Source organism: Neolamprologus multifasciatus, chromosome 8 (assembly GCF_963576455.1).
Source record: "Neolamprologus multifasciatus chromosome 8, fNeoMul1.2, whole genome shotgun sequence".
Lineage (NCBI taxonomy): Eukaryota > Metazoa > Chordata > Actinopteri > Cichliformes > Cichlidae > Neolamprologus > Neolamprologus multifasciatus.
In genome coordinates, this window is record NC_140446.1 from 15,250,510 (window position 1) to 15,307,869 (window position 57,360).

The 57,360-nt window shown below is 39.7% G+C and overlaps 2 protein-coding genes and 1 long non-coding RNA gene across 4 annotated transcripts in view; 1 reads left to right on the forward strand and 2 right to left on the reverse strand.

Annotated features, from left to right (window-relative positions):
- Window positions 1-1,481, reverse strand: part of LOC146512709 (uncharacterized) — an 8,926-nt gene extending 7,445 nt beyond the window's left edge. The window contains exon 1 of the long non-coding RNA XR_014875772.1: window positions 1-1,481. This exon is cut by the window's left edge and continues 2,736 nt beyond it. This is a non-coding gene — a long non-coding RNA (uncharacterized LOC146512709).
- A 22,795-nt stretch (window positions 1,482-24,276) lies between these two features.
- LOC146512710 (G protein-activated inward rectifier potassium channel 1-like) lies at window positions 24,277-41,184 on the reverse strand. The gene is made up of 3 exons (XM_085170641.1): window positions 39,095-41,184; window positions 28,902-29,118; window positions 24,277-28,521 (listed from the first exon to the last, which is right to left on the reverse strand). The coding sequence occupies exons 1-3, from the start codon at window positions 39,761-39,763 to the stop codon at window positions 27,848-27,850; spliced, it is 1,560 nt and encodes a 519-aa protein (XP_085026767.1). The 5' UTR covers window positions 39,764-41,184; the 3' UTR covers window positions 24,277-27,847.
- A 4,245-nt stretch (window positions 41,185-45,429) lies between these two features.
- On the forward strand, window positions 45,430-54,170 carry znf281b (zinc finger protein 281b). 2 transcript variants are annotated; one of them, XM_085170639.1, is made up of 7 exons: window positions 45,430-45,685; window positions 47,752-48,273; window positions 48,583-48,696; window positions 48,848-48,971; window positions 49,791-49,874; window positions 49,988-50,106; window positions 50,441-54,170. In XM_085170639.1, the coding sequence occupies exons 2-7, from the start codon at window positions 47,821-47,823 to the stop codon at window positions 52,061-52,063; spliced, it is 2,517 nt and encodes an 838-aa protein (XP_085026765.1). In that variant the 5' UTR covers window positions 45,430-45,685; window positions 47,752-47,820; the 3' UTR covers window positions 52,064-54,170. The 2 variants fall into 2 exon arrangements, with proteins under 2 accessions (XP_085026765.1, XP_085026766.1); XM_085170640.1 differs by lacking the exon at window positions 45,430-45,685 and adding an exon at window positions 45,692-46,002.
- The last annotated feature ends 3,190 nt before the right edge of the window (window positions 54,171-57,360 follow it).

Below are 57,360 nucleotides of genomic sequence, written 5' to 3' on the forward strand. Positions count from 1 at the left end.
GATAAAGTGTAGGAAATGCCTTGAGTGCAGCAGGCTAAATGCAAACACGCTTACACACACATACACTAAATTAGGATAAGTCCTTGAGACATTCTGAATATTCTAAACAAATTCTGAACCACCAAAAGATCAGTAGACAGCAACATTAGATTGTTAGAGCTAGGAAGAGAGGTGTTTTGGTTTTCTGTCTCTTACAGAGAAAGGAACAGACACCAGACGAGGTCACAGATATACGAGGATCCTTGGCAGCAGAGACAGTTACGGTGACTGCGGAAACATCAACTGGGTTCAAGTGTCATGGCATTTTGGGCTCCGGTTAGTCACCTAAAAAGGATGGATCCCATAAACACAGCAATAATCATGAAGGGGTTGACGGAAATCCAGGAACACCACACCAACGACGTTCGAGAGGCTGTTGGTCATAAGGAGAACACCTTTCTGTTCCTTTTCCTGGGGAACACAGCTGTGATCCCAGAATACACAGATCATTGTTTGAAATCGGGGCAGAATAATCCCCTGATCTGTGCAACGACTGAAGGGTTGTCTAACCCCTGATGTTGAAGGAAACAAGAGCAGAGGATCACCCGACTGGAAGACACTGGTGCCTACAGCAATAAAATAAAGGTTAAAAGCTCCTCGGACAGAGGTTCTAGTCTGAGTACGTTTGGAGGGTATAAGGTAGCACCGAAATAAAGCTGTGGGAGAACTGGGGAGTGATGGGAGTATCATCTGTACCTACTGTTGTTGTTGTAATAAAAGTTTTTCTTGCATCTGAACTGCGTAAACACAGAGGTCATCTCACATATGGTTCACCCAACAGGGGGACAAAAGGCCTGAGGAGTAAGGAGAAATGAACCCGGCAACACTGGATTGCAGGGTGTAAGTGAGCTCTTTATGTCTAAAGAGCTCATCAGGGGGAATTGTGGGATTATGATATTATTTTATGCCATGTTAGACCCCTAATTAAAGATTGTGAATTATTATGTAGTTTCAGTTTGCATTATGCTCCTGAACTAGAAGAAGGTGATAATTATTACATTTGGTAAACTGATTTGCATTACATTAGACTGTTGATTTATTGTGAATGAATGATATTGTTTTATGATGCATTATACTGCTGAGTTATAAGAAATACTGTTCACAGAAAGTCATCGTCTCATTTGTCTGATTAGAAGAGAACAGAGCATACTGCCCCATTTCATCAGGAGCAGATAAACAGGGAGCCAAGGTCGTAGCTTAGGCGCTGTGTGAGAAAGAATGTTTAGGCTCTGATGATTAGGTGGGGGCCACTAGAGGCTATAAGAGTTTGATCAAGGCTCCACCATTTTGAGATCTGATGCTGTCTGTTGTATGGTGTCCATCTCCCACGCGTGTGTTCATTAAATCATCGTTTGACTTGACCCGGCCGGACCAGTGTTGTTATTTTGGTTTTCCTCCTGTATCCATTCCCAATATTTGAATCCGTAACAGAACCTAGCAGACAAGAAGCTAAACTGGGAGCACAAGAAAACTCAGAAGCATGCAGAGCAACTTGAAAGGTGTTATGCAAAGAAATCTAAAGGTGAATGCTTTTCAAATTACCTTAAGCAGTTAATCATAGCACCAAACTAATTGTGTGAAGGAGTACATCCTTCTTTCTTTTGCTTTCCATAGTACAACAGACACTGCAGTAGCAACTTCAGCGCTGGTGGTTGACTCATGTTGTTGTTTCAGTTTTATGTCACTCGCTTTATCAGACGGAAGTATTACAGCTTCTCAAAGGCAGTGACCCCGACTACACCAACACATCTGCTCTACACCTCACCTTAGGACCTCGCAGAAATCTGGCAATGAACTTACAAATAGATTTTCTTGACAGAAAGAGACAAAACCAGTGTCAGCTGAAATAGTGCTGTACCCGCTGATTCGCCTGAGCAATCTTTTGTTATCTCCTACAGGGCCAGAGCAGCACCGCTGGCTGTAAGCTCTCAGCAAAATACGTTTTCTTTCTTGGGGCCAAAGCTACAAAGGAACATGTCTTACTTTTATGGGTAATCCATTTTTAAACAACACTTCTTGTATTTAGTATAAATGTCTCCATTTTTAATATCTCTGGTTTAATCTGTTTCCCGTGTCCTCAGCTGTTTTAAGCCTTAAGGGTAGAAAAGTGGAGACGTCTTGTGTTACACCTCTCACCCAGCGTTGTGTAAGAAGCATATATGGGCCTTTTTAAATATTCATATGCTACAGCACATGCACTGTGCTTATGCTGTTTCTCTTATTGTTTGGTTTTCCAGCTTCTTGGGTATATGAATACCTCACCTTTAAAGAGGATAAATTGCTGTGCATCTATACTTAAGGAATTAATAAGTAAAATCGAATATTTTAATATGCTGATCGCAAATAAGCCAGTACAAACCTGAGGTTAAGCATGCTATCTTCTCGGCCCAAGGGGATGCAGACATTTGTAACTGAAATACTGCTAGGATTTCTAACAATCCAACAAATGGATTTTGAAAGCATTGTAAGTGTTTCCAGTCTTCCCCGTCTGTGCCTCTGTTTCTTGTTTTTCAATTCTCGTAATGGCAATTACCTCATCACTTCTAAACATGTTCCCAAACTAAATCTTACCCTACAAAGGAATCAGCAACTCTCTGAAACTCTCTGTTTCAAATCTAATAAATAAATTAAAAATCTATAAATGAAATAAAATATATATATATATAATTACATTGTCTTTATATTTCAGAGTCTTCCGATCTTCTCCTGCCTTGTCCTGTCTGCCAAAGCAGCTTTTCTAAAGGATGTCATAAGGTCTGCTTGCTCCCTGGTATAACGATGAAGTTATTAGCATGCTGCAGCATATCAGCTTATGGGACATGAATATTGGCCAGAAATCACCAACTGTCTCCGAGCCTACGGGTGAGACGACCTTTCATTCTTTTCGCTGAACCGGGGGATTTTTACCTTGAAATACTAATGGAAATATGCTATGTGAGCACATCTAGAAGGTCAAGCTGAGGCACAAATTCACTGCAAGCAAAATTCTAGAAATTTCCCCAGACGATCGGCAGACTGTGGTTTTTATTTAGCAAAGGCTGTTTGTGCAATGAGACAGTAAAGAAGTGTTTAATGTTTTGGCTGCTGTCACAGCATAATCTCCCCATTTTTGCAATAAATAAAAGATATCTTTAAATCTTATCTCACATTCGCTCCACAAGAAAACAGATGGGTTTTTGCATCACAAAAAACATACAAAAGCCTTTGGAACTGTGGCTAAATCAGTCAAATCATGTGTGACTCGCCGACCTTGAAGAAGAGTGCTTGAATGAGTCAAGATTAAGTAGTGCTCCTTCAGTTTTAGGAGCTTTTTCTTCGGAAAACTACTTCCACACTGGCCTCCGAGTCTGACCCCATGTTATTCATTAAGTCTCTCAGATTCTCATTTTTCCTGGGTTGTGGCCTCATTTGACCCGTTCTCACATCTCTGTAAAAAACAAAGTTGTTGTGAAAAGATTGTTATAGCTTACCCAGCATAGGAAAAAAAACCCCATCTGAATAAAGGTGGAAATCACAAATAACTTTGCACTGTTTCAGTTCAATTAATACGTGTAATCACTCATTGCTGAGTGATTACAGCTGGAGGAGGTGGCTGGGGAGAGGGAGGTCTGGGCCTTTTTGCTTAGGCTGCTGCCCCCGCGACCCGGCCCCGGATAAAGCGGATGAAGATGGATGGATCACTCATTTCTGTCCCTCTGGCATGAACTTTCTCAACTTCTAGATGGATTGAAACCCTGGCATCATCTCCCTGGTCAAAACTATGAGACTATAAAAGCTGCAAAATAGACGTATGCACATCAGCGCTGTTTCTACCTACAATAGAAGTCTAGTCAGACTGTCTCTTACCACCTGAGAAGTACAGCTCGGTCTTTGTCCGTCTTTGTTTCTTTTTTCTTTTAAAGAATGTGGTTAGACATGCTTATGAACAGATGGCCCTGCAACATCTTCCCCTCATACAAAGACTTATTTTACAGTTGTTTTTTTGTTTTCTTGTTTTTTTTTTTTTATTGAAAATGCACAACACTTTTGTCATGTTCCCAGGTTTTTCTGGATTGTTTGTTGTTGTTTCTCCTTCAATCCTCACCACCAAGGCAGAGTCTGGCCCTGGTCCCCACCTCAGTGTTCACCTGTGCAGCCTCCTCACCTGTCACCTAAAACGAATAATTACTCACCTGCTGTCCATTATCAGTGACTCCTCCCACACTACTTAAGGCCTCAGTGGCCTTAAGTAGCGTGTCCCGAGTGAGAGTGAGTTTGGACTGGATTAGTGTGTAGATTGTCGTGAGTCACAGACTGTGTGAAGAGGAGTTTGGACCTTCCCCTGGTTGCCCTGGACCCCGTTTCCTCCCCCCAGCACTGTATATATGTATATATCTCAGCTGGTGACACCTGTGTAAATAAACCACCTTTTGACTTTTCATTCAGAGTGAGTCCTGTGTTTGAGTCCTGCACTTGTAATCGTGATAACTTTCATCAAACCGGAATATTTTACCAGTAAAGATGATGACAGACATATAACTGCCAGAAGAAAAAAGCTTTTAACACTTTAACAAAGGCTTAAAGGGTTAATGCAATGTTTCAAGGCCAATATTTTAAGTGATTATTTAATTTAGATTTCTCTTCAAATAACCTTTGAACTAAGTGCCCAGAAATAGCAGGACTTGGAGGAATCAGTTTGTATGTAGGCTGATGATCTCCTATGGTAACATCCTTATACTAGTTGAATCCTGGCTAGTTGTTGCAGAGCAGTCCTTATATATCATCTCATATATCACATAATGTAGTTGGCTTAATGCACAGGGAGCAGTAACCTCAGAAGCAACATAGGAGAGCTATGTGACTTATTACTAAATGAGCAAATTCACCATGATGCACTGCTATCTTAAGAATCTCGCTTTTGTGCACTGCATGTTGTGTTTGATTTTCAATAATGCTACACTACCATAATTCATTTTTTCTATACATGATTAACCATACTGCATCACGCTGTCTCAAATAATGACTTGCTCATTGTGTCTGTAATCTTCTCATATTCTTTTGTTCACACATGAAATAATTACATAGACTTTAACACTTCTTACTGATTAAGAAAAAAAACATACAAAAAACATGCACCAGGTTTTTATTTTTTTAAAAATTTTTTAGCAGGCAAAATTTTTTAATGCAGCGATTTATTGGAATGTGTATATGTATAGTATGTGATGCAAAATAGAGTTTGTATAGTTCTAATGAACTCAAAGTCAATATTTAACATGGCCATCCTTATTCTTCTTGACAACTTGAACTCTCTTAGTTACGCGTTCTTGTGAGTTCTTTAAGCGGCCTTCAGGAATGGCTCTCCAGGCTTCTTGAAAAACGTTCAAAGCCCTCCTTTTTCTGATCTCACACTGATCCAATAATGTTGAAGTCCTCACTCTGGGGAGGCCAATCCATGACTAAGAGTGTTTTTCTATCCAGGCACTGGCAGTGTGATTGGGATCGCTATTATGCTCAAAAATGAAGTTGTTCCCAATCACATGCTTTCCAGATGCTACTGCATTGTTGATCAAAATCTGCCGGTAATTCTGTGCCTTTATGATTTCATTAATTTTAAGATTTTCAACACCACTGGCAGAAATGCAGCCCCCACAATATGCAGAAAAGACATTTTTTCACCCCTTGATTAGAGTTGGCTTTTTATGAGGGTTTGACTAAAAATGAGTATTTATCGAAACCACTTTTGAAATATGACGGGAAGGTCTTGCTGCTTAGAAACCAAATTTAAAGAAACTTTTGCACAGTACTGTATTACTATGAATCTGTGATTCTGAGGTTGATTTCAGGTCATCATAGAAATGTAATTTTTGATCAGATTTGAAACACACACAAAAAACTTGTGTCTTTGAACAATTTTACAGTAAATAGACTCGAGGTCACCTGAGGACAAGACGATCAACAACAATCAAATTATCCCGCTCATGAAAACATCCTTAAATCTCTCCTGCTGCTTTTCACTTTGTGAACAGTTCATTGTCAAAGAATTTTAATAAATCTGTTTAGTTTTTGGTCTTTGAAGGTGATCAAATATCAATAGATATAAAAAGACATGATTTGTTTTGCTTTTTAAAAACTCACTTTCATAAATTTCCTTCTGTTACCTGCCCTAGTCAAGGACAGTCTTAACAAGCTGCAGCAATTTTCTTAGTAGTTACTCTGTTGATTAAATCAGAGTAATCAAATCAATCAAGTAATCAAATCTAAAAATTTCACCCAGCTGATGGAACACAAGGTTGTATAAGAAACCGCAGACTTCCACAGAACACACAATCTGATTAAGTCCTTCCCAAACGCAATTTGTCCGTTCTTAATGAAAATGAATGTAACCTGTCTACACACACAGTCTCAGCAGTCAGAAAGTGAGGATGCAGAGCGGTGTAGTTGGTCTGGTCGCTTTTACTTCCATTTAAACGCATATCTTTACTCTCAGCAAAGTGCTTCAAGTGTCAGTATGAATTTATTTTCATTTTTGTCTTTAAGAATTAAGCGTCTCATCTTGACATGCAGTTGGACTTAGGTAGGAGACTGAGAGTGCAACACATCTGGAAACAAAATAAAAACCTCTGGTTGTTGTAGGGACGTTTGATATTAGACTTACATGAGTTTTAATGTAAAGTTTCCCTGAAATAGTTTAATTTTAGTGTGTTAGAACTGGAGGCACCAAAAACCCCCAAAAAGTTTCATCCTTAATGTGTGCAAACCAGGGACTCACAAAACTGTCACAATGTTGATGACACACTTGCTAAACACGAGTAACAACACCACAGGAAGAAGTCATAGACTTAGAAAACTGTGATGTTTGTTAAGTCTATGTCCACATTAGCCCAGATAGATTTGAAAACTGCATTTTCGTTTGAAAACGCTCCGCGTCCACACTAGCGTTTTCACAGAGTTGCGCATCCACATTGAAATGGTTACATTCCAGTACTGCGCATGCGTGAAACGCAAGAAGATTCGACCCGCCTCATTTCTGTCTGCCGTTTATTTACAAAATGTCGAGGAAAAGCACCGAGTTTTTTAAATGGACTAACAATGAGGTGGAGTTGTTGCTGCGAGTAACCCAAAAGTACAAAGTTGCAAAAGTGAGTGAGAATTAAAGAATTTAAAGAAAAGCTATCTGGAGCATATACAGACTGATATTAATCTTTAATAGGGCTGTCATAAATCAGAGCAAACAAAACAACTGCTGTATAATGTCCTCCGCTATCCTAGTTTAATTGGTCACATGACTGCATCACATGACTAACATGCGTCATCGTTTTAGAAGGTCTGCGTTTTCGCTGTGCACACTGCGACACGAAAGCACCGTTTTCAAATGTATGCGCTTTCGAGAGCGTTTTGAAAATGCTGTGTTTTCAATGAGTGAAAACGCCGTCTCAGTGTGGACGGCAGGCCAAAACGGAGAGAAAATGAAATTTCTTAAATTTATGTGGATGTAGATAAGTCAGTCAGCAAACATCACAGGTCTTGACTGTCACAGATTTCGCTGACACCGTGCTGAGCTCTGAAGGAACCTTTGACATGAGTGATTACCTCAGTCGTGAAAGGCGGCCTGAAATATGAGTTGAGAACACAAACCAATAAAAAACATGATACTCATTCAATCTTCTTCTTTGTACAGCTTGCACTCTCTGTGAAACAAAACTTTACACCCTTAAGAGAGGACAAAGGTGTAAAAACACGGATTATTTCATGCATGTACTATAATGTTTCTGCAGTGGCTTTATCACAGAGAAGGATGCTATGGATTTCATAAAAAGCACTGTGAATTCAGCAATTATGTAGATGTGATCTTTCATTATTATTTTTTGTTAGAGGAAATACTTGCTATAAACTAAAGTCATAAGCTGCTGATCATGTGGAACAAATTAAACACAACCCTAAAACCAAAAGACTCTTTAAAACTGCAGCAATTTCTGAATTAAACACCGAAAAACTCGTAAACAGCCTCTTAGCCAGTGTGCTGCACTTGAGCACTTTATTTCTTTGTGCATCCAAACAGGTTGCACATCTTTTTTGTTAAAAGTTCAAAAGGTCAATCTTGGAAAGAAAGAAAAAAAATCAAAGTACCAGGCTTTTTCTTGGAATATTGATTTGTCATGGGAATGATATTCTGAGGAGCAATTTCGTTTGCCTGTTTCCCCTCTATGGTAAATTAGAGCGTGGCAAGTCTTATCAAGTGCATTTCAGGACACAGGAGACGCTGTGAATACTGATGAGAGCGAAGGAGTTGCAGCGTCTCCGTGCAAAACTGGAAGTGAGTCAGTTAAAGAGTAAATCCACTTAGTGTTGGAAATCATCAAATGACAGCGAATGTCTGCTTAGTATCTCCTGTGTAGATATTTCGTGTCACATTAGCCACTGTTTTCACTTCCTGTGGCTCTGTTGGATCTCATTTTGAGATTAATGCATTTAAAAGTTCTTCTCTTGCTTACGTGTACCTATAAATATGTACCTATTAAAGCACAACGACTTTTGATCCCAAAAGTATCCATACATGGGCGCTATATTTGGGTTTTCTAATGAATTTGTGTGTGTGGAGCGGTGTTGGAGAGTTTTTAGAGCCCACCCATCATCAAACTTGTTTTTTATTTTGATGTCAGCCCTAAACCTGCCAGGTTTTGTGACAGTTGGTGTCTCTAGGACTGGGTTTTGCAATTGTGATACACAGAGAGACTCTGAGGGTTAAAGGGGAAACCAACACCAGGTGGTAGAAATCTGAAGTACAGTCCGCAGGTAATGAACAAGAGCTCATTGTGCCACTTAAAAGCCTGTCTGTGTAATGCACAAAAATGCTTGGCTGTTGAGGGGATTTCACTGTAAAGTAAATTAGTGCTTTAGCCTTCCCTGTCAGGCAATGCTTCTTTCAAACAAGCACACATGACATTAAGGTCAAGTTTTATGTTCGTATCTCCATGGTGATGAGAGTGGTTATGAAAGATTTGGGTTTTATGAGTTGTACCTTGAATGTTTGCTTGTATATGGTTGCAAAAGTCACATTTTATAGCCTAAAAACATCACATCTGCCATTCTGTCATAGCATAAACCGTAAATGCATGCTGTGCATTTTAACACGAGGCATCCATGTCCACTGTGAATGACCCTCTTTGAACAGAGGCGGTGGCTTACAACACCAACTGTCTGCCATCTATAATCCAGTGTAGAGAGCCCTTCCCAGACACCTTAATGCCCATTCACATCCAGGGACTTTTGACCTCAGGACATCACATGATAGATAGGGTGGGGCAAAGTCTCACAATGGGGTCACCCGAAACCTTGGCTGATTGTGACCTACACCCAATTTCACACCTTGGCTCGTGTGATTAGGTTGAGGATCATTAGGGGGTCCATGTCCCTCTTGGGGGCACACTCCCATAGAGCTTATATTAGATAAAAGAAATAAAAAGGGGGTAGTTGGGTAATTTAGTTATCTTTGACAGTCTTTGGAAATAGATCTTGTCATGACTACAAGCCTTTGATTGCAAAACTGGGAACAGATTTGCTATTTGTGCTGCAGAATAATAACCAATACAACACTGTCTCACACATTTGCCAGTTTTTAAGGGAAAAAATCCCCAAAAAGCAGCTGAGCAAACAGGCTCTCCAGTCTGCCAAACGCATAAATGTTGAGTGCACATGTCCCAGACTGGCCACAATGCCAGTCTGTCTTCTGGGAAATGATGCAGCACTAGCCAGGACACAAGTTGTACAGAAGCTGCATACGTATGCGCCCTGAGCCTTAAACGCCTGCCAGTCTGATTTACAGCCTCTGGGTGAGGTTAATCACTGCATGGTTTGGGGACAAATTGGTGAGGCAGGAAAATGAGTCACTTGCACCATGGATGCTGACCTCACCTCTCACCATACTTCACAAGCAGATTATTCAGGTTTCAGGGTAATAGCTGCGAGCAGAACAGCAGCACTGCAGAGAGAACCTGAGAGAGAATGGCACATTAGGCCTATATATATATGTCTAATATAGTTTTTGAAAAGATGCAACAGCTTCTATTAAATGTCTTCTTCTCACATGGCAATGGCAGTGACCTCTGCAGTGTTTTACACTGGCACTGGCATCCCCAATCAGTTGGGAGTAGCTCAGTCAATTAGTTCTGCATTATTTACCTTGCAAGTCCCTGTGGTGATCACTCAGAAAACAGCAGATACAATAGTGCTTATTGACTCCCCAGTGCTCTGGCTGGAAAGCTGATTTCAAGCTAATAGATACTGTACATGACTCCCACTAGTTACAACTGATTTATATAATTATTATGGCATCACTTTATAATACAGCCCATAACTAAGGGTGTAACTCCACTATTTACTGACTGATATTTCTTATAATACTAATATGAAGAGATAATGAGTTTTTATTGGAAAGAAGAAATTATAAATTATACATATTAAGTAAAGAGTAATTTCCAGGTAAAACCAAATGTCCCCGTCTTAAGCAGCATACATGCTGTAGTTTTAGAGGTGCAGGCTTATCCTTGTCTTTTCCATTTTTATTATGCATTATATAAGTGTGCATCATTCATCCACTATTGAACTCTCCTCTTAGATTATTATATAAAGCATTGTTCTTCTTTTCTTACTTAGAAGAAAAAATAAACAGCAAACACTGCAGCAAAATTTTTAAAGGAACTATAAGAAAAGTACAAAATGACGAATGACGAAAGACTGCTATAGAGTAATTAGTTTTTTATTTATATGCAAAACCACAACTATAGAAACTGTTCCTAATTGCTATACTACCAATACTTTTATTGGTACTTTTTTGGTACAGTTTAGTTTTTTTGTTTTCTTTTTCATCAGAGAGAATTCATTCGTCAAAGAAAAAGGCCAGAGAACCTTCCTCTTCCTCCTCACATTCATTTTCACACAAAAGGTAAACATATGACAAAAAGCAAAAATAAAAAAATACAAATAAAAAATATATATATAATTATCTAACAATTTCAGATAAAATACATGGAAATTCTCTTTAATTACACCCTTAGTCATTGACCGCATTACTAAATGTAACAGTACTCCTTTTGTCCAGATGCAGATGTTAAACTAAAAAATAATAATAATTAAATTGCCTCCTTTAAAAAAAAATGTTAACAATTTTATTGAATATATTTGCTTTAATTTTGATTCTTACCTTTTATCATTTACATAATCCTCCTCTACACTTTACATTGACCATCTGTGATTAGAGTGCCAGCAGCTGATGGGCATGCTAAAACAGCTAATGCACTGACAAGACTTGCACTTGGGGGAATATCATTAGTCTCCAGTTAGTGAGGGAGATGGCCATCTGTGATTACAAAGCAAACCCGAGTGTTCCTTGTCTTCTGGTGTAAAGGAACATTTGTTACAAAATTACTTGTGGGCATAATTTGGAGTATTTTTTGCTCTTCACTTTTTACTTTTATGAAAACTATGGCACAAAAGAGTGACTTCTTACCTCTCCAATTAGCACAACTACTGCATTTGGTCAGATAATAAGATCGAAAAACAGTGTAATAATATTGGGAAATCTACAGCATATGCCATTTGCCTTCACCGTGTACCTACCACCGAGGTCAAGCAAAGTCTCTTACAGGGCTTAAATGAAATGAAATGAGCATTAAAGGTATCCACCATGGGAGGTTTGGTGACCTAGTGCAGCGTCTCAAATCGTGTGCCTTTGATATGGGTCAAGAGACCTGTTCACACCAGGATTTGTCAAAAAGTCTTTTCTCTCTTCCTTTCTTTTGTCATGGTTACAGCAACATAGGCAAAAAAGGAAAAGTACGAGCTGTCATCGAGCAAAAACGGGAGCTGGAAGCATGTAAATATAATAATAACCACTGCAGCCAAGAAGAGAGCCTGACGAGCCCAGTTGTAAGTAAGCTATTAAGACTCGACTGTACACCGTGTTCGTGTTTTCCTCCAAAAACAATAAGTTCCGTTGGAGCAGCCTTTCAACGCCTCTCTCTGTCTCTCGCTAGCAAAGTTGACCCAGACAACAAAGTAAAACTAGTTTTCGGCTACGAGCCGACACAGAACTCACGGTATTAGCCAGAGGTCCCTTTACTACGGTTCGGAGCCGCGGACCTTCAGTAACAGTAATAAATCACTGCAATAGTACATTCATGTAGTTGTAAACAGCATGATAATATATTAAGTAATCCAAAGTATTCAGAATACGTTACTCTCATTGAGTAACGTAACGGAATACGTTACAGAATACATTTTGGGGCATGTATTCTGTATTCTGTAATGGAATACATTTTAAAAGTAACCTTCCCAACACTGATTGCCGATTCATGCAGCTCAAGGAAATATTAGCACAGACGCAGGCTGCTGCAGCTGCTGTGCCAGGGACTGTAAAGACAACGCAGTGCCAGGTGCAAGAGAGCTGCAACAGGAATCGCAGCAGGTTTACCTGTGCAACATGTCAGAAATTCACCTGTGCCAAATGCAGGGATGATGGACACTGGGTCTGCAAATGCTGTAAAGTCTGAAACACTTTGAAATAAAACAGACTTGTGTACCCATATATTGTGAATGTGTGTCTTTTGTATGTAGGTTGTAACACAGAGGTTTGGCCTGCCTTGGATCTGAGTAAACAAATGCCAATGTTGCACAAACACACACACACACACACACACACACACACACACACACACACACACACACACACACACACCTACACACACACACACACACACACACACACACGAACACACAGAGCAAATCTGCATTTATTTGTCCCACAAGTGGAAAATCTGCATTGTCATTGCAAAAAAGTGGACAGTGCAAGACAAAAGCAGCTAAATGAAAACTGTACAAAGAGCACGGTATAGAAAGTGCACTAAACAACACACACACACATCTATATCTACATATCTATCTATCTGTCTATATATATATATATATATATATATCTGTCTATATATATATATATATATATATATATATATATATATATCTGTCTATATATATATATATATATACACACACACATCTATATAGATATAGATGTGTGTGTGCATAACTAGACTTTATGCATATTATGTAAGGTGTGGCTATATAAATATATGTACAACTCTGTGTATATGTGTTTATGGACAGGCATGCAATGTAGTGACAAGGATTGACAAGAACTACCATGGTGTATTGTACGCTGCAGGTAAGGAAGGAAAGTAGCCTTGCAGGGAAGGAAAGACCTGAATCTCTCATGGTTGGGGGTTGGGGAGGGTGTCTTTGCACGACAAAAGCAGGAGAACAATGGAGCTGAAGACCTGTGAAAATCTCAGCGGGGTGCCAAGAGGTGTTAGGGTCAGGGGGAATTTACACAAATTTGCGCATGCTAGTAAATCTAGTAGTAGGGACTTGCACCAGGGAAAAAAAGGCTCAGTAATTCTAGTGTTAATTAACCTTGTTACATCTGTGGTGTGGTGTTCCCGCCATAAGAAATGAATGGGAATTCACTCAATTCAAAACCCACTGAATTATGTGCCTATTCCCCATGTGAACCACACCTTCCATCATCTTCACACAGACCCCATATATATAGGGATCTGTTTGGAGTGTTTGCCTTGCACTCCTTTTACTCTGACCACAATGAGTAGGCGACTGACCAAGTGGTTATCTGTCAAAGAGGTTCTGGTCTGGTTTCTGGACATGAAGAGGGCCCTGACATTAAAGTAGAGATAGAGGAGGAAGTTTCAGAAGTGGAAGACAACACAGATTTTGATCCAGACTTTGGGGAGACTGACCAGTCAACAGATGGAGAGGGAGAGGCACCTGAAGAACAGGCACCTGAGGAGACATTCCAGTCCAACAGTGGACACTTGCTCTGGTCTTCACCCCCCCCCACTGCAGAGGAAATAGAGCGAGAGTGGAAAACATCAAGATGACACCAGGGCCAACACAGTATCGCATGTGGATGACATCAAGCCCAGCTTCCAACTCTTTTTACCAGAGCCAGGCAAACCAGGTAAATGTAGAATAAAGATTTGGGTAGCATGTGACACCAGGAGCAGCTATGCCTGGAATATGCAGGTATACATGGGGAAACCCAACACTGAAAGGGCTGAAGAAGACCAGGGCATGCATGTTGTGTTGGACATGACAACTGGTCTCCGAGGTCATAATATCAAATCTGACAACTTCTTCACATCATATGCTCTTGGTCAGGAGCTACTGAAAGGAAGCTCACCATGGTAGGGACAGTGAAGGAGAACAAGCTTGAACTTCCCCCTCTACTGGTGTCGACCAGAGGAAGAGAGGCACGCTCATCAAAATTTGCTTTCACTGACGTACGCTCTTGTGTCATATGTTCCCAAGAAGAATACAACTGTCATCCTGATGAACACGCTAAACAAACGCCGCTGTCAGCACCACAGAGGACAGGAAGCTCCTTATGATCCAGGACTACAACAAGAACAAAGGAGCCGTTGACTGCCTTGATAAGGTAATGTAAAGTTTGATCCATCAGTCATTTTATTTTATTTATGTGAATCGTAGCATTTTTTGTACAACAGATTCAATATTGTTCCCAATCTCTTATTTATTGTGCCTTTTATTGCAGCTTACTGGTACATACACCTGTAAGCAAATGACAGCCCGCTGGCCTGTGGCACTGTTCCACAACATCCTTGATGTGTTTGGTTTCAACACATATGTGGTGTGGACAGCCATCGACCCAACCTGGAATCAGGGATAGAGTTTCAAGAGGACACTTTTCCTAGCAGAGCTGGGGAAAGCTTTGGTGACTCCTCTTATTCAACAGCACACTCCCCCCACACCAGCCTCTGCTAGTCTGGTTAAAAGGGTGCAAGCCCCAGCCCCAGCCACTGCTCTGGCTCTCCTCCAACAAGGACATGAACAGAAAAGGAAGTGGTGTGAGCTCTGTGCCCGTAGAGACAACAAAACAAGCCTGAGATGCTGAAAATGTGATGCCTATGTTTGCAAGGGCCACTCTCATCTGAGTGTCACATGCCACTCATGTGGATGAACACACACACACATGTTGAGTTTGGTCTTTGGTTTTCCATTTATTTCCATTTATTTTTTTTACATTACATGTTCATTTTGTAATACATTCTCAGTGCCTATTTGTATTTTCACTGCAGTTATTTTATGTCTATTTCTATTAATTCATGTGAAACACCACTTTGAGACATTGTTCACAGCTAAAGAATATTGAATAAATTTGGTGGTGAAATATGGGTTTTGTGCTAATTTAAGAGCAGTTAAAATGGTCAATTCTGACCGGGAACACTAAAGTAGGGGGCGGGAGGTGAACACAACAGGCCTTAATATAAGACTGTGGAAAAAACATTGATTGTGCAATATAATGACTGGAATAATGATGCTCCTCACACTGCAACAGTGCCTGTCATGAATGTCCACAGAAACATGACGACTTCAGGCCTCAGTCACACAGATTTAATAGTCAGTGAACCCCCAGTAGGTATATGGAGCTGGACTGGTTTGCACCAAATGTATGTGATTGCTTTAGTCACTAGCAAACTGCTGTGGGTGGCTGTAGTTTGCATGCCACGTTGTCTGCAAATACCCTCTATCTACTTTCTAAGTTGTTAACTTTTAAAAATAAAAGTCGCACCTTTTGAAAGATGCTGATTTCCGCAGTAATGGACAAATTTCCCTTGAAGGTGAGCAGTCGGTTTCTGGTTTGCATTACAGTATTTTTAAGTGTCACTACTGCTCGGTGATTACTTTGCAAGTTTTTGGACACAAGTCGATTTCTTCCATGCAAACTTCGGGAGACCAGGGTAATCTGATTTTGACCAAAGCAATCAGAAGGCGGATTTTAGTGCAGAACCTTTTTTCCAACTGATTTCTCCTAGCAACTGCCAGCAACTCCAGGAACTGCAGACCAATTACCAATACATATTTTTCCCCTTGCAGCTGGAGGTTCCCAACCAATCTCTAGCCCTCTGACAGAGGAACATGTGAGAACACAAATATCAGACACAGCTGAATCAGGCATTAGCCGGTCTTTAACAAGTTCTGTGATTGAACCATTTTGCAAAAAGCACAGCCATTTGTCTGGTGCATTTACAGCTAAATGACCTCTGTGTGCTCTAACTAGACAGCTTGAATGCTTTTAAACCATGCAGAGTATGCACATATACTCCTGCTGCTACTATGCAGCTGTGTAAAATTGCACTTAAAAAGCATCAATAGAAAGTTTAGACTATGGCCTGTTTTTAATTACCTTGGTGTAACCCGGAGATGGGGGTTATGTGTAACGGAGAAAAGCAGAAAAACCTCTCGCTTGGATGGTTTTATTTTTGAATATAAATAAATGACTTTCAACAGCCTGTCAAAACAGTGATAATTTATCCGTTTGACTAATTAGTTTTTTGGGAGTTTTTTGTTAGGTTAGTTCAATAAAATGTGATTTGAATGTATTTCACACAATATCTGCTGTCTTAAAACTGCACAGTGTGTATCTCATAATTATCAGACTAGCAGGGGAGGATGTTGTGTGCTCTTTTTTTTTAACCAAGTCATGCTTCCCAGGGCGCCCCTGACTAAAATCTGCTCGCAGGGAACACTCACCGTGTGCCCGACTTATTACCAGTCCTGTCACTCTATTACAGGGTGGCAGAATCTGATTACATGCCCCTTCTTGGCAGTCTAATTGGGTTTTCCCACCAAGACTTTTTCAAACCTTCTGAATTACAATCCCACCACTGTGAATGCAAAACCACTCAGCGCACATTAGCAGATGATGCACCTCAGGAGCAAATACAGTTCTGAATGAATAATTGTCCTTCAGTTTTTTGTGGGGTTTTTTTTCCTGTTGAATGAAGGACTATTAAATCTTTTGCAAAATTCAGGGAAGAGTTAGTGAAGCAGACAGAATCATTTATGGTCTTTGTCAAACTAGTTCAAGGCTGAAAATTGAGCACTTTCAACTCTCTTGTGTAACGCGCGCGCTTGTCTAATAAATATTTGATTGATCTTTTAATAAGTGAGAAGCACTGCTTGGGGAAGACCCTCTTGTTAAATGTGTGACTTCATCCGGATATGAAGAGCACTAAATAAAAAACAATTACCTAAATATTTTAGGTTAAAAGCTACGCCTGGGAGCCATTTCATTACATGCTTCAGAGGCTTGGTTTTTCTTCATGTTTCTTGTGACAAATTCAGTAACTCAGAGAAGCGGATCTTCATTTGCTTTTGATCCATGCAAGGCTAAAAACTCAATTTGTTTCAAGGTGCACATTGTTCTACTGTTATTCAAATCAAATTAAAGTCTTCTGTGCTTCTCCCCCACACACTGCTCCTTCATTTAGATGAGACCTTCAGCAAGTGACAAAGACATCACTGCCTGTCTGTTCTGGCTTTGATATGGGAGAAAAGACACAAAAAAAAGCCCACTCTGCCATCCCAATCCGAGGAACACTAAAACCTTTGATCTAAAAAGGCCTTGTACTACTCACACAATTTGCAGTCTTCATCATTATAATTTATCTTCCCCCTCTGGATTACCTAAGTAACACATCCAGTAAATACTATATGGGCTAATTTAGTAATCTTCAAAGAGAGGCTCGAGAAAGATTTGTTCACGACTCAGAAAATTTGCATATTTCCAGAAAAATTTGCATATTTTCTGACGTCTCAGATCCTCTTCTTGATTTCTATCAACCTCACATCTTTTAGACTGGAGGATTATCTCCAAACTGCAACACATGAGATGTGTTCCATGTGAAACGTTTCTTTTCAACTCTAATAATTTCAACCCACTACAGGATGTTGGCTTTATTAATTTCTATTGGGTCAGTATTTTCAAGCTTTGTTCAAGTGGATCATATCAAATAAAACTGCTTCCAATGCAATTAAATCTGATGAGCTGAGCACACAGAGTTAGTCTGTGACAACTCTGTGTGACAGAAAGTGCTGTGGTGGCTGATTGAGTGATAAATAATTCAAATGTTTATTACATGCAGATGCTAGGAAGCAATTCCCAGAGAAGCTCAGACGCCACCCAAAAAGTTGATTCCTTTCATCTGGACGTAGCGTTTTCAGTGGGAGATACGTTTCATCACTCATCCAAGTTACTTCTTCAGTTTCAGCTCACTGTAGGTTTCCCAACCTTAAAAACAATATCTTTGCTTAATGACTGAAACTAGTACCAAATCATTGGTATGGCCAAATCAATCATCATTGTTAGATGGTGAAAGATGTATCCTTAGGCTCCCTCCTCGATTCAGAGATGGTCTTTCCCTTTTCACATAAATGGCCTCCTTGACTCCGCGCTCAAACCAGCGTTCCTCCCTGTCCAGGATGTGTACATCCTCATCATTGAAAGAGTGTCCACTGGCCTGTAGGTGTAAATAAACTGCAGAGTCCTGACCGGACGAGGCAGCTCTTCTGTGTTGTGCCCTCCAGTTAGCCAAAGGTTGTTTGGTTTCCCCGATGTGTAAATCCTGGCAATCCCCCTGCCACGTAGCAGCGTACACTATGTTACTCTGTTTGTGTTGGGGAACATGATCTTTGGGGTAGATCAGTTTTTGGCTCAGTGTGTTTTGGGATTTAAAAGCCACAGAGATGTGATGTTTAGAGAAAATCCATCTCAGCTGTTCCAATACCCTTGACACAAAAGGAACCCCTAAGGGTTTCACTTAAAAAGCAGTTGTCCTTCTTCTCTCCTCGATCGGCTGGAGCTTTCTTTAGGTGCCTAACCACATTTACTCAGGGCCTTCTTGATGTGATGTTCTTCTGCTTCCCTGGCCACTCTGTCTGTGGGGATGGTGTTCGCTCTGTGTTGTAGCGTCCTGATGACACCCAGTTTCTGCTCCAGTGGATGATGGTGTCAAACCTTAAATACTCACTCGTATGCGTTGATTTATGGTACACATCAGCTTTTACAGTGGCTTGCAAAAGTATTCGCCCCCCTTGAACTTTCCCACATTTTGTCACATTACAGCCACAAAATGAATCAATTTTATTGGAATTCCACGTGAAAGACCAACACAAAGTGGTGTACACGTAAGAAGTGGAACGAAAATCATACATGATTCCAAACATTTTATACAAATAAATAACTGAAAAGTGGGGTGTGCATAATTATTCAGCCCCCTGAGTCAATACTTTGTAGAACCACCTTTTGCTGCAATTACAGCTGCCAGTCTTTTAGGGTATGTCTCTACCAGCTTCGCACATCTAGAGACTGAAATTCTTGCCCATTCTTCTTTGTAAAACAGCTCCAGCTCAGTCAGATTAGATGGACAGCATTTGTGAACAGCAGTTTTCAGATCTTGCCACAGATTCTCGATTGGATTTAGATCTGGACTTTGACTGGGCCATTCTAACACATGGATATGTCTTGTTTTAAACCATTCCATTGTTGCCCTGGCTTTATGTTTAGGGTCGTTGTCCTGCTGGAAGGTGAACCTCCGCCCCAGTCTCAAGTCTTTTGCAGACTCCAAGAGGTTTTATATCAAAAAAGGGTTTATATCAAAATCTTAGATTAGATTAGAGATTAGATTAGATGAAACTTTATTAATCCCTCGGGTGGGTTCCTCCGGGAAATTCGGTTTCCAATAGCACAGCAACGACAGAATATACAGAATGTGAGCAGAAATCTACCATATATACACATCTATAAATACAGAGTATACAAAAGGGATAAATAGAATAAATAGGAATAAGAATACAAGAATACATTTCAAGTATGTGAGTCTATTGCACCGTTGGATATTATCTGAGGATAAATCTGAGGATATTAAGGCAAAATCTTGCCTATTCCTCATTTTCTCAGTAAAGTGGTCCCTTCAGATCTGATGTTTTCACAGTCCTGATCATTAAATACAAGAGATTTCAGTCTTTGTGTTTTTTCTTATCACTTCTCAATGATTTGAAACATTACTGTATCTGCACGCTTTCATTCACAGTTTTAAAGAGTTTGAATAGAAAACCTGATGCATTAGAATCAAATGTAATCAAGCTGCAATCATATAGTCTCATCAAGGCAGATTATTTCCTTTCCTAATGTCAAATAATTACGTAAAAATAACCAAGGCTGGGTTTTTTCCAAACTGACTTGCTAAAAACCAGAGTGTTAAACTCTCATTAAAAGCACTGATAATAGCAGCTTTAAAGTTACTGAGAAAAACCAGTGATTTGAAGTTTTACAGACTTTCCAAAAAAATAATATTCTTAAAGACAAATTTCATTTTAAATAATTACAACTGAAAAACTAAACAACTAAAAATATGTATTCATTTGCATCTTCTCTATAACAGTTTGACTTATCAGCAAAATGGTGCATTAACTTGACGTGGAGTCATTCTATCCATGTGGTTCCTTACAACATAAGTCTGATTAATAGAGACCTATGAAATTACATTTCTGTAGTGTGTAGTGAAGGGGAAACCTTCAAGGGAAAAATTACCTTGAGACAGTCATTTTTCAGGTGGACGCTTTCTTGAGTTACAGAAACAAGTAAATTTCCTTCCTTCCCTCTTCTGGAATCACAGCAGATAGGACACCATGGCAATAAAATGCACTCGAATTGTGAGTCATGGAAAAAGTAAAGAAAGAAAAGCAATTGAGATTCTGCATGGGAGAGCTGAGCACTATTTACCTATGCTGCCCAGAGTGAGCCTGTGGCACATTATACAGATGGCAGCACAAATAAATGATGCCTTATATTGATCAAAAGGAAATGTTTTAAAAATCTCCTTGATTTGCTCATTGCTATTCAGGCATAATTTCTGTTGTGCAAAATATTTTGGAATTGTAAGGTTTTGTCTTTGATATTTCTTGTTTTTGATTTATGTATGTTTTGTTTTGCTTTGCTTTACTTTTGTTTCATATGTTGTTTGTTTAATTTAAGACTTAAAAAAAATTAAATGAATGAGAGGTAAAACTTGAGGGGGTAGGGACAAATAAGTAAATACTTCTGCCTACTCCTTTTCAAACAAATAATGGAATAATATTTTGTAATGATTGTGAAGGCTCATGTTTGAAATGTTTGAAATAAAATTGAACTGAACTGAACTGAACTGAACTGATATTTTCTTAAAATTCCAAATTACATTATATATGTCTATATATAGGTTTTTTACTTGTGGGATTTTTTATTTCTGTTTCAAAACCGAGTCAGTTTATTTGTGCATTTTAGTGGAGTTTGAATCATCTGGATAATACAAGAAACTCCCAGTTAACATTATACTTTCAAAGCAGTAGTAGCCCCAAGGTGCAGATTTATTTATAGTTCATGCATGTAAATGGCTGTATTTGTGTCAAGAGGCCAAAACACAGTTAAGCTGTACCACCACATCCCAGATGATCTCTTATTTCACATGATTGTCCAGTTCATGAAGTTAACAGTGTAGGGAAGCAGCGATTTTTGTACTCATTGACTATGCATGAGCATCTGGTCAATGTGGATGTGTGATCATAGTGCTCCAACCGAGAGCTTCTCGCTGTGTTTCCCTAAGCAAAAGAAAAACATGCAGATATACGGGACTCGTGGAGTCACGTCCTACTTTCACTTCTGCCTTTGTGGTGGCATAAAAATGCTATTTGAGACAGCCATGACAATGATTCAAAATGAAATCTAAATTGGTACAAAAAGGACTACAGTCTACAGTCAAACATTAGAAGCCTTACAGTCTAGGACAGGTAAGATTTGTGAAAATGTCTCTTTTGGGGGTTTAAAAAAAGCAATGAAGCTGGAAGTAATACAGCTGCATATCTTTGTTTGCTTTACTTTCGTAATAAAGTTCCCTTTTCACTGAGTACATACTGTGGAAATTGAGTTTTATTAAAGGATAATCATAGTGGAAACCTTTCTTAATCACTGTAACTAGATACAGTGCTGATGTACTTGTTTTGTACTCCATTACAATTCAGTACAAAAACAGTGCTTCTTAGCAATAACTATTTGCTTTTTAGATTACTTTTAGATGACTTGATATGTCTGTAAAAGATTAAAAACCCAAATGTATACACTCACATTTAAACTTGTAAAAGTAATAAAAATAACCAGTTTAAGTTCAAACCATGCACCAGAATGGGGAAGAAAGGTGATTTAAATGACTTTCAACATGGTACCACACAAAGTGGTCTGACATCTCTGGGGTTTACAGAGAATGGTCCATACGAGAAAATATCTAGAGAGTGGTAATCTAAAAGATACCTTGTATATCAGAGGTTTGAGGAGAATGGTCAGATTGCTAAAAGCTGACAGGAAGGCGGCGGTAACCAAAGAAAGAAAGACACTTGTTGAAGTCAAGGTATGCAGAACATCATCTCTGAATGCACAGCACGTCAAACCTTAAAGCAGATGGGCTACAGCAGCAGAAGACCACACCAGGTGCTGCACCTGTCACCTAAGAACAAAGAACTGAGGTTACGGTTCGCAGGGGCTTACCAAAATTAAACATTAGAAGGCTGAAAAAATGTGGCCTGGTTTGATGATTTTTGATTTCCGCTGCCACAGTCTGGGTCAAAATTTGATGTAAACATGAAAGCATGGATCCATTATGCATTGTATCAACAGTTCAGGGTGACAGTGATGGTGTTTACTGGTGTGGGGATATTTTATTGGTACAGATTGGCACCCTTAGTACCAATTGAGTACCGTTTAAACACCACAACCAACCTGAGTATTCCTAATGAACATTCCCATCCCTATATATCCACAGGGTACTCAGGGTCATCATTGAGATGCAATAGAATAGGAGATTCACATGGATGTTTGTTCTAACAAATCTGCAGCAAATGTGTGATGTTATCATCTCAACATGGTCCAAAATCTCAGAGGAATCTTTCCACCAAGTTGTAAATATTTTGGATTCAAAAGGGGGGTCATGGCCATGAGTGTATAACAATTTATACACCCAACTCTTCCTCTTTGATATACAGAATCAAAATATGACATGCTTAATATGACAGCATTGAATAATGATGTGATAAAACACATATTACTATTAAAGTAACATTTCTGTTTTTGTTTACTTTTAGGTGGTTTTCACCCACAGGGCCATTTTCAGTATGTGCATATAATATACAAACTACAAAAAATAAACCATTTATGCACAATAAGTCAAAATAATATGATAACTATCAACACGTAAACACTTCTTTAATGTTACAACTAGGTGAGAGTTTTTAACTCCTTGAGATAGTCAAATTAAGCGATAAAGCGCAGTAGATGTATAAAGTTTCCTAGTAAATTTCCAAGTAATGCTGTTCTAGAAGAATTACATGCACTTAAAATAGTCTCAGTTATATTTATCTAGTTGATAAATTCAAGTTTGGGAAGCCTTCTTCACACATTAGTTAGTTATGGAGTTCCACAGGGTTCTGTACTAGGACCAATACTTCTTACATTATACATGCTTCTCTTCAGTAATGTTATTAGAAAACACTTTATACTTTTTCATTCTCATACAGATGATACCAAATTATGTAATCATCTTTGATGCCAGATTACACAAATTGATTACTACAATTACAGGGATGTGTTAAAGACATGAATGGTTGGATGACCTGTAATTTCCTGTTTCTGAATTTAGACAAAACTGAGGGTATTATAATTGGCCCTAAATAAATTTTCAAAACATGGTACCTAACTTACTCTGGATGACATTGCATTGGCCTCCAGTAACACTGTGAGAATTCTTGGTGGGTTTTTGTGATTAGCATATGTCCTTCAACACATATACTAAACAAGTATGTAGGACTTCCATTTCAAAAACACTCTTTCTAACAGTTATATTGAAAAGCTAATTCACACACATTACATCTAGGCTGGACTATTGCAATTCTTTATTATCAGGCAGTTCTGAAAGCTCCCTGAAAAGCTTTTACTTATCCAGAAATACTGCTGTGAGAGTGGTAACAGACGGGAGAAAGATCATATTTCTCCCATATTAGTTTATCTTCCCTAGCTGTCTGTTAAATCCTAAATAGAATATAAAATCCATCTTACAATAATCAGGCCCCATCACATCTTAAAGACCTCCTAGTATTATATTACCCTAATAGAACATTTCAGTCTCAGATTGTAGGTTTAAGTAGAATGGGAGGCATAGCTAATCAGACACTGTCCTATAGAACCAGCTCCCAGTTTGCTTTCCATTTTAATAATCATTATATTTAGGGCTGGATAAGTCACTATATATTACTCCTCCACTACCCCGTTTTTATTCCCCATATATATATATATATATATATATATATATATACACTGCAGCCATGAAATTGAATTTCATCTTCTTTCTCACATACTACGTGTTTTGTCCTCTCCATGATCTGTTTTTTTTTTCTCTTTTATTTTCCCTCAATCCCTAAGTGATCAAGGCCTATGTCTGTCTTCAGTTTTGCTGGAGGTTTCTTTCTACTAAAAGGATGTTTTTTTCCTTCCTGCTGCTCCAGTAAATCTACCGATTTTAAATTAAAATTTTCCTGTTGAAGGTTTTTTCTTCTAATGATATTCAAGGTAATGATAAGCGCTTATTGTGTGTTTTATTTTTGCTTGATTAAATGCTATTTCATTAGTTTTTTAGCATAACCCAAATATGAAATAAGTCAGTGAATACAAATGATGCAAACTGTTTCCTGTTTATTTAAATAAAAAAATTTATCAAGAAAGTGCCTTTGAATGAAAATTACCCTAACCTTTTTTTCCCAAGCACATTTGAATGATCACTGAATAATGAATGCATATTTCAGTTGGTCCATCATTATACAGCATTATGTCTTTGATTTATTCTTTATCCATTTATCTGAGTTAATTTTATCTTAAGCTGGACGGAGGTCATTTCTTACTCTCAACTAGTTACATAATCACATTTCATTCTTCTGCTATTCTTTGCAGCATGACTAATAAACGCTTGACATCCTCTGATGTTTAAGTCTTATCTCTGCAAGATTTTCTGCCTATGGAGTACATGTGTCAGCAGCAATTATGCCACTTACCAAGCTCCTTTAACCTGTGATTTATGGCAGCTTGAAAACTAAAATATAAGTAAATATATAATATATATAATATAAGTTGCAGCCAGAGGAGAAGGTTGAGGGGCTAGATTTAACTCAGTTAACCTTCCAGCCAGGGGTAACTACCTGAAGATTTTGTCTGAAGGATCTTGCTTGTCGTTCTAAAATTTGCTTCAAAATAGAACAAACTCACGCTCACGTTTAAGGCTTTAATATTTGATGAATGCTGGTTTAGCCATCACAGCAGGTGACACATGAGCTGCTGATAGATTCTGCAGGATGAAACTGCTCTGGATGTTGAGTACAGTGTGCAAATATACAAGCTGAGTCAAACAGAAAAGGCAATACAGTTTTCTTTTCAGAGGGAAAAATATCAGTGCTAACAGGCACAGTTGTGTTTTCAAAGAATTTATTATTTAGCAGTTGCAATATGAAGTAATCTTTCCTTAATACTGGCAATAATACACAGATCCTCTGACATCATCTTCCCTGCATTCCTACATTGTTTTTTTTGTTTTTTTGTTGCTGTTGTTTTTTACATTTTGATAAACCAGTTAATAGTGACAGAAAATCTGCAGTCTAAAATTGATTTGTGATTGCATTTGGCACCCCATGTGTAATGGTCCAATGCAAACAGTGCACCAAGAGGTAAAAATTGTTAAAATTGCACAATAGGTAATGCAGTTGCTCATGTAAGCATCCAAATAAATAGTAGTCCTTAAAACATATTAATGTAACATGTGTATCAGGGATTTTTTTCACCCACTTCAGGTTAAATTGCGTAAAGTTAAACCCCGTCCCCCTGTTGCTTTCTTGTATGGCACTCATGCGGTTTTTCTACTAAAACGCACAAAGGCAGGTTTAAATTGTAGATAAGCCGTTGATTTTTCGTTAGCTTTATGTTAACTAGCTAATTAGGCTAATGCAAGCTGTGCATGTGGGATGAGAGGTCAATGTTAGCAAAAAAAAACAATGCCTAATCTTGAAAAAATGATTTAAATATGCACTGGATGCCTTCAGACATGATACTGTGCAAAAAGACTGAAGCTAAAGCTGCTGGATTTTACGTAAAATAAATTAAATTAATTAAAGAGGAGATAGTCTTAGAACCTTACTCTTTTTCCATCCTCTGATTAGTGTTTGTGATGTCAGGCAAAAAAGCAAATAAAAACTCAAATCATTGTTAGACAATAGGTGATAGTTATCTGATGTATTTTAGCAAATGCATGTTCCTCTATTGTTCTACAAAATGACTATCAACCAAAGTTAGTCAATAATAGGGACACACCAATCCTGCTTTTACCAATTCTGATCCAATACTGAGATCTTGGCATTGAGTATCTGTTGATCCAGTACCAGAGTTAAATCAATAAACTGTAATCCTCACTGTGAGGAAGAGTACCATTCCTTATGTTTTAGCTAGCACCAGGCTCAACTTAAATCTTGCTTTTCTAACAAATACATGCATTAAAGAATAGAAATGTACTTGATTTTATATTTATTAACAAAAAATAATAAACAACAACAGAAAAAATTAATAAAATCTAAAATGTAATTTTCATTATTTATCTAATTTATTTGTATTAGTCCGAGCTCAGTGCAAGCCTACTGCACACTGCTTTCATTGACAACCATGCAAGTTTCTCCTTTACGTCCTCTCAATCTGAGTTCACCTGCTTTTACTGCTCCTCAATATATTGGTGTGAAGTAGAGCTGGCACAAGCACATTATGTAACCAAGAGTGTAATAAAGAGTAATAAAAGCTTCCAAACAAGTGAAGGACCAAGAAAGAGAAAGCATTAACTGCTGCTTTGCTGTTAGCTTACTTAGTGCTTTGTTAGGTTGGCCAATAGCAACCACTGTTTCTGCTGAGTTAATCAAATACAGTAAAAATGAATAGATTGGTCATAGATCATCTCGTTTTAAACAATATCCAATCCAGCCTTTAGAATTAGGCTCGGACCAAAATCTGATCCAAATATCATATCGGCACATTGCTAGTAAAGTGCACCTGGACTACAAAAAGACTACAAAAAGAAACCAGAGTGTGCCTGGTACAGAAATGTTGTGTCTTGCCTACAGATTGTACATATTAATATGCAAAATCTGTTTTTAGAGATTAGGTAGTATTTGACTACTACAGTAGGTTGTCCTGTAGCAAACAGGATCTGCTACAGATAAATTTTACATTGATACAAATGAGCAAACCTCTAAAACACTTTCTTATCCTTTTGCACATTGTTTTATGTTTGGTAAAGGCTTAATTTAAACACCACTGCACACTTATTATATGAGAAATCAAGAATAATAAGTGAATCCAAAGCTTGACAGACTTGCCGTGCCTGGTTATCTTTGCTAAGCAGCCACTGGACAGTCACTGTTTTAAGGGAGCTGGTTTAGCAAATGATCAGTCTGATTTATAACTGCCACTTTGGTGCTTGTTCAATTAAAAACAGGTGGATACAGCAGTTTGAGGCCATAAGAAAGTCTTTGATGCAACTTCTGGGAAAAGAAATGAAAGGAACAAGCACAAGGACATAAGTGTTAAAAGTCAGTGGGGGGCACAGATGGTGATATATCAAAACTGAGTCACAGTATGAGCGGATGGATGGCTTATTGGTGTTGTCCTTCTATTTGTGGCAATGGACAACTTAGTAAAGAGCCTGATAAGAAATACTGAAAACTGGAGAGAATCTGCAGAAATTACAAAAAAAAACAAACTAGATCACAGTAGACTTTACTTATATGCAATGCCCATCAAGCCTGATAAATTTTTCAAATTAGTTTTAGTCCTGAAGGTAGTTTGCAGATGTCAGCGGTCAGCATTCATTCTGCGCAGTTTGGGAGGCAAGTTGTCCTCTGGCCGACTCCCTACCAAGGAGATCTGGACTGGTGCTGGGGTTGGAGCAGCAATGGTGCTAATGGCTGTGGGCAATCTGTGCTTCTCCAGCTCACTCTCCTCAGCTTCTCCATCCAAAGACAACAGCTGGACTTGCTCCTCCGGATGTCCTTGCCTCACTACAGGGATGGAGCTGGACCTCAGCCTCTGAATACTAAGCGGCAGATCTCCTGTGCTGGAGGCCTTCCCCCCAGGCAAGGCTGACCCAGTCTTCAGCCCCCTCCAGAGATGCTCCTCCCTGCTGGAGCTCATGCGCTGGAGTTTGCTGGGCAGCCTGGAGACTTGATCGTCTACATGATCTGCATTGTCAGCTGACAGGAGCCTCTCCCTGCGGCCTACTCGGCTGCTGTTCCTCAGCAGAGGCGAAGGGGGAGTAGGCGCAACAGGCAGGGGATTGGGTGACGTCAGGGAGGACTTCTCCTCCTGCTCTTTGACACTGTAGGGAGGTGTGGGGACTTCAAAGGTGTTGTGGAACTGGGAGTAATCGACTCTGAAGAAGCCCTCTTCAAGAGACATGACAGGGAGGAAGCGATGACCCCACAAGACTTCATCTTCAGTGTAAGATGTCCTTGCCTGGCATGTCATACCTGAGATGAAGAGAAGAGACAGAGTAGAAAAATATTTCAAATACAGACAGGGGAAAAGACAAAGAGGAAAACTGTATTAAATAAAAATGGACTGACAGCCAGACAGGAAGCTGATATGAAAGTGGTGAACTGCTTCAGGGACAAGGGAGAGGGAAACATGAAAAACTAACAGAGATGGAAGCAGCCTTGTGTTTTGAATAATTAAACACCATGAAATTAAACATTGTGTTAAATATTTCATTTTATATTACTGAGAAGCTCCATCTAACACCTGCTAAATGATGATGAGACAAATGATAAGGGACAGCGATGCTTACACAAAGTTAGTTGTTTTTAAAAAAGACAGCAAAAGGACCTCAGAAATAAGAATACGTTCTCACCAGTGGTCTCCACGATGCCCTCCAGAATGACAACAATCTCAAACTGATCGTTCATGAGCGAGCGCTGTGACAAGTCGAAGAACGGGCTGTTGCTGTTGATCTCATGGCAGATAGTCAAAGGTGACACTAGGAAGAGCTGATCCGCCCCTGTCCCGAAACCTACATCCAGTTCACACTGATCCAGAGGCAGGAACTCGCCCTCTGGGGTCTGCCGAGACTGTAGACACAAATGAACAGGACATTTTAGCACAAACATTGAAGTTTATACCAACACTCCCACCAAGGCAGTCTAAGGAAGAAAAGATGTACATTAAATGGATTTTCTCATCTTTCATAAAAGGGGTTTTGAGGGTTTCTACAAAGATGGAGTCCTTCTGACTCTGAGGCAGATTGCTCTTCAGCCTCAAGTCAGTACTCCTGAGATTCTGACTCGTGAGGGACCTAGCTACATAAACTAGAAAGCCTGACTGAGATAATGCTGATTATTGGCATTTAGCAACTTCATAAACTAGCAAGAGAGTCTTAAAATCACTGATATGAGGTGGACACTTTAAAACCTGACATTATTGTTACATTTTATTTGATTTAAAACAAAAACAAAGCAAAAAGCAAAGTGTAAAAACATTCATGCCAATTCACAGTTTTGTACTAGGCTGTGGTCAGACTATGCTGGGACCAGTTGCCAGGCAACCAACATAGACTCAAAGAAGTTATATCTGCCATGCAGACATGAAAGTGTCGAGAATCTTCTTGTCACCTAAATTATCTTTAGGACATTATCAGTGTGGTGTTTGCTGTTTATGGAAGTGTATTTCCAGCTGAGGAAAACACATCTGACAAAATGAATTAATTGAATCATATTGTCGTCATGTTAAAAAAAAAACCCTCTGAATTTCAAAGTACTGCTTTGCTGTCATGTAGAACATGCAAATGACTCTACCTACACAGCTAAAAGGTTTTATGACCCATTTTAACACACATTTTAGAGCCCTGAACTTTCCTACACATCACCCGAAAGAGGTGCATGTGAGAGTGAAAGGGTCCAAAGCCACTGAAGCGTTAGCCAGTTTTTAGCCTGCCGTCTCATTGGTTCAAAGTCAGTGTGTCTGATTGAAGCTAATATTCCTGCACAAAAATAGCTTTTTACAGGCTATAGTTGAGTTTATGAGGACACATTGTCAATCTGCCAGGTTTAACCTCTCCTTTGCAGTACCTACCACTTGGTGAGTACTTTTCATGTGAAACCCAACTACTGCTACTATATACGTATATGCACGTATTCTTTATCTTTGATCAAAAGGTAACCGAAGCTGTGTTTAAAGTCCACCGGAATAGCATTGAAAAGGCAATTTCCTTCTGGAATTTCACATGGTACCATATGAAATTGGATACTTAGAGAGTTAAAGTGGGGAGAATGAGTTGTTTTTGGTGCTCAAAGGCAGACAGGGTGAAGCCTGTAAACTAGATGTGGTCGCTGAGAATTGCTTCCATCAGCCACACTTATTGAAAAACGGGACCGTAATGAAGAAGATGTAGACTTTATCTTTGGTCCCAGGCTCACTTATGGTAGTACTGTTGCAAAACAACAGCAACTAAATACAAAGCGCTCCCAGAACTGCTTCGACAGGCCTACACGTCTTGTCAGATGGGGACAAGAAGAAGCCACAGATTTGGAAAAATCTGTCAATGTTCCAGCAGCAATCTGTCGAGTCCCAATTGCTGCTGTAACATTCAGATGGTAGGGTCAGAATTTGGCATAAACAATATAAATCCCATGGATCCATCCTGCCTCGTATCAGCTTGTCAGGCTGGTCGTGGTGGTGCATTGGTGTGGAGGATATTTTCTTGGCACACTTTGGGCTTCTTAGCACCAACTGAGCATCATTTAAACTCCACTGACTTGCTGATTATTGTTGATGACCATGTCCGTCCATTTATTACCACAATGTATCTATCATTTGATGGCTGCTTCCAGCAGCATTAACGCACCATGTCATGAAGCTCAAACCATCTTAAACTTTCCAGCAAACATAATTAACTAACGCTGATCAAAACTGGTTGCAGTACAACATATAAAACTTAACCATAGACGGACAGACCATGCTCCTACACAGAGTTCATGTCAGAACATCTCTTACAAAGTGTGAAATAGATTACATCAATCCACCATTTAGGGTTTTTTTTCTTATAATTCTTTTCTCAATAATTGTAATTAATTTAATTTAATTTATTCTAGCTAACAAACCAAGAACAAAGAATAAAACCTTAAATGCAAACTTTCTCTACAAAGTCAAATCAAGATATCGAGGCAATGTTTAAGAAGTACCTCAAACCAACGCCAAAGTAACATCTGTGACGTCTTTCAATTGTTATATTGGAAGAAAAGACCACCAGCTAACAGCTATTCAGTACTGAAATTTCTACTGGGTGGTTTCATGAACACAACAATGAGTTCACTGTACTCAAATGGCCTCCACTGTCACAGATCTCAGTCAAACACAGCCTCTTGGGCATGTGGTGGAAAAAGAGATTTGCATCATGGATGCGCCGTCGACAAATTTGCAGCAACTGTGTGAAGCTGTTATACCAATATGGACCAAGAATTCTGATGATTCCAAATCTATGATGAATTAAAGCAGTTCTGAATGCAAAAGGAGATCCAAAACAATGTAAGCAATGTGGACCTAATGAAGTGTATTTTTGCTGTGTAGTGGTAAAAGCAAGAACAACTGACCTGAGGAGGCAATAGCACTGAAATGTACTTGTCACACTGACTGGCAGACATGCAGGGTAAAAGTGAGAATGAAGGTGTTAAAACAATAGTCTCTCACCTTCCCAGCATCTAGTTCTGACAAAGCACCAGTAATCTTTATTTTATTTTATTTTTCATTCACTGTGTACACACCTCCTAATTTCCAGCAGATTAGACCCCATTGAAATTCTCAGCAACAGTCTGGCCTTAAAAAAAACCCAACAGTGTTGACCAAATGTAGACCAAATAGGGCAAATCTAAATAAGTAAAGTATGTGTTAAATAAAAATATCAAGAAAGAAGCTCAAAGAAAAGGCCAAAAAGAAAAAAATACTGATAATACCCATATGAGTTCTAACATTTCATACATAAACAGAAGGGTGAAAATCATCTTTCCCTGTTGTTAATGTTTATTAATTAGATTAAATAGATTATATCTTCTTCCCGTCACCTACTGTTAACTTTCATGAAGAGTGGCCTCCCCGGCCCTTTGAGCAAGGAGCCAATCGGTTCACAGATGGCAAACAGCCTGTCATTTGTATTCACCGTGATGTTGAGGACAGAAGGGTGTGACATTTCACAGGAAGACGTCTGTGCCCACAGATCCCCGGCTCGCCTTCTTGAGGGAAAGTGTCACCCATCATGCTGCATCAGTGGCTGCCGCTCACTGAACGCGCAGACGGGGAGCCGATGTAACATGTCCACTGAAGTTAAGTCGAAAAAGCAAGAAATGCGGATGTTTTTTTTATGTAACAGTGAAAACTCTCCCTAAAAGGAAACAAGCAGAAAAAGCTGTAAAAAGCTACACCACCTACCGCGCCTTTGATCTGTCAGTCTACGGGGTGTATTCTCGTAACAAATAAAATAATGTTACTCGATTTGGGGATGTCATCAAGGAAGAGATGTAAAATCTCCTCAGTCAGAGTCTGATCATGCCTGGAATGGAGGGGTGCCTGCACAGGGTGGCTCTGCCAAAACAAACAAACTGCTTCTGTTTACCTTTGCCATTAAAGATAAAGTAATTCCATCTTTGATGGCTAAAACAATCAGGTCATGTCCGCTGTAAAGTGTTTTGGCAACTGTTAAGCCATTAAATGCATTAATCGGTTTACTCCAGCTGGACTTCCTGGATCGATTGTCTTACCGGTAGCCACTATAAATAACAGACACCCTTACCAAAGCAGCCCTTCCTTTTGCTTTCGGTCTAAATCCCAGCTTATAGGATTACATCGTCTGACATTAAATACTTTTCACTTTATTGCTGAGAGCTTGGAGATATTACTCTCACTCTGCATGATAAATATAAAGTGGCGTTCATCAGGCAGTTTGCTTAGCTTAGCAGCACAAAGCTATCATTTCAAAGCAGCAACCTCCAGGGCTGAGAAATGAGTAGCAAAAACAGTAGTTCCTGCATTGGCTACTTGAGGCTGGCTTCAAAAGCAAGACAGTCCCCACTGACTGCTGTGGGGAAATACCCAACTTCAGCAATGAATTTAACACTTTTACAGCCTTTAATAAAAAACTTTACAGTAGCTCCATTTAGAGCACACCCATGTTTATGTTTTTTTTTATGTTTGTTTTTATTGTTGATGTAATTATCTGACAAATATGACCTCCTGCTTGGTACAGACTGTATGCTACAGAAGTTGTCCTGTCTCCAGCCCCTCACTCCCAAACTGGCTGCAGCACATGGTTTTTTTCCTGTTAAAAAGGAGTTTTTCCTTCCTGCTGTTGCCAAGTCTTTGCTCATATGGGTCTTCTGATTGTTGGGGTTTCCTCTCTGTTATTATTAAGTCTTTATCTTACATTACCAAGTGCCTTGATTATTGAGAACTGAATCCTCTTGTCTAACTATGGTATAGATAAGAGGGTGGAAAAATGCTAACATTGAGGCTCTTCAATTATGCCTCTATGTTTTCATATTTACACTTAGTGAACAGTAAAATGCAGTCCAGTGTGGTAATAGGTATTGCTGCTTAAATCCTTTATATCCATCTTAATTATCCATCTAACTGCCCTTCTTTTTAGCAGCAATCTTTATGACATCAAAAACAGGCAAAGCTCAAGATTTCCTTCTATTTAAATATAATAATGGTGCTACTGCACTAGATTTTCCCATTTGGAAACCAGTGTACTGGTAAGTCATTTATTTCTGGGTGTAAAGGTAAAACTGCTGATTTTAATAAATCCTCACTGCTTGCCTCACTAGCGCTGTAGTGCTACAACAGAATTATACCCCTGCCAAGGACGCAGAAAGCTGCTGGATGGCTTCAACAATGTAAAAGCCTTGTGTGTTCTCTTAGTGCTGCTAAACAGTCAGCGCCACAAGGGAGAAATTAATGGCCTTTGGAAGAGGTCCTGATATGGAGGGGGTGCTTAATTTACCAAGCCACCTGAGATTCAAGTTGAGTGAAGGCAGGCCCTCTCCCTGGTGACTCACTTGCCCTTCAGTGACAGTTTGTGTGGACCATGTGTGCAAATGCATGTGTTTGAGAAAGATACTAAGAAATCCAGACATCAACAATGCAACACACATGGTAAATGGTAAATGGTAAATGGCCTGTATTTATATAGCGCTTTACTAGTCCCTAAGGACCCCAAAGCGCTTTACATATCCAGTCATCCACCCATTCACACACACATTTACACACATGTATTACTTTTGTGTTTGACATGCAAATGTGGACATGTGTCCAGCTACTGGGCTTTGAGCGGGAGATAAAATGTGATTCTCGCACAGACGTTGCATTCTGTCTCTCAATCTGTCTGCCACAACATTATCGCTTTTCTTTTTTTGCCTCTTCTTCTCTTCTTTCTTCTGCTTTCCCTGCTTGTCCTTCAGAGTTAGACGGTGGCAGATGTTACGAGTCATGCCGGCATATCTGCCTGCCTGTCTCGCTAAGCTCCTGCATGCATGCCTGTCTGTCTGCTTCTCGCCCTTATCACTTATCTCCTGCTGTGGACCAACCTACTGAGACAGGCTTCTGTTGACACTGACGAGCACCGCCCAGCTGTCACTCTCCCCCGCTGCATTTTTGTTCAGTCTTGTTTGCCACACTTGCTGCTGTTTACTGCTTCCATCTCCTTTGTCCCACCAATTTTTTTTCTTGCCAAGATAAGCTCGTTACATCCGCGCTCTGACGGCAACCCACATGCCTGCATGTTTCCATTTTAATATTATATTTCACTTCTGCTGCAGGGGTCAGAGCACCTCTGCATTCCACTGGTTTATTAATTAATGCTGCATCAATATTAATGGAATTTCAAGGACTTTTATGTTTTTACATTAACATGTATTGTGGATATAGGGTGGGCAGTACTGCCAGAGAGCTGTGTTTCTGCTCATAATTAAGTTTGTTATGTGTAACCATAAAATTGGGATCTACTATTATATTTCACCAGGCACAAGTTAATTACTTGTGTCTGGTAAAATATAATACAGCCTGGAGCTGCATTCTTTCTAGTTCTCTTAAAAGTGGCTATATGTATGTACACTATGCCAACAAATGCCTTGAAATACACTTGTCTAACAGCACTTTTGAACTGGATGCAGTTGAATGGGTTCATGAACTCACATCTAGCACTGCAAACTGGTTACTTGAATCTTACATTCAAGACAAATAACCCGGTTTTTATCCTGGTGCCATAACCCATAACTAACTCTTCGTTCTCGTGAGTATTTTTGAATCATTCTAAAATGTGTTTTGTGGACTTGAGAGGGAATTTCACTGCAGCCCTGTGGATGGTAATCCTGGTATTACTGTAGTTGGAGTTTGATTTGTATTGCTATCAGCAAGTCTGATGTTTTCCATTGTTGGACTTCCCTACTCCTGCTCTTCGTCACAAATTCTGTGGCAGCCAAAGGGTGGAGGGTGTCACATTTGGTGTTCTCAGAATCTGCTTTTTCCAGCTGATTTAGTTCTGATAGCTCCTTCAAGCCATGACCTCCAGTTTGCACTGGGGTAGTTTGCTTCAGAATGTGCAGCAAATGTGTAACGCGCTTTGAGTGCTCAGAAGAGTAGAAAAGCGCTATATAAGAAACAGTCCATTTACCAAAATTAGCACCTCCAAGTTTGAGGCCATGGTTTTCAGGCAGAAAGGATGGAGTGCCCACTCCGACCTGGGAATGAGTTGCTAGCCCGAGTGAAGAAGTTCAGGTATCTCTGAATCTTGGTCACAAGTCAAGGAAGAAGGGAGTGGGAGATTCAAATAAGGCTACAATGTTTAAAGTAAATCTTTTATATTGTTATCACATCTTCTAGACAAGTCCCATATGTCACTGAGCTTGTCGATAAAAGAGACGTGTGAAATGGAAAGAGGCACGCCCACCATCACCTCCTACTTTACATTTCTACTTGTGCTTCAGTCCTCTAAACTTCTACTGATGAAACTCAGTAAAATTCACATCCAGCAGTTAGAGGGCAAACTCGAGGAGATCAGTGTTGGCTTTAATGTTCATAGCCACTAGACACCCACGTAGCAAGGGGGAATTATTTAGCGCTCCAGTGACAGTTTCTTACATCATTGTGTAAAAGAGTCAGAAAATACATAGCTGAAGAGTCCAAATGCTCCACCAAGTATTATTTTCTGTAATAATTCACTGACTGCACACACACCAACTTTACTCTTTCCCAAAAGTCCAGAGTATCCAGGTCCCACAGCAAATTTATGGCCCATGCCAAGGTATCTCCGTGCCACCGTACGTTTTCACTGCTCCATCATTAGGATTTACTGCAGCATGCCTCATTTCTTCAACCAGCTTTGTGGGCAAAACATCTAACAGTGACCTTGAGTGGCGTGCTACCTGAACATGAGCCATGGCATCATTTGCACAGCGCAGCTGTAGTATTAGAGGGCTATGTTGAATCAATCTACTCTACAATACACCGCTGTGCAGTCTGACAACACAGTGACGTACATGGGCAGGAAAAAAGGAACAATGCAGCAGTGCTACGATCATACCCTGCGCACAGATTTCACAGCACGATTAGTCCAGGATCCAAAGATGATGAAGGCTTCTTCTTAAAATATCACAATCAGCTAATGTGGACAAGACTTATGAATTCATTTTTTGACCCTTTATTGCAGGTTAATTGAATATTTTTATTTTTATTTTACACGTGATTCATGTGTCCTGGACATCTGACCTTCCACATGAATAACACATGAATGATTGTAGCTTAAAAATATCATTTAATGATCATTACTCACTGGCCGAAATCCCAGGTCAGGATCATCACATAAATTTAATCAACTGATCTTAGAAAGGAAGCCAAGGACTGTTTAAATAAAGTCTGAAAAAAAAAGCTGATGGATGAAAGCACTCTAAACAGCAAATGTTTACCATGCAGTAATTAAGCAGCACTCCAGGCTGGCACGTTCACTTAAACTTGAGACGTGAGGCAAGACCGAGAAAGCTACCTGCACAGCTAAAGTACTGGGTCTCCATTATGTATCTAATCAGCAACATTAATGCAGCATTTGTTCCAGTACGTTCTGCTGTGAATGCTACAAATCACACAAGACTGCCTGATGAATTCAGTTACAGTATCAGGAACCGAATACAGCTTAAACTTTCATAACAATTCCTCTTTAATGATAAATCTACAGTGGCTCTGATTGACGCTGAAATTTTACAGCGTGTCCCGTGGGTGTTTGTTTTACTGCTTTCACTCTGTTATTTCAAACAGGACAGAATGCATTAGAGGCGACTATGCAGAGTGTAAAATGGCCTGAAATGAACTGCTCTCCTCTGCAGAAGGAGGAAAGTTGATGATGGTGCATTCTGTGTGATTATTCATCTGTGAGACTGGTGATTAAGTGCAATCAAGACACCATATTTTTCCTTTGCCTTTCTCAGCAGTTAATTAAAGGACAATTGATAACGTAATGAAATAAAAATGGGAGAAAGAGCTGAAACAGTGGCAGTAATAAGGCTTTTAATAATGAATGACTTTTATTTATTATTTCTTTCTTTTTATTGAAGTCAAATGAAAAATCGAGGGATTAAAACATTTTAAAAGGACTTTAAACATTTTTTTCTGTTGACTTGGTTAAGAAAACAAAATAAACAACTAAGTACAATCAACTCGTTGGTGTGAGTTCATAAAAGTGAGCCGTCACTGAAGATCACCTCACAACTCCAAAGGAGTGACAAAAGCACATCCAACTCTCACAACAAAGCGCTGCCGGCTATTAAGGTTTAAACTGATGAACACTGCTACAGGGAGCTTATGCGGGCTCAAACAAAGTCCTCAAATTGTGATGAATTGTTGTGTTTGGACTTTTTTCTGCACCTGAAATACACAGACACTATGGAGCACTGTCCATCAGTCATAAGGTCACACAGACACTGTGGAGCACTGTCCATCAGTCATAAGGTCTCCAGGCCAAAAAAAAATGTTGCTTAGAGAACTTGAGAAAAGCATTCCCCTGGTGAGAGACTGCTGTTTGAAGCTGCAGTTTCAGTCTATTTCAGTTGTGAAATTGCATGACACAAAATGTTTTCCTCTTCCCTTTTATCATAGCCGACAGCAGCTGCCTCGGCTCTCCTTTCATCCTCCGGATTTTTATTTTTATTTTTTGCAGCGCTGAAAGGCAGCAGTTGCTCTGGTAAAATGCCAAATCACTGTCACGTCTCAGTATTTAATAGTTACATTTTGTCCTGTCTTTAGGAAAGAGTGGCCACAGGAATTACAGCCATTGTAGCCGGTTAACTTTAGAAATGATCTTTTAACCAAGTGCTCGTGCTGTAGTTGGCCACAAACTATTTCCTGGGGGAGGCATTCATCTCATCTGTGGACAGCTTAAGTTGAGGCTGAATTTGAATATACAACCCACTGACAGCCATACTGCTGACTGAAGGAGGGGTGGGGGGCAGTTTGTGATGACCCTCGCTGAAGCAGGCGGCTCAGTCAGCATCTCAGAAATGAAGAGAGGAGAGCTGATAAACACAGAGCTGAAATACACAGCCTGTAGCTGTAAGTAGGATGCTCCGGGGAGTAAATGGCCACTTATTAAAGCACAAGTCACGATGGAGCCTCGCTATAAAAGCAGAGCCCCTACAGCAGGGATGCTAAACTCATTTCAAATCAAATACATATATATATATATATATATATATATATATATATATATATATATATATATATATATATATATATATATATATATGAAAAGCTGTAACACTTGGAGAGTTACACTTAAAAGTTCTAAGTCCATGCTTTCCTTCGTATATTCCAGGCCGTCCAGTGGGAATCTTTGCCCTGAAATAGTCAAATCTGGGAATTAACAGAAATTTGGTGCATGGCTTGAAAAACGGTCACAACGCTTAACACACACTTAATTTGAGAGTGTTTTTTATTCAGACACAACACGTTCAGAGTTGAGATGGCGCAGGAGAAACATCCTCTGGCTATCACCCAGGTAACGGGCGTGCTTACCTTTATGAGTTTGCACCTGATCTGAGCGGACACCATGTGGCTGTTTCGCAGGTTTCCCACTCGGAACATGAGGCATAACTTCCCGTCCCGCTGCGAAATGACCGCGTCCTGGCTGAACATCAGCGTCTCCGCGCGCTTCTTGGGCTGCGACATCTTGATGAACATGCAGCCAATCAGGAAAGCGTCCACGATGGAGCCCAGCAGCGACTGGAAGAGGAAGAGGATGATACCCTCAGGACACTTTTCCGTGATGTACCGGTGGCCGTAGCCGATTGTCGCCTCGGTCTCGATGAAGAACAAGAACGCAGAGGGAAAGTTGTAGACGTTGGCGACGCACGGGGTGTAGGACGAGTTGTGGCCGCCGTAGCTCAGGTCTCCGCGGATGTAAGCGATGACCCACCACATCGAAGCCATGACCAGCCACGCCACCGTGTACGTGAGGATGAAGATGAGAAGGTTCCAGCGCCACTTTAGATCCACCAGCGTGGTGAATAGATCAGAAATGTACCTGCTGGTTTCACTCCCAAGGTTACCGTGCTGGACATTGCAGCGGCCGTTCTTCTCTACAAATCGCTGCCTCTTTTTCTTCACCGGCGCGGAAAAAGTCATGCTCCGGTTGGTGTTTACCACCTGGTAGTCCTCGCCAAATTTCCGCCGTATGGCTGACATTGTGTGCTTTCGGTCACCTTACTGGCAACGATCAGTTCTTGTGCAGAATCGGGCTCTTTGCGCAAGTTTGGCACCGTCTAACCAAAACCGTGCAACAGCATTCAGCCAAGACATGCCCCGCTCGCATCCCACGAGATGGAGATGCGCTTCTCTCCGGTAAATTAATCGTAGGCTAAATGAGCCGAGATTCTGCGCAATACATCATTCATACTCGGTCCCTTTTTACGCAAAGTATTCTCCCCCGAGTGATAACTTTTTTTTCTTTCTTTCTTTTTTATTACGATACCATCCGTTTAGGGAGCCGTACAATAAAATGATGTCAGTGTTAGCTGCTTTTAATCAGGCTAACTAGATTCAAAAGTCTGTGTCCTTGGGTCCTTTGTAGATCCAGTGCTGTGTCAGTAAACCTGTGCGTTAATAAAACGGCAGGCTCCAGCGCGCGCTTGTGCCCGAGAAAATACGTCCTGGTAGGAGTGACTTCAAATTAAAGACTGTAGAGGAACTGCAGCACGGATGGCAGATTTCACTTTCACGGGGGTGGGCTTACGTGGGGATACAGACCAGGGAGTGCTTTTTTTCCTGTTTATTTCATTCTTCTTTTTGCCTGTTTCCAATAATTCGAAAGCATAAACATTCAAATTCATCATTGACCGCATTACTATCCTTAGTCTGTGTCTTCGACTTGGGTTTATATGCTTTGAAATCTGTTTGTTATTACTAAATTATCGAGGTGCCCATAACCAGAGAACATTGTGCTGTACTATAAAATTGTGTCATTACGAGTATGGCGCCTGGTGGTGGATGTTTATCTCCACCTAGTGTTTCAACAGTGGAAGTAAATGAAATCCGATGACAGTGGTCGTTCATTGTAAAGTTCCAGCTTGAGAGCGATGAAATGTTTATTTAAAAGGGTTTATTCAGAATATGAAATTCATTGTTTGATATTGAAAATGGAATTATAATCTATGGTACTGATGTTTTCGGAGTAATGAGATGAGTCATGTCATCAGCACATGTTATATGTGCATATATTCTCTCTCTCTCTGTGTGTGTGTGTGTGTGTGTGTGTGTGTGTGTGTGTGTGTGTGTGTGTGTGTTTTAATAGACTCAATATAACGTGAAAATAGATCAAAAACACCGTTTTGAAGACGATTCATGCTTTACAGTCTTTTGCATCAGCACATAGCTGCCCCTCCCTGAGCCTTTTTTCTGGTTAAAAGGGAGTTTTTTCCATCCCACTGTTGCCAAGTGCTTCCTCAAAAGGAGTCTTCTGATTGTTGGGGTTCTCGGTTTTGTTGAAGGATCTATACTTTATAAATGCAATCAAATTGAATAGAATTGAATAGAATTTGGCTTTCTATAGCTGCAAACACCTTTATCGAATATTTTTGAATTTTTAATTGTTTTTTTCTCCACAGTATTTATTTTTAATTTAACTTTTCATATTTGTTGCTTTAATCATTATTGTTCAGCACTTTGTAACTTTGTTTAGAAAAGTGCTTTATAAATACAAATAAACTAAAGTCACAAGCAGAATATCAAAGTGAAATGCTTCATCATCTTGTCACCTCACACTCCTAAAGTTGCTTATATACAGCTATTTGAATTGGCTGAGTGGTTAGGATGATGCAGGTCATCGGGACCAAAGACAAAATAAAACAACCACCAGAAAGCAGGAAATGAGGTATTCTACAATGAAATCATAATAATTGTGTATGGAAAAATGTCAGTCAGAACACTAAGTTAAAACATATTGGTTGGTGTTTGCAGAAGCCAGATGATACAAGTTTTGTGGGGATTACCAATTGTGTATTACTGATATATAAAGTGCAATTACATACATGTTTACACAATGTATTGAAAAGGGGCTTCATAAACTTGTAAGTAATGAAAACTCTGCTGTTTCCATACAACAAGAAAAGGCAATGTCACTCAAATAATTCAAACTCTTTTTTTATATATAGATTTCTACAAACACAACATTGTGTGTTCTCTCACCTCTTCCTTTAACAATGCTCTGAAAGTGTTTGGGAACTGAGGAGTACTTTTAAACATTTAAGTGTTTTATTGTTCTGTCTTGATAAAAGATTTCAGTTCTTCAGAAGCCCGGGATGTCTTGAGTTGTACTTTCTGTTTCATTATTCAAGAATTACAGACAGGAGGGCTTTGCACCCACACACCCACACCCTTTTATTACTGAATCAAATCATGTTACTAGAAACACCTTGCAGTTTTTCTTTGTTTTGCTGAAATAAGCAACATCAAAGTTGCTCAGAAAGGTGTATATGTTGTTCAGGATCAATAGAGTCTTATATATTTGCCCAGACTTTCTTTCACAATGACCTGTAGTTAATCACTCTCCATTTTTATTACTGAAAGACTGCACTGTTCTGCAATACTATTTATAAAGCAATCATGTTACTAATCATTAACCAGTTACTTGTAGGATATTTCACAAGGTGGTTTTTTACACATTTCCAGACTCCCGTTGTTTCTGTTCTGTATTTTTAGAAGCACCACATTCAAAATGTGGATATTTTTAAAATGATTAATACAAAAAAAAATCTGTTTCACTATTTGAAATCATACCTTGAAGTATAAGATCCCTCTATTCAGTTTAATGTACGTTTTACAGTTTCACAACTCTTCTGGGAACAGAGCTGTATATATACCAGCGCACACAAACATACAGCATGATCCTGCTCTAATAGTTTGATATGATATTCCTCTTTTTGAATTCAAATGTTAGAATGTGGGATATATATTGAACTTATGAATGAGAAGATTAAATCACATGAGATGATTTCCCTCCCTGCTTTTGTTCTTTAGATCGCGTATCTTTGAGTTATCACAGACAACAAAACCAAATTAATTTCCAAACTATCATATCAAAGCGTTTCTTATACTATGCCAACATACAAAGATAAGATAGCTTTGTGTGAGTGCACCGAGTACACGCTATTATTATAATAATAATAATAATTAAGCTGTAAATGATACTTGACTTTTAAAAAAAACTAAAACATTTGTGCAATACAGGAAGCCATCATTTATCTGAACCACACACACTCAGAACAAATTTCCTTCTAGTAACATTAGCAGGCAGAGCTCTGATTACAGTTTATATGAAAAACAGTAAGAGCATGCACTATATCAAGTTATCGGATGTAACTGTTAAGTTATGAAACTTTTCTTCTGCAAATCTCACATCACTATCGTATTCCAGAAAATTCCTGTCAGAGGATTATATAAGTATAATAAAAAACGTTGTGATTAAGACATAGTTATCAGTTTATCTGCCTAACGACTGAGATGTTTTTTGTCGGCTCAGTCAACAAGAAAACACTCCAAGGTCACAATGAAAAAAACAAAGTGTCCCTTTTTATTCATATATATATATATATATATATATATACTTTATGATATTGACTGTCAAATGAGAATGCATACGTGGGAGGAAAAAAGCTCTCAAGAATTGCTGTGCAATCAGTCAGAATAACCATTTCTACTCAATGACAAATGCAGTGCTTCGACAACCTAAATAAAAAGACTCATCACACAACAGAAGAAACTTTCATTTTATTATTATTACTTTTTTATTCAATAGAAAATAAAATGTTCCATGAAGAAATGTTTACCACCACTATTCCACTGCAATAACATTAACACGGGTGATCAAACAGCCTGAGTCAATAGCTCTAGATTTTTCCAAAGAAATGCTAACCAGCACCTTATCTTTAGAAAATAAGCACAATGTAATCTTGACTTTAATTCCAATTTTTTTAAAGCACTGGTTCTCAAAGTGCAGCTCATGGACCAACAGCAGGCCTTGGTGATATTTTGTGTGGTCAATATAAGGAAAAAATCCACTACTGCATATTGAATTCCTTAACAGTTTGTGTCAAAGCATGAACGACTGGGACAAAAATAGAACAATTTTTCCCTTTCTTGGAACTCTTGCTCAACATACAGCTGCTTCAGTAATGATTAAAATATATAAACCGGTTCAAAAAGGACAGTTACTGACATAAACCACTAACCTTTGAACAAGCTCGTAAAAAACATTAAGTAGTTATGTGTATTGTCTCTAGGCGGGTCTCAGTTACATGCTGGCTCCCTAAAGTGTCATTCAGTCAACCAACCTTTGGAAAATCACTTTTAAATTATAAATTAAACTAAGTATATTTATTGAAGTCAAGCAAAATTTAACCTTCACACTGTGAATATTTTTCACGTTACAGTCCCTCGAGCTGCAGTGGGTTGAAATTTTAGACTTAATTCATGTTTCTTGTTCTAGTATTTTGAATTCATTGTAACCTCTTAAGTATTTATTTCTTTATATTTTGCTTCTGTGTCTTGATCAATACTTCCATGGGATTTCTGAAGGCCTTGAAAGTTTTTCTTTGGATATTGGCTGTGACTCATTTTCAGTCCACTCTTTGTACCTTAATATTTTCAGAGGAATTTTCTTTCTTTCTTTCTTTCTTTCTTTCTTTCTTTCTTTCTTTCTTTCGTTTGGTTTTGCCAAGCCACTTCACTCTCACCTATGACTCATTCAAGTATATAAAACCATCCACCTAACTCAAGGGAAACACATAATTTGTTCCCTTTTCTTTAGCCAAATGTACAGGCAGGCATACAATATCATTTTTGCACCACCATATCATTTAGCTGAAAACTTGCCATATCTCAGTATGGTCTGTTCTTAAAAGACAATTTGAGAAGTAGAAGGCAAAAGAAGAATATTTGCAGACCTAAAAACCTATGGATACCTGAAAGTTGAGTCCTGAAGAAATAAGGAGGCTGCAAAATGCAAAATTACACAACAGCTGTACTTAAAATCAGTGGCAACAGGTCTTATAGAGTGATGAATCTACATTTCAGATTTTTGGTTTAAATCATCTACAGTATGTATGGAGGAGGTCAGGAGAGAGGCACAACCATGAGTGTGGATAGCCATCTGTAAAACTCGGTGCATTTCTAACAGTGGTGTTGGGGTATCTTGTCGAAATTGATGAAATTATGAATGCAGAAAAGTATTTTTAGATTCTGATCCATCACGTAATACCATCTGGAAAACATCGGATTGGCAACAGCTTCATTTTTCAGCATGAAAATGACTCCAAACACATTGCCAATGCAGTAAAAGCATACCTTAATGGAAAAAAAAAACATACAGTGGAACACCATCAGTCATGTATTGGCCTCACCAGAGCCCAGAGCTTGGGTCCTAGAATTTAGGCATATGTTACTTTAAATAACATACTAAACACAGCTGAAGACCAAGCCCACACAGTATGTAAACAGCACTCCCAAACCGTAGCAGCCTGCCACATGTCGACGACATAAACCGCCACACTCCAAACTCTAATCAGGAACAGCTCAAGAGCCAACGGACAAATGCCATGTCCTCAGGCTGATCGTCATATATGGGGCTGCTTTCTTGCATTTGCGCAATAACTCTAAAATTCTAAACATGCTGTGTCAGAGTTATGCTGCAAAACGTGTTTTCTTTTGTTGCAGCAGATAGCTTATGTTGTGAAGTGCCACAAAATGCACACCAAACCATGTATATTAAAATGTGTGTCAAAGGAGTTGAAAGTATCCTTTAACATAAGCATTAACCCAATTAGAACCGTCGCAGATTTACACTTAAACTCTCATTATAGTGAGGCAGTATCGTTATACGCTTCTGTAATACACGGAGTTTCTAAAGCAGCATAGTTGAGCACCTCTGAAACCTCAGCAGCACTTCGCCTGTCTCCTCTCACGACCCGTCCGCGACACCCATAATTCCCCGCGCCAGGACAAGATGGAAGAAAACAGCGACCGCCGGAGAACAATGTTTTGGCAATAAAACCCCAAAGCGGCGATTACAGAGAGAATACGGGCACGTTTGAAACCAGGTGCGGTCATGTGTAGGTGAGTGGGAAATTAAATTGGTTTTTAATCGGAGCGATTTTCTCTTAGGACTTTGTACAGATTCGTGCGAACGATTGTCTGGCTCGGCGCAAACGGGGGATGCACGGAGAGCCAGCATCATTGTTTCTCTTCCACGGGCCGTAATGCGGGTTTTCAGTCGGGGCAGCTAACGGCTAACGAGCTAGCTCGTGGCAAGTTGATTGTTATAAACACAGCTGCTGCAAAGCACGCAGTTTTCATGTAGCTCGCTTATTAGGTCGGAAGTCCGCATGTACGAGGGGAAACGGGGAGGAATGATTTGATATCCGACTGTCCCGGTGAGCATTGTGTGGTTTTAATTGCAGCTAAAGTTAGCTATCAATAAACGGAGCGCCAGCGTCGCTCGCAGCCAGACAGATTTGATTTCACGAGCGTCATCAAAGCTGGGGAATTGGAGAATGAGCGTTTCGTTTCGCTGAGCTCACTTCAAAGCCAGCGTCCGTTTTAACTTCACGTTATTAGCCATTTCTTGTATTTTCCTGCCCAAAACGTGCCAGTTCACTTTTTAAAAAGCTCCCTACAAATAATGAAACTGGTTAATTTCATAAATATTCACCTTGATCAGTGGTGCTGTTTTAGCGTGAGCTAGCTTGATAGCAACTATAGGTAACATGCTAAAAGATTATATTTCTTATCAAATTATGAATTGCTGACCACACACACGGTTATTTGGAGTCCTGTAACTCTGGGTATTGCTGTGATTTTCATTTGAGGGGCTGATCTTTCGTTTCTGGGACATTTTTAGGCGATTGTTTTGATTGAGGTCGCAGAGATGCGTTGTCTCATTGTGGTTAGTCGGGTAGCTAACTATGCTAACTAGCTGGCTAACTACTATGCATCACAAAAGCTCATCCGCTTTCTGTTGAACAGCAGTGTCACGTAGCCAAATGGTCAGCTGGTGCAGACCAAACAATAAATTCTTACTCTGCTTGTTCTCCACAAACACCGCGCTTACAGTCCCCCGACTGTGTCTGCGTAAAATCACTCCTAATGTCTGGCACGATTTGACCTAAATATCGTTTGTTTTAGGCAAGTGTACTCAGCCGATTAATTTGCCAGTACTGCAGCCCAGTGCCTCCAGCTTTTGCGCTCATGCTGGGTTTATTAGTCAGAGATGCAAGCGGGGTGGTCCAGCATGCATCAAAGTGCAAAACAATAGGGATGCACGTCTAAGCGATCAAGCTACTACGCCGATTTTATTTTGGCTGCCGTCCAAGTCACATGTGGAGTCAGATGTAGAACAATACGTGAGGAGGATTAAATATTTCAGATGCAATCTTTGATTTTTTTTTCCCCACCTCCTCCTGCTGGTATTGAATAGAAATGGTGTGGTTTTAGTGCCCAGTTTTGGGGTTTCTATGGCTTTACTTCACTAAGCTCACATGCATTTATATTAATCCTTACCATGTCTTTTCTGGTATATTCAGAAAATACCTGTATTCCTTTGTGTAAAATCAAAAATCTTCATTCACACAATTTTCAAACTGAAATTTCTTGATGAAACATGTCAAATTCTGTGGTATATTGAGTGTGTTGATGCAAGTTATTATAGAGTAATTCAGTCTATTGTTGTAATAGATCTTTTATTATGCTTGGTTGTAAATTATAAAGTGAGGTATTTGTTTTAAGTAAGACATATCGCACGATTTTTAAAAAAAAATTCCCTTTGGAAACTGAATATTATTTGTGCAAATCATACCCTGAGGTTTTCAGTTAACCCAGTGGTTTGGTCAGTCCTAGAAAATTATGTAATAAATAAAAAGTTTAAAGATGTAGAAAAAAATAGAGGTTATTATAGGGCAGAAAGGGTTTGTAGTAGAGTTAAAATAATTAGGTAATTAGCCAATATGTAGGAATTATTTAATCAATAATGGTTTAATTTGTTGTAGCTCTGCTTTGTAGCTGTTATAGATTGAGGAAGTGATCCTGTGATAAGGACACACATCAAAATGAAGTGGTTTGTTTGGATCTGTGAACTCTCGTGCCTGTTATCATGAACACGGCTTTTTATCTGTTCTCCCTTTCAGGATATTCTCCTCCTGCATTCCTTTTTAGATTAATTACCCTCCTCCCCTGCACAAAGGAAACCTACCACCATGAGTATTATTCAGGACAAGATAGGCAATGAGTTTTTGCGAAACGGAGGCATGGACCCCAATTTTGCACCAGGTATGCTTATGTTCAGCCACTTACCGCCAGTCACCAGCTTTACACGGCTGGCCTCGCAGTCCGTCATGGGCGAGTTGCCCCAGGAGATGATCCTGAAGAAAGAACGTGACTCACCTCCAGAACACCAGGGCGGCACTGCTGCAAACACAGGGGGCTTCCTTCACAGCATGGGCATTAAGCAGGAGCGGCCAAGTGAGCTGGATTACCGTATGCCCCTCTACGGCGTGGGTGGAGCACAGGGGGTGAACTGTGGTGGAGGGGGCGCGGGGAAGAGTGGTACCGACATGGCAGATATGTCTTTTGGAACCCACCACCAAAATCACCAGAACATGCTCCTGCATGACCTCAGCCTCAGCAATGTCCGCACCCTTGGAGAACCGGTGAGATGGGGTCACTTTTTTTAAATATTATTTCAGATTTATTGTTGTTTAGTTTAGTGTAAAACTTTCCAGTTTCCTTGTTTCTGCTTGGTTTCTTCCCTTTACTTTCAGGGTGGAAATTTTCATATAATGGTGCCTGGTTGGCTGTGACAGCAGTGATAACAGCCACCTGTTAACTGCGTGTATCAGAATCAGAATACTTTATTAGTCCCTAAGGAAATTATGTGGTTACAGTTGCTCAAAGACTATAAGAACCGCAATGAACTGAACTAAATTAAATAATCCAATGCTTGTTGTGTTTGCCTTTAGATGTCTGGGAGACAAGTTAAAGAGCCAAAAGAGTCATCAGGTAGAAGAGGACGGAAGAGCAATGGAGATGGACAGGGAGGCAAAGCTCGAAGGAAACGCAGTGATGCTGCAAAGGTCGGTTACTTTTCTAGACTCATTATACAAGAAAATGATGTGCATTGTTAGTTGAAAGGTATCCTACAGTGTTGATTCAAATCAGCAAATTATTATTATGAGCTTATACTCATGTTTTTTGTATTTTGTTTCTGTTTTTTTCCCCTTCTAGAACTTGATGCTGGATGCAGAGGGAGCCTGCCTATCCCCCAACTCTAAACCACATATCTGTGAGCACTGTAATGCTGCCTTCCGCAGCTCCTACCACTTGCGTAGACACGTGCTCATACACACAGGTGAGAGACTTTCAGTGCTTCTTGGCACTGTTTTCATGCATTTAAACAATAAATACATTCAAATGATTTTTTTGTTGAAGTTGCTTTGCAATGCTTTAAGTTGGGGGGATATGAAGTGATGAGAGATGCAAAAAAGATGCGTTAAATCAGTAACAGAACAGAGAAAGCTACAAGAGACAGTGCCTGTTTCATGTGTCTCTTTGCTTTATAACACATCTGAAGTTTGTATAAATCACATAGCTCCAGATTCATTTCAAGGCAGCTGGAATCTGCCATTAGGGGTAAAGATCTGTTACCAGAATTTGAGGAATGAAAATGAAATTTGGATTAGTGATGTGATGTGACGGATCTACATATGTGGTGTTGTGCTCTTCACCGCAAGCACCTGGGGCCTCTTTTGAAACCAGACAGTCACTAAAGCCAGCGTTGAGTCACGGATTACTCATGTCTATCTGGAAATCTTAATCATTCTCTGTGCTGGGAATTCCTTACTTAGCTCATTGAAGTAGAACTCATAAACCATTTAACGGAAAATCCATCCAATATGATTTTTATTTTGAAACCATTTCCTTGTTTTTCTATTATTACAGACATTGATTTGTAATAGCATCTTTGCAATGCTATATCTGTAATGCAGTGCAGTTTCTCAAACATGCTAATATGTTGTTATATCTACTGGTTACTACACGTCTCTCACAGGTTTCTTTATATTTACTCAACCTGACCAGAATAGCATAGATTTTATTGTGACTTCAGTTATGGCGCGGGCTGGGATCTAATTAATGTGGTGAGCGGATGGTTGTACTCTTGACTGCACAGGTGAGAGGCCTTTCCGGTGCAGTCAGTGTAACATGAGCTTCATTCAGAAGTACCTGCTCCAGCGGCACGAGAAGATTCACAGTGGTGAGTCCCGACACAGTAACTCAAATAAATGGCTCGACCAGAACAGCATGTTTATTTTGTAAACTTGTTGGGAGTTGCACAGGCCCTGATGCTGTCACTGCTGTATTTTTCAGGGGAAAAACCTTTCAGCTGTGACCAGTGTAACATGCGCTTTATCCAGAAGTACCACATGGAGAGGCACAAAAGGACACACAGTGGCGAGAAGCCATATCGCTGCGACACCTGCCAACAAGTAGGCACTTTGTAGTCTCTCTCTCTGTTTAGTTTTGTGTACATTTCCTTGAGCTTTTAAATATGTTTGAAATCCCTTTTCTTTCAGTTGTGCATATATTATCATAATTTGCATCTGAGCATTTATATCTAAGCCACTCGTAAGCCCTGGTCTTAATGGGATTAGCTGTATCACACAAGAGGTCAGCGAATATAAAGTTCTGTTGTTCAAATTCAGTGGTTATGTTCCCAGCTGCTTACCACTGCAGTGGATTTTCTGTTAAAATTTCAAAAAGGGGATTTTAGAGATACTAATGTCCATCAGCGGAGACTAAACCCACATTTCTCTCTTTTAGTTTTTCTCAAGAACAGACCGGTTACTGAAGCACAAACGGACTTGTGGAGAAGCCATAAAGAAGGGCCTAGACCCAAGCATGCTGGAGCTCAGCGAAGCAGAGCTAGGCCAGGGCAGCTATTCACTCACTCAGGGAAACTCTACCACCTCTGGACGCAGGAGAGCAAAGTCCAAAAATGGGGAGGGCAGCGAACGCAAGAGAAAGAAGAATGCCTCGGCGGCAGCGGCCTCATCTTCTGGGGGGATGGCCCGTGACTTGGGCCTGCAAGATTTCAGCATGGACCCCTCGGGCTCTGACCAGGTCATGCAGGGACGTACTCCCAAATTGGTGTTTAAAAAGGCTGGCCGTAAGGGACTTGATAAGGGCCTCCTTTCTCTGGAAGATGGTTCTGATGGACAAAAACTGTTGGGTCAGAAGCCCAGCTCCATGGATCACGTGGAGGCTTCTGGCCTAGATAACATGGGTCTGCTTCAGGGACCCGGGGGCAACAAGCAGGGGCCCACCACCAGCAGCAACTATGACGATGCAATGCAGTTTGTGAAAAAGCGGCGCTACCTCCATGCAGTTAACAATGACTTTGGAGCTGGCTCCCTGCACATGGCATCCCAGGGCAGTAGCGTAATACAGGGCTCCCTGGGACCTGAGCCCACCCTGGCCATGCTAGACTCCTCGCCGCTGGAACTGAAGCACGACAAGTCGGGCATTCCAGATGAGGTATTGCAAAGCCTGCTAGACCATTATAGCCATAAACCAGAGGGAACACACCACCATGATGTGACTTTTGACCTGTCAGACCACCCACACCATGTGGACCTTCAGCCAGCAGCTCCTGTTACTCCGGAGTTGGAGGATGACTCGCCGAATGGTGGTGACAAAACGGCAGTGATGAGCGAGTACTCAAAGTTCCTCCTGCAGGCTCTGGAACGCACCAGCCATAGCGGACCCTTCCCCAGCCTCGGTGCAACAGGGCCCTTCCCGCTCCTCTCGAGCAGCTCCAGTCCCACAGGGCCCTTGTTCTCTGACAAACACGTGTACACCACATCCCCACTGGACTGTGGCTACCCGCCTGCTGTCTCCTCCCCGCTGCCCATCGCTGCTCCTTCATCAACCTCCTCCTCGTCCTCCTCAAAATCCCACTATGGTATGCTCGTTGGATCCCCCTCCCAGACAGGCTACCACCTAAGCTTGGAATCCGCTAGCCACCAGCAGCTGACTCCATCTCAGGAGCTCACTGAGCAGTTGGAGAAGCAGCACTCACCTGGCACCTTCAACCTACCTCCCCAGGACCTCACTGCCCCGGCAGAGAGCTCCAAGGGGCAGCAATCCAAGGCTGGAGGAAGCGCTCCAGCACCCACAAATGGCTCCACCTACCCAGACCTGTCCCCACTGAACCCCCCAAAAGAAACCACATACCAGATTGAGAACTTCGCCCAAGCCTTTGGCTCCCAATTCAAGTCAGGACGTCGGACCCCTCTGAGCTACGGCAGTGATCCTGGGACAGAGGTCGACCATCGAATACGGACTCCAGTGTCAGAATTCTCAGGGTATACCAGTTTGTTAGCTGACATCAGTGAGCCAGTGAGTACAGGATCAAAAACCCCGACAAGCCAAAGTTTCAGATAAGGGTCAAACGAGGTGTATCCAGTAAGGGGGGGCTGTTCTGTTACTGTTCATAAAAGCCCCCCCTCCACCATCCTAATTTTGTTCTTGTAGCAAACTTTTTTTTTTTTAACACTGCCATTAAATGTTAATACAGAAATGACCAGGGAGGGTCTTCCATGGCCTCAAATGCAATTTTTTTTTTAAAAAAATCATTTTTATTATGTAGTTGCTTAATTTTCTGTTCAAGAGTAGTGATTTTTGATATGAACGTACCGTAGATATAAATGTAATTTAAAACATTTAGATGGTAGCTATGAACTTGCTGTTTTTTTTTTTGTTTTTTTTCCTTCATCTTCTGTACCCTTGTTTTACCAATCATCATACAATTGTAAAGTAATAATAGTGTTGATGATTTCAGTAATAATAACATTTGTGTCAGGGAAAGGCCCAGAATTCAAATGGCAAAAAAAGTATATATTGTCTGTTACAAGAAACGTATTAACTCAGGAAAATAGGCAAAATTGTGTAATAAGACTTTGTATTATGAGATGCAATTAGCACAGTTTTACAGGTATTCTTGATACTTCAAAGCTTTGATTTTTTTTTCTTCATTTTTTTTAGGAGGGGTGGGTTTATTTAACTTGTCAGAACAACGAATTACAATAGGTGATCATCTATGGTTTCTACTGCGTGTAGCTTTGTCGAGATTATGGTACTGTTTTGTAAATGTGAAGACATTCACATTATTATTATTATTTTTATTTTTTTTATTTTTTAGTTGAGCACCACATGTACATCAGTTAGGATGATTTGTAGCAAAGTCTAGTGCATTGTTTTCACACTGCTCTGAAGTGAAGAGGATGTTTGAACATCACTGATTGGTCAGTGTCAGTTGATGAAGTATGTACAAACACACTCTCTGCTTCTGCACAGCAGCTTGGTTGTCAAAGTAACTCTGCACCACCGTTACAGCTGTCTGTTTTGAGAGTGAACGCCAGTCTCTGCGATCTTTTCAACGTGCTGTTGCAGAAGTGATTTTAACTTCTTTTTTTCCTTCTTTTATTTTTGGGTTATTTTCACCACTTTTTCTACTCCACTCCTTGCTGTTCATTTGTGTCAGTGGAATGAAACAAGCACTTTTTAAAAAAACAAAAACAAATCATCATTGGAAACAACAATAACCCATTCAATTTGCATATGTGATACGTCATTATTATGCTAATGATTATTAATATTATTTTAAGAGGAGAAAACTGTGAATGGGATTTGGGGAGGGAGGGATAGAGGGGTGGGTAATGGGGAGGGAGGTGAGGGTGGGTTATTTGATGGGCTTTGATAGGGTTTGACTAGGCATGACCGTGGGCATTTAAATGTATTTTGATGTGATGCCTTTCTCAAGGCTAGAAGATTTTGGGTGGGGGGGTTGGGTTGTTTTTTTTTTTTTTATTTTGTTACGGTTTTTCGGGTGATGTTAAAAAAAAAAAGATTTGCCATAATTTTTGTTATACAATATTTTGAGAGTACCTCTTTGTATTTAAGTGTTTTCGAGAGATGGGCTGACATGCTGGAACCCCTATATCTTTAAACGTATGAGTATGTTGACAGCATACTTTTACCATCTTATTTATTTTTCACTAGTCACAACTGACTTTGCAGATTTCTTGTTTTTTCTTTTCTTTTTTTTTCTTTAAGGCAAGTAATCACCGGACCTACAGCCAATCCCTCTCATTTGTTATGATTTGCTTAAAACACACTGATGTAGTAACTCCAAGGAATCGGTTCGGTTATACAGTTAAGAAAGAGAAAAAGTTATGTCCACCTCCCTTCCCCATAAATGCAGCCCTGCACTCACAAGAATAAACAATGGCCTTCTTTGTCTTCCGTGGCTAAAGCCATTTTGTCCCGGCAGCCAGGGTTGATATTTAATTTAGTTGATTTCCTGTGAGCTGTAGCCCCCCTCCTCTTTCCTTTTCCTATGTCTGTGAGCTCCACAGCCAAGAGACTTTGAAGCTGCTCAGATCACAGGGAACAAAGACTGACTGACCAGCCACTTCACTCCAAACACACACTATGCTTTTAAAGTAGAGGGGAATAAAAGAAAAAAAGAGTGGGTGAAATGGAGGGGGGGGGGAAAGACAAAAAGATTGACCTAAATATACCTCATATCACTAAAGCATAAAAAAAGAAAAAAAAAGCAGGGACACGCGTTTCATGTATGTAGTGGGAATATTTGTAGTATAGTTTCGACATATTGTATAATCATTTAACACTGCCTGTGTTTACAATAATAGAGCAAATGACTCATCAAAATGCAAATGTATTTCTTTCTTTTTTTTTTCTGTAAAAAAACATCCACGCCAAGCAGTGTTGCATTATAGATGCCTCATAGAACATTCATTTTTCTCATGTTATATCCCTTATTTTTGCTACTTGCCATAATGTGTTTTGATATGATCTCTAGAAGGATATTGTTTACAAAAATGTACAAAAACACTAAAAACGTGTGTTCATTTTTTTTTTTCCTTCAGTATGCATGATAAAGACATTTTTTTTGTATGGCTTTTTTTCTGACTGTCACCTCAATACCAAATTTTGTAGCAGAGGCCTCCCCGTTCCTTTGTCTTATTTGTTCTAGACCCCATGTGATACGATTTCCCAGGCTGTACCTGTTATTGAGATGATGAACGGATTAGAGAAGCCAATAAAAACTTTTTGTTACAAAAAATAGCACATTTGTCGTTATGTCTCCCAGAAGTATCAAAATCCAAAAGATTCCTCAATACTGTTGATTAGAAATGCTTATTGATAAGGATCAGTACATAGACTAGAAGAATTTAACTTCAGATATCAGTACTATATCAAAGCAGTCTACTGTATTCACATAAATATAACTGGGTGCTTTTAACTATTCAGATTCTGGTGTCATAATAACAGCTATTGGCCCTCTTATGTAGTCCATGTCTACTGAATTTAAATAGGAGCAAATATATTAGCACTTACCAACATTAAATAACGCACTAGAAGCTTCCATTTTGGCAACAAGGAACTGGGTTTGTAAATACAGTTTACAGTCTCTGATGCGATCCCTCCACGGACACGATTAAATTTTTTATTACAGTATTATTTGACAAGAGGCTCTGCTGCCAGACGATGGGGGCGAGTTATAATCTCGTTGATATATTCCCATGTTTGCTTCCATATAGCCTTCGTGCCACATATGCTAATTCCCATGCCCGTAAACTGTTATCTGTATCGGGCGTATGAGCATTACCAGGTGATTCTAGGTCTCGCCACTGCTCTGAATAGTGACCGGTGGTGAGAAATATAAAGTAAATAATTTTCTGACATGCAATCCAAAATTTATCAGAGCTATGCTCTTGCCTGGTAATAGGTTGCAAAGGGTTGTCATAAATATACCCAATGATAATTGATGGAAAATAATGGCTTTCAGTCTCAAAAGGCCAGTATTATGTAAATACCCGAATGATGAATGGGGAGTTGTTATAAAGCTTGTAAGCGAATGATGAGGGATCACTTATAGTGTGAAAATGATGTCAAGCTCATCACCTAATTACAATCACAGAGGACTCTGGACTAACACATCATGGCTCTCCAAATGTTGGAACCAGATATGACATAAGATACAATGCAGCACACAGGTTTGCGGCCTCCAGTTTTAAAGCCTCAGGTTTAAGTTCACAGTTTCTGCTACATTGGTGTTTAGAGGTCAGAATACAGTTATGTGTAGACGGCGTTGACACATTGCACAGACACAAATGCCTGCCAATTAGTCCTTATATGGAAACAAAATACTAGAATTTTAGTAACCAAAACCTGAGCAATGATTTGTTGATCAATCAGCTACCAGAATTAACTGCATAGCAACCCAACCCATTTATCATATGAGTGCATAAAACACTAACATGGTCAAGCGATTCAACACACTCCTGAGACTGAAATAGACTGAACACCTGTTCAAATGAAGGGTAAATCAGCTAGTGACCAAAAGACAATGGCTTTTTAACACAGGACGTGTGCAGTGACTGACTCACGTTTGGAGCTATACTCTTGTAAATGGATGTTTTGGAAGAATGATCTTTGACACATCATACTTCCAGATTTGCAAGCCTACGTCAAGAAGCAGTAAAGCTATTTTAATGGTGACTTATGTGATATTATTTGAGTCATGAACTGTGATGCTACATTATTGGCTGTCGGAAAAAAAAAAATCAAACCAATCAGTTGAGGAGCCTTCAAGGACAAGGGTTCTTCAAGATAATGATTAGCGCTGACTTTTTGTGCCAAGCTGTTATCACCCTCCTTTCCTTTCATGAAAATCATGTTCTTAATCACAGTCATCATAGGTGGGATATGCGTCACTGTCAGAAGAAACACCTTGGGTGGGGATACAGATGCGTAGAGTTATAGGTGACTTTGGACTTAGATTTTGCAAGAGGTTTTGCTGTTATTGCCGCGTAGTCATGGCATGTCTACAAAACATTCTGGCAAAACACGTAGCTACAATGTAGGTAGATATCTGCATTTGCACGCACACTTATTAGACAATAAAGAGACAATAAAACTACTTCTGTAGTTCATGATTAAAGACTCACTCAAGAAACAAGTAGTAACATTATTCATTCATATAACATTTCTGTTTGCATTAGTCAGATTTATCTATGTTTTTAGTAAAAATTTTGCAAATGGACACATTCAGTAACATGCAAAGGTTTCGAGCCACCTCTTGATTCATTTGGACGTTGGCTGATTTTTCACTCATTTCCAGTTGTTGTATCCGAACATTTCAGAGGAATCTTTTTGTTTGTTTTGTCACTTAAAACTAATTTATGGATTATTTAAACATCAAAAAAGCAAGTGTTATGTCTACACATAACAGACAACTTAGCAAAGAACCCATTTTAAATTATGTCTTTAGCCACTATATTTTATTCAACAAAAGGACTAGATGTTACAATCCCTGATAATGCATCGCTTCAAATGGAGAAAGTCTTCCCCCAAATGTGATAAATGTAAACTTGTGGACGGTACTCTTGGCCATCTTTTTTGGTCCTGTTCTACGCTTACAGCCTTTTGGACTAGTATTTTTAGTTTCTATAGCATTGTTTACAATAGGCAACTGTATCCTGACTGTCTTGTGGTGATCCTGGGCTGTTCCAGCGACTCCTTGGCATTTCCCTTTGCTGTTCAACAGGCCCTCATGTTTGGTATGGTGATTGCCAAACGTCTGATTCTGGGGGAGTGGAAATCTGCCTCCCCTCCCTGCTTCAAGAGGTGGCTCGAGGAGATGGTCTCCTGTT

Bases quoted from the DNA above. Each gene is read 5' to 3' on its own strand.
- LOC146512710 (XM_085170641.1), bottom strand. From the start codon at position 39,763: ATGTCAGCCATACGGCGGAAATTTGGCGAGGACTACCAGGTGGTAAAC. The intron at 29,119-39,094 runs GTAAGCACGCCC...TTGTGTCTACAG, and splicing joins TCAGGTGCAAACTCATAAAG to TCTCGGCAGACCCCAGAGGG. The intron at 28,522-28,901 runs GTGAGAACGTAT...TCTTCATCTCAG, and splicing joins GGGCATCGTGGAGACCACTG to GTATGACATGCCAGGCAAGG.
- znf281b (XM_085170639.1), top strand. From the start codon at position 47,821: ATGAGTATTATTCAGGACAAGATAGGCAATGAGTTTTTGCGAAACGGA. The intron at 49,875-49,987 runs GTGAGTCCCGAC...TGTATTTTTCAG, and splicing joins GCACGAGAAGATTCACAGTG to GGGAAAAACCTTTCAGCTGT. The intron at 50,107-50,440 runs GTAGGCACTTTG...TCTCTCTTTTAG, and splicing joins GCTGCGACACCTGCCAACAA to TTTTTCTCAAGAACAGACCG.